The sequence below is a fragment of the Thalia democratica genome, chromosome 2 (genome assembly GCF_965202585.1).
Source record: "Thalia democratica chromosome 2, ktThaDemo2.hap1.1, whole genome shotgun sequence".
NCBI lineage: Eukaryota > Metazoa > Chordata > Thaliacea > Salpida > Salpidae > Thalia > Thalia democratica.
The window spans coordinates 37,452,127-37,523,482 of NC_139166.1; the positions used below are offsets into that span (position 1 = coordinate 37,452,127).

At 26.2% G+C, this 71,356-nt stretch overlaps 2 protein-coding genes across 2 annotated transcripts; both read left to right on the forward strand.

Annotated features, from left to right (window-relative positions):
• Nucleotides 1-8,706: 8,706 nt before the first annotated feature.
• Nucleotides 8,707-13,304, forward strand: LOC145828573 (zinc finger MYM-type protein 1-like). Its single transcript, XM_082936328.1, has 4 exons — nucleotides 8,707-9,523; nucleotides 9,752-10,164; nucleotides 10,295-10,474; nucleotides 12,936-13,304. Exons 1-4 carry the CDS (start codon nucleotides 8,707-8,709, stop codon nucleotides 13,302-13,304), a joined length of 1,779 nt encoding a protein of 592 aa, XP_082792454.1.
• Nucleotides 13,305-15,935: 2,631 nt separating this feature from the next.
• LOC145829392 (ankyrin repeat and MYND domain-containing protein 2-like) lies at nucleotides 15,936-51,830 on the forward strand. Its single transcript, XM_082937169.1, has 10 exons — nucleotides 15,936-15,986; nucleotides 22,649-22,713; nucleotides 27,053-27,191; nucleotides 30,485-30,583; nucleotides 32,095-32,255; nucleotides 34,382-34,485; nucleotides 36,034-36,150; nucleotides 42,180-42,312; nucleotides 46,798-46,929; nucleotides 50,466-51,830. Exons 3-10 carry the CDS (start codon nucleotides 27,059-27,061, stop codon nucleotides 50,535-50,537), a joined length of 951 nt encoding a protein of 316 aa, XP_082793295.1. The 5' UTR covers nucleotides 15,936-15,986; nucleotides 22,649-22,713; nucleotides 27,053-27,058; the 3' UTR covers nucleotides 50,538-51,830.
• The last annotated feature ends 19,526 nt before the right edge of the window (nucleotides 51,831-71,356 follow it).

Genomic DNA, 71,356 nt, shown 5'->3' on the forward strand with positions numbered 1-71,356 from the left:
GCTAGAATTTCAATAGGACTCGTACTAAACTATGTTTACTTTAAGAACAGGTCAAAGTTGCACGAAGGGAATAAATTGCACAAGGGGACAAAATTGCACGAAGACAATTTTGCATCAAGGGTCAATTTTGCACAAAAGTATAAAAAACAGAAAAAATATATAAATAAAAAACAAAAAAAATTTAAAAGATAAATTAAAAAAAAACGAGTTACTGACCGAGGGTTAAGGGTAACAGTGATAAAAATACAAAATAAGGAAATAAAAATTGTATAAAGTAAAAAATTAATATTATTATATTGTTTATTAAACGACAAAAAACGCTCAAAAAGTTTGGTCCAAGGACCTGGTGCACAAAAAAGCCTTTCGGTTATCGAGTCATAAACCAGAACAGTTTAACGTCATAAGAATTATGGGTAACAGTGATTATAAAATAAATAAACAAGTAAATTAGTTAAAACAATTACAAAATTAAATACGAGTTTTTAGTTTTAATGATAAATCTATATTTCAAACATTTTCTGTTAGCTAATATATTATAAGATAGTTTATATCTTACACAGTAACTTTATTAAAAACTTTTGAATTCAAAAAAAAAAGATGCTTGCTCATTGTAACAATTAAATACTAATTTTTTTTTACTCTTATATAGCGTTTAGATTAAAGTTTTAAAAACATCTTTTAGATTGCTAAAACAAAAACTTTCTTTAACAATGTACTTTTATAGTCGTTGATAATCTTAATTTTGTTTTTCTAATAACTGTAAACTTATACAACATTAATTAATCAAAATTTTATTTGTAAAACTGAGTTTCACCTTTAAGGGATCTTCAGTTTCAATTCAAATCTGAAAAATAAAAGTAAAACAAAATATGGAAGATACTAAAAAGTAAAACAAAACAAGTAAATTAGAATTTGTAACTTATTATATTTAGAAAATTTCGAGTTTTAAACATAAAAATTGTATGTTCTAGAATTACTTAATAAATTGAAAACTTTAACTTAGGTATTGAACATAAAACTACTAAATTAAAAAATACAATAAGCTTAAAGTGAATAAATAAACTAAATGACTTACATATTACCATGAACAGAGGGATTTGAATTAAATTTATAATTTGATAAACTACTAGCTAGCTGGAGTTAAATTGAAGTACAGTAACCTCTCGCATCTTTACGCACTCGTGACGTTACGCACTTTCGTTTAGTTACGCATTTTAGAATTCTAAAAATTCAATTAATAAAAATTTAAATTTTTTTAATATTGCTCAAATTAGGTTTATTGTATATTTTTAACTTAAAATATGTCTCTAAATGCTAACTCACCTCTCTTTATCTTTAGACTTTGTTAACTTATGTTCTTTGACTAATTGATGAACATTTAGTTATAACTCAGTATATCAGAAATTTTGTTAACAATAAGAGATTAAATTAAGGTTTATCCTTATGTGGGCAAATGTCAAACTAAAAAAATTGTAGTAACATAAACAGTTTTTATTAAACATTTTTCTTATATCTTATATATTCTTGTTCAAAATAAGAAATCCATTAAAGCACCAAATGCATGTTTTAAAGACTATAGAAACAGATTTTAATATAGAAATCACACTATTTCTTAGTTGTAAACAAATGCATAATTATAAATTTAATTTGCTAAGTACAATATAACATAAATGTTAAGTATCAAATAAGTCACATATAAATAAAGATTAAGGTAAAATCTACTTGTTATTAAAATTTATCAAAATTTTTCTACAAGTATTATTATTTCATATAAATTTAAATGCTTTTTTTTTAATAGATGTATAGTTTTATCTTTTGTTTTCATATATATAAATAAAGTAAACAAATTGTAAAAAGCGGTAAAGTCCCCAGTCTGCTTTTAACCAGAAGCAATATCAAAAAACAGCCATTATAGTATGTATATTTGGTACCTCTCGTATCTTTACGATATTTCATATCTTTACGCATTTTTTCTGTGGACACAATGTGCGTAAATAAGCGAGAGGTTACTGTAAATTAAATTTGCATTGAAAATTTTTGAATAACATAAATATTAATAACATAAATATTAATAACATGAATATTATTATGACGTAACTAAAGTATACTTTGAACTAAGATAATGTTATAATTTAGTTTTTACAGTTTAAAGCTTGAGTTTTTTTTAATATATTTAAGTAGGACTAAAAACGTTTTGTACTAATAATTTAATAAACAATGAACTTTACCGCAAGATCAACAACAACAGCATCCGAGACAATCCTACGACCGGTTTCGTCCTTATTAGGACTCATCAGGCAGGAATAGTCGCGAGAAACCGCTATTGTGATCTTAAACAAGCGGGCTTAAGTACGAAGTACTGAAGCGATCGTTTGTGGGTAAAGTTGAAAAAATGACACAGCTAAATCATTCACGGCCCAACGTCTCAGACATTGTCAGCTTGTTGTGAGATTGTAGTCTGCGCTCGTTTGATCAGTTTTAGCCAGTATTTATTTCGGCCATCATCAACGAAGTTGAGATGTTTTATGCAATCGATAATAAACAATGAACTTTACCGCAAGATCAACAACAACAGCATCCGAGACAATCCTACGACCGGTTTCGTCCTTATTAGGACTCATCAGGCAGGAATAGTCGCGAGAAACCGCTATTGTGATCTTAAACAATGTGTGATTTAGCTGTGTCATTTTTTCAACTTTACCCACAAACGATCGCTTCAGTACTTCGTACTTAAGCCCGCTTGTTTAAGATCACAATAGCGGTTTCTCGCGACTATTCCTGCCTGATGAGTCCTAATAAGGACGAAACCGGTCGTAGGATTGTCTCGGATGCTGTTGTTGTTGATCGTACTAATAATTTAAAATGAATTTAACTAAATAAACTAAAATGACATGCAAAACTAATTATCAAGCGCTTCAGTCTTAGAGTTTTTTTTTTTTTAAATGTGGACAATTAGCAAATAGTTCGTGTCTTTTGTTTAGGTTTATTATTTTATTGGCTCTGGCTATTTCTAGTTTTTCTAGGCTGCAAGTGCTGCATATGTTGTGGATTTTTATTACCTCCCCGATGTGGTGGATGATGCTCCATTTGATGTTATACTTAATATTGTTGTTTTTTTAAAAACCTGATGTATTTAGCTAGTTCGCTGTCGTTTTCTTTGTAGGTGTTAAAACTGTGGTTATGGTTGTACCATCTGCGTTTAAAAGTATTAACAGTGCTCCCAATATATTCTTTTGTTTACTTGTTTGATATTACGGGGGCTTTGTAAATAACATTTTTTATAAGGCGTTTGTTGTTCAAAGGACAGGAGTTTTTTGATCGGCAATTACAAGTAGGGCTGTTATTGATTTTGTTTTTTTCTTTGTTGAAGATGTTATTTAGGGTTTTTTTATTATGTTTTCGTATTATAACTTTGACATTATTCATACAGTTGTATGAAATTTTGCAGTTGTTTTTGTTTATAATCTTGTTGAGTACTTTATTTTTTTTTAAATTTTTATCGATGAGTTGGAAGAATACTTTCCCTAAATTTGTTTCAACGGATTGGCAGAAGGGTGGGTTGAAGTAGATGATTTTTCTTGGTCGGTTTCTTTTCTTTTAGTTTGGGGATTTTTAGTTTCTGAGTATTTTAATATGTGTTTAAAGATTGAATCATTTAGAGCATTTTGGTATGTGTGTACAGAGTTTTTAACTATTTTTTTTTTTTGGATAGCTTGTCAATCCTTTTTGCAATCATTTCTGGGAGGTTTTTTTTAATAATTGTTGGTTGGTTTGATTTTTTGTTGATATACTTAACATCTGAGTTTTCCTTACGGTATGGTTTATATTCGTCGTCAGTAAGGTTTAGAGTTGTATCTAGAAAGTTGCATGCGGTTGCGCCAATATCAATAGTTATTTTGAATTTATTTTGAATGTGCATTACAACAAATTTAATTAAATTACTTTAGTTTAATTAAGTTTGTTGTAATTCACATTCTTATTAATTTGTTTTTTCCTTTTATCAATTTTTTATCTAGGAAATGGCCAAGGCAAATGATAGTGTAACATACATCATTTTGATTTTGGGCCAAATCGTAAAAGATATTAACATTATTCATAAAATAAACATTTAAGAGTTTAAATAACATGCAAAATAAGGGAAAAAAAAAATAATAATAAAAAAATTTATTATTGGTTCTAAACAATAATAATGAAAAAAACCAAAAAAAAAACTTTATTTTTGGAGGGACCCCATGAAATAATTCCATCCCAAAACCAAAAATTTTTTTTTTTAATAAAAGACAAAGGTGCGTTCTCTAAAATAAAAAAAAAATTTTTTAGATAGCTTTTAAGATAAGGAAAATAGTTGACATTAAATTTTTATGTTTTTTGAAAAATTAATAAGTTTGCCTATAAAATTAACTTTATGCTCGTTAAAAAAATTAGGTTATTCTTGGTCTTCAGCTTTTTTTACTAGCATGAAGTTTTCGTGATATTCGATATTAAAACAATTAGATATTCTATAAAACCTAACACAAAACATTCAATTCTAAATAAAAAAACAAGTCGATACTTATACTTTTCTGACAACATTGAAACTTTTATTTAAGTTCTTAAAGGTATTATTTAAAATGCATATTTTTTAATTTTTGCTATTAGGCCGTTTTTTATCAGAAGTGACATTTCTAATACAGTGATTTTTCATTGTACGTTAAAATGTTTATACACAGCTTCATACATTAAATTTAAAAAAAGTCGATACTTATACTTTTCTGACAACATTGAAACTTTGTATTTAAGTTCTTAAAGGTATTATTTAAAATGCATATTTTTTAATTTTTGCTATTTGGCCGTTTTTTATCAGCAGTGACATTTCTAATACAGTGATTTTTCATTGTACGTTAAAATGTTTATACACAGCTTCATACATTAAATTTAAATAAAGTCGATACTTATACTTTTCTGACAACATTGAAACTTTGTATTTAAGTTCTTAAAGGTATTATTTAAAATGCATATTTTTTAATTTTTGCTATTTGGCCGTTTTTTATCAGCAGTGACATTTCTAATACAGTGATTTTTCATTGTACGTTAAAATGTTTATACATAACTTCATACATTAAATTTAAATAAAGTCGATACTTATACTTTTCTGACAACATTGAAACTTTGTATTTAAGTTCTTAAAGGTATTATTTAAAATGCATATTTTTTAATTTTTGCTATTTGGCCGTTTTTTATCAGCAGTGACATTTTTAATACAGTGATTTTTCATTGTACGTTAAAATGTTTATACACAGCTTTATACATTAAAATTTAAAAAAAGTTGATACTTATACTTTTCTGACAACATTTAAACTTTGTATATAAGTTCTTAAAGGTATTATTTAAAATGCATATTTTTTAATTTTTGCTATTTGGCCGTTTTTTATCAGCAGTGACATTTTTAATACAGTGATTTTTCATTGTACGTTAAAATGTTTATACACAGCTTCATACATTAAATTTAAAAAAAGTCGATACTTATACTTTTCTGACAACATTGAAACTTTGTACTTAAGTTCTTAAAAGTATTATTTAAAATGCATATTTTTTTTATTTTTTCTATTTGGCCGTTTTTTATCAGCAGTGACATTTTTAATACAGTGATTTTTCATTGTACGTTAAAATGTTTATACACAGCTTTATACATTAAAATTTAAAAAAAATTGATACTTATACTTTTCTGACAACATTTAAACTTTATATTCAAGTTCTTAAAGGTATTATTTTACTTTTCCATTTCTTAATTTTTGTTATTTGACTGATATTTATGAGCAGTGATATTTCTAATACAATACATTTTAACTAAAACTTTCTTCGTTGGATTAAAACTTTTTATTTTAGTATACTAAGTTCGACACGTTTTTAGCTAATTTTTAGCCGTTTAGATGAAATAGTTTAATGAAACTACTTAAATTACATCTACTATAATATTCATTCTTAAGAAAATTAGAAGGCCTAATTAAGCGATTTAGCTTTTTAAAGCAGTTTATGTTGCTTTGCACTTCATACTGCACCCCGTGACTTCACTGATAACATATATCAAAATTTAGACTAAATATAAGTAAACTAGGTTTAAAAAACATTGTTGTTAAACTTTAACAAAGTTTTTTATTTTACCATACAAAAGATACAAGTATTGCTAAATTAAAGAAAAAAAAAGAAAAAATTGATAATGAAATTTGAAAATATTTGGTTAATAAAAATAAATTTTTGTAATTGACGATATGTTTGGCAAAACTAGTGTTTATTGGAAAAATAAAAAGTTTTACCTAATTCAAAAATTTTATCGTTAAACAAACGAAAAGCATATAAAGTATTTAAAATTATGTTTATAGCAACTTTGGTTGTACACATCTTTGTTGTACACATCTTTGTTGTAAGCTAACTTTTGTATTTATGTTTGAAACTTAGGTTGCCTCACACTCAGTCTACTGAATAAGTCTTTCTAGTTTAAAAAATTTTAAAAACTGATTCAATTCTGGATATTTTTTCATAATTGTCAGGCAAAGTTTCATGGTTTTATTATTGCTTTTTTAATTTAGTTCACATTAAGTATTTTAACATAATTTAGATATTTTTAGCAGGATTGCCACAAGGTCAGGAAAAGTCAGGAAATACTAAAAAAGACAAAAGTCAGGAAAATTTGGTGCTTTGAAAAAAAGTCAAAGTCAGGAATTTTCAAGGGGATTCGATGAAATTTACAAAATTGTTTATTAAAAGTCTTCAAATGGTAAAAAATAATTGAAAATTGTCTAACGTCAAACTAAAATTGCAAAACTACCCAAAAATTTACAAAAAATTTTTCTTTCTGATGCCTTCATCTGCTAAAAATTAGTATAATATCCTTTATAAAATTGCTAAGTGTTTTCTACTGATATATTTACAGATACCATACTTGAATAATCAGTTTTTGAATTCTTCTTAGTAGTCACTAGGACACTGCCATAGTGAAATTGTGATATATATACAAATGCTTATATTGCAGAGTAATAGAATCAATATGTTTTTTATCTTATTTATATTATTAAGCACAAAGTATAGTTTTTTATGTAACAAGTTTATGTGTATACTTTAACTCTTTATAACTTTTTTTAAAATGTTTGAATTTAAAAAATTAGTTATAAGAGAGGTTTATGCCATGACTTAGTTTAATTTTTTGTATTTGTTTGTAGAACAACTTAATTTTTTTAAATAAATAGAACATATTCATTTATTACAAATTCATACTGAATGATAAAAGAAAATATATGATTGAAATCTTTATATAGTATGAAGCAGGGGCGTCGCGTGGGGTGGCACACTGGAGCTGCAGTCCCTCCTATTCAAAAAAAAAAGTAGAAAAAAGAAAGTTTCCCTTTACTTCAGTTTTTCTGCTTTTTTTATTGAACTTGACGATAAATTTGTTACTTTTTCAAATTTTACATTCAATCTTCAAATACTCGGTTCAATGGCTGGCGCTGCAAGCTAAAACTGTGTCCGCTGCATTTTAAACATATAGAAATTTTCTACACAAAATATTGTTGAAAAGCTTATTTTTAGAGCTGCATTCAATGCAGCCCTATGTGAATTAAACTGAATATAATGAATATAGTGAATATGAATACACCGCTAATTAGTTTTTGAACTAATTAGCAGTACATTTGACAAAGCTACTAAATGTAAACACACTGAGTATAGTGAAAGTAAAGGTTAGTTTTTGAGATGAATGTTGCAAGATCAAAACCCAGTGGTCAACACCACATCTACAAAAAAAACTTTTAAGCCAAAAGTTTTAACAAAATTTTAAAGGACATTATTAACAATATTACAAAACTTAATAATTTTTTGTGTGTTTTATTGATAATTCTTTGAAAAAATGGTCATTAAATTTTTTTTTTTCAAATATCATAATTTTTTTTCCAGATTACCTTAAAGTAAAATAAAATAAAGGCTACCTATCTTATTTACATATAATAATTGAATTTCTTTTAAATATAAGTAATTTTGTTTTTTGATAATTTTTAATATTGAAATAAGCAATATGTAGCTAACAAGTTGCATGCAAGTTTTAAATGTAGCTGCCTTATATTGATAATAAAACTTGTGTAAAAAATAAAATTTCAAGTTGAGATCTACAACCCAAAGTTTTCTTGACTTAATGTAAAAATATTTAGAAAAAAGATTATGATAAAAGATATAAAAATTTATATTTTAAACTATAAAAATATTCAAAAGTTAAAAACTCTGTTCTTACAAAATTGTAAAAATCTTTAATAATTTGCTAAAAACTTTTTTAACAATTGCTGAAAATAAAGGAAAAGGTAAGATAAAGTAAAATAGTTTTTTTTTCTGTAAAATTCTTACTTACACAACAAAAGACAATTCTCATAGTTAAACTTATATCAACCTGTATTTAAACTAAAAATTTTCATGCATTTATTTTAAATGAAAAAGTCATTTATTATTAAGTTCATATATAGAAAGTTTGTTAAGGACATAGGGGGTCTATCATTTTTTTATAACAAAAATTAGCATTAGAAATTATATGAAAGCATTACTTATATAATACAAGATACTTTTCAAAGTGAAAAATAAATTATTAGCATTGAAATATCAGTACTGTGTAAAAGTTTTCACAAATAAAGAAAGTTCAGCAATGAATATTACAACAAGCACCAATGGCTTTGCGCATGTAAACAGTCCATGGCCCTATACTGTTTTCCGTGTATTCTGTTTGGAGGTGAAGATGCTTGGACAAAAACTGGTTTTAGAAACTTGTCCAAAATTGCTGCAAGATCTCTAACTCATGCCAAATCTTCCAAGAATTTGGACAACATTGTGTCTTTCAACTTCCTAGGTAAAAGTTGCATCCAAATTTATCTAAGTAAAAGTTACCAGGATAGTATTGAAAAACATAATGAAGAAGTGAGAAAAAACAGAAAAGTACTGAATATTTTAATTGACAGTGTACTTTTTTGTGGCCTACAAGAAATTGCGTTAAGAGGCCACAATGAAACTGAAAATTCCTTAAATCCTGGTGGCTTTAGGTCTTTGCTTAGATATTTCAGCACCCTAGATAAATACCTTGAAAGTCATTTAGAAAAAAGCAAAGCATTTTTAGGAGTGTCTGCCACATTCCAAAATGAGATTCTAGAATGTGGTTTGAAAGTCTATAGAAAAGAAGTTGTCTCACAAGTAGAACAAGCACGTTTTATAGCAGTCATTGCAGACGAGACAACTGATATAAGTGTCCAAAATCAGCTTTCAATCGTTGTTAGATACACACACCAAGGAAACGTTGTGGAAAGATTTTGGGGTTTTTTTAGACCTAAAAGAGCTAATGCTGATGGTATTTCTGAAGTAATTTTGACTGAGCTAGCCAAAATTTTACAAGGAAATAAAAAGAAAATAATTGCCCAGACGTATGATGGTGCATCAGTGATGAAGGGACGAATTGGAGGAGTTCATGTCAAGGTGAAAGAAGCCCAACGCACATTATGTACATTGTGCTGCTCACCAAGTAAATTTGGTTTTATCAAGAGCTGGCAGTTGCAACAATGAAGCAAGGCTGAACTTGATCAAATTCCAAACTTTTTTTCCTAATCGCCAGAGAGAAAACAAGCCATTGAAGTCTCTGTTCCTTCAGGCTCCTGAACACGATGGAATTATAGCTCAAGAACAGTATGCAAAGTTGCCATGAACTTAGATGAATTACTCAATGGATTTAAATCAATTGTTAGTTTTTCAGATTGCTACGGTTTGCCAACAATTTCTGCTGCTTCAAACTGCATCAAAACTTTAGAAGACAATAAATTTCTTTTTTGGCTTAATGTATTTGCTGCATTAATGCCTGAAGTAGAAATTTTACACAAGGTAATGCAGAGCACCAGTTTGACAGTTAAAAAGGCAGAGGACTATATTCGCAATTTTAAAAATTCAGTTGCTAGAATTTGGAACTCAACTATAACAGATCATGAGTCTGTAAACCTCTCTGCTGCTGCAAAAGAGGTTTGTGACAGTGTAAATCTAAATGTGGCAGAAAGGTTCAAGTTTGCTGGCCACTTGCGAATTGCTCAGTTATTTGACGAAAAAAATTTCAACGCCTACATATCTACATTTCCATCAATTTTGGTTGAAGAAGTGAAAACATACTATCCAGAAGTAGAGTCTAAAATATTAGTTAATGAGTTAAATACTTTTTATAAAAGAAATGCACAAGTGCGGTCTTGTTAAAATTTTAGCTGACTTGAAAGAAAACAACTTGGATAAATCTTTTACTGAAATCACAAAGCTGTTGAACATAATGATAGCAATACCAATGTGTTCAACAGAGGCAGAAAGATCATTTTCAGTTCTAAAAAGAATTAAGACTTACCTAAGAAACACTATGGGCCAGACAAGACTTAATTCTTTAAGTGTATTATCAATTGGTCGAGATTTAGTTAGTGAATGTGATGGTTTTAATTCGAAGGTAATAGAAATGTTGTTGAGAAAAAAGAAAGAAGGATGCATTTTACTTATAAAGGTAAAAAATAATTTTCTGATTATCTTTAATAGAGAGTACTTAATTAAGCTTATTTTGTTTTGTGTTTTTAACTTTTAATTTTTTTTAGTTTGCAAATAGTAAACTACTAAAAATATTTTACTTTATTTTTAAATCTCTGTACTGAATGCTACTTTCGACTAAACTTTATATTTTATTTCTTTTCAGATACATTATATGTTTTTAGTTAGTATTTCATTAATTAGATGTTAATGTTTATAGGTTATTATACAAACTTTAGTTTTGTTAGTCAACAGATTGTGAACTATTACTCAGGTTTTGCTTTGTTTGTTAGTTTTGTATGATAAAAATAATTTCGACTTAACTTCAACTATGTTTTTAGTAAAAGTTAGTTGTTTTAGGTAATTATTTTTTGACCCTAGATATAATTTTTTAAAGGTTATTTTACAACTTGTAGTTGTTTAGTTTGCAAACATAGACCTTTTAAACAAGTTTTGTTTTATTTGTTTATTATCTATATTGAAAGCTAATAATGACTAAGTTGTGCTTTTTAGTTTTTATAAGTTATATATGTTTCAAAACGTAGGTAGAATTTTGTTTAATTTTTTTAGTGTGTAAAACTATTTTAAGAAAAAAGTCAATTTTTTTTTTTGCTACTGTGATATCTATAACTTTTTAAAGACCTCTGTGTTTAAATTGTAAAAGTTTTAAAAGAAAATTCCTTCTAGTGTGGTTTTTTTTTCAATTTTAATGTTATTTTTTACTGGTGAAAATAAAGTAACTAACTCAAAAGAGACAAAGTTACTGTTTAAAGCAATCTGTTTTTAATTGCTTTAAAAGTTACTTTACTTTTTGAGTTAATTTTATAATCTACAAAATGTTTATTAATGATATTTTTTGATTCTTAATTTTATTTTGCTAAACATAATTCTTTTTTTTTGTTTATAAGAGCATTGATGCTTAAATAGTTAAATACGTAGTTTTCAAATGTTATTTAAAGTTGTATTGTAAGAAGCTGTTTAAACATGTAAAATAATTAATTTATAAATCCCAAAAAAAAACTTCTTTTGCTCTTATAATTAAATTATGTTAATATATACAAACTTTTTATCAATGTATGATATATTGTAAATTTATGTACTGTATTATAATAAAAATTTTTAGTAACATGGTAATCTATTTCCTTCATTACATACTTATAAACAAATTTCTCGTATATTGAAATTAAATATAATATATCTGTTTTTAAGTATATCAAGTTTTTTTTTATTCATATTAAGAAGCATTTAAGCTAATATCTTAAAGACTTTTAGCTTAAATTTCCCTATTTCTTTCTAATTCCTTGAGTTTTATTTAAATTTTTCAATTTAGGGGATTTTTTAACTTGACAACTCAATCTGCAGCACCCCCTAACAAAAATACCACGCGACGCCACTGGTTTGAAGTGTTTGATTATGTATTTTAGAATAAGTTTAAATTAAGAATATAATTTAGAAAACTCAACATAATTTTAATAACAAGTCAGGGATAGCCAGATTATTTTTCTGAGATTTAATTGGATTTCAAGAAGTTTAAGAAATAAACCTGAAATTTAAACGTGTAAAGTAAAGAAATTTCATTATAGTTATATGATTTTTTGTTATATGTTTTTTTGTATAAAAAACAATTCTTAAGTAGGTTTACAATATTTTTCAAATGTTTGTGTATTTATTTAGATAGTCTTGCGTTATAGTCTAACAATAAATCTATTTTAATTGTTACATTTCCTTATTACTAAATATATTTTGAATTATTCATTGATTTTGAGTTTTGTTAATGCGTTGTTGATACTTCGTTTGAATTTAAACTTTAAGATAGTTCTTATTTAAATTTATACAAGTTTTTAGAATTTTTTTTAGATAAATTTTTAATCAATATAAGTTTTGACTGTTACGTTAACTTGTTACAAAAGAAATTTTGAAATTTTCGGTTATTTTGAGTTATGTTAATGTTTTGTTGATACTTGGTTTAATATGGTTTTCAAATCCATCAAGATAAACTTTTAGGTATAGATATATTTGTTTTATTTTGTGAAAGCTCTTAACTAAATTCGTTTTTTCTAACTTATGACATTAATTTAATTCAGTTTTTTATTCGAGGTATTTACGAACAGGTTTTTATTTGCAGATTCTTAGTTTTTACCAAAGCGTAGTTTTAGTAAAATGCCAAAAAAATCTTTAATTAAAACTTTTCTTTGAGATGAAAAAAAGATTCTTAAAGCAGCGCAAGATTGCAATTTTTTTTCTTTACAAGAAAATGATAAAAATGAAGCTTATACAGTTTTGTTCCGAGAACTGGATATTTAAAAAAAAATGCCTACTACTAAAAAATTTACAGAGGCTAAACAAAAGTTTAGGTTTTTTTTCTGGACCTAAAGTTTAAAAAAAAGGATTTGAATGAATCTTCTCTTTTATCAGCAGCTATTGATGAAAGAGAACCAGTAGCTGATGATGAAAGAGAACCAGCAGCTGATGATGAAAGAAAACCAGCAGCTGATGATGAAAGAGAACCAGTAGCTGATGATGAAAGAGAACCAGTAGCTGATAATGAAAGAGAACCAGTAGCTGATGATGAAAGAGAACCAGTAGCTGATGATGAAAGAGAACCAGTAGCTGATGATGAAAGAGAACCAGTAGCTGATGATGAAAGAGAACCAGTTGAAGCAAATCAAAGCAAACAAGATAAAGAGCTTGTGTTTTACGTATTTGAGAACAACCAAGAAAACAGTTCATGTGAAGAGTTCTTAGTAAGTTCATAGTAATCAAATCACTTTTGATTTGAAAGTAAACCTAAACGTAAATGAATACATGATGGTAAAATATTTTTTGTAATAGTATAATTGTAAGGTATTACATAAAAAAAAATTTAGAAACAAAATTTTTATACTTTTCAAGTTTTTTGTCATTGCAAAAGAGCTAAACTTAAGATTAAGCAAAATAAATACACATATTAAATAAATATTTTGTTTAATTTTAGATTCAAAAGGTTTCATACTTTAAAATGTTTGTTAAAAAATGATACTTCTTGTGTAACATATGTGCCTGTTTTCATATAAGAGATAATTTAACTGGTGTTGAAGAAAATTATTACAAAAGATTAAAAGTAGCAACGAGATTAATTAGCGAAGGAGGTAAATTATTTGTTACTAAACTTTATTCTGTTTTTTAGTATCATATGATTTCAAAATTAACTAGAATTTTATTTACAGTAATCAATACGAATTCTTGTAATATTTGCAAAAATACCACCCACCTGGAACAACAGTTGGCAGGCTAAAAAAGAAAGAAAAAATGAATTGGGTAAGCAAAATTTTGCTATTATATACATTTATTTATGATACAAACTACTTACCAGTTTAGACTATTATCTTCTTAATTATATAAAAATCGAGTTTTTATAATTTTAGTTAGAATGTGGAAAATGTGGACAGTGGTACCATGTGTGCTGCTTGGGGTATTCTTTCAAAACGTACAATATTGTAAAACAACAAAAGTTCATCTGCGATTCGTGTAGTTATTCAGTTTTGTTAGAAAGTTGTGAAGAGTTTTAAGCTTTGTTTGAAAAAATCATCATATTTTTTCATTATTTATTGTTTTAATTTCTATGAAAAGTTTTTATGAACAACTTTAATTTTTTTGTTTGATTTTTTTATTTATTTTAAAGATGTGTACAACCGAAGTTGCTATAAACATAATTTTAAATACTTTATATGCTTTTCGTTTGTTTAACGATAAAATTTTTGAATTAGGTAAAACTTTTTATTTTTCCAATAAACACTAGTTTTGCCGAACATATCGTGAATTACAAAAAATTATTTTTATTAACTAAATATTTTCAAATTTCATTATTAATTTTTTCTTTTTTTTCTTTAATTTAGCAATAAAATAGTAAAATACTTGTATCTTTTGTATGGTAAAATAAAAAACTTTGTTAAAGTTTAACAACAATGTTTTTTAAACCTAGTTTACTTATATTTAGTCTAAATTTTGATATATGTTATCAGTGAAGTCACGGGGTGCAGTATGCAGTGCAAAGCAACATAAACTGCTTTAAAAAGCTAAATCGCTTAATTAGGCCTTCTAATTTTCTTAAGAATGAATATTATAGTAGATGTAACTTAAGTAGTTTCATTAAACTATTTCATCTAAACGGCTAAAAATTAGCTAAAAACGTGTCGAACTTAGTATACTAAAATAAAAAGTTTTAATCCAACGAAGAAAGTTTTAGTTAAAATGTATTGTATTAGAAATATCACTGCTCATAAATATCAGTCAAATAACAGAAATTAAGAAATGGAAAAGTAAAATAATACCTTTAAGAACTTGAATATAAAGTTTAAATGTTGTCAAAAAAGTATAAGTATCAACTTTTTTTAAATTTTAATGTATAAAGCTGTGTATAAACATTTTAACGTACAATGAAAAATCACTGTATTAAAAATGTCACTGCTGTAAAAAAACGGCCAAATAGAAAAAAAAAAAAAAAATGCATTTTAAATAATATTTTTAAGAACTTAAGTACAAAGTTTCAATGTTGTCAGAAAAGTATAAGTATCGACTTTTTTTAAATTTAATGTATGAAGCTGTGTATAAACATTTTAACGTACAATGAAAAATCACTGTATTAAAAATGTCACTGCTGATAAAAAACGGCCAAATAGCAAAAATTAAAAAATATGCATTTTAAATAATACCTTTAAGAACTTAAATACAAAGTTTCAATGTTGTCAGAAAAGTATAAGTATCGACTTGTTTTTTATTTAGAATTGAATGTTTTGTGTTAGGTTTCATAGAATATCTAATTGTTTTAATATCGAATATCACGAAAACTTCATGCTAGTTCCTTTTTTTTCAAATCAGAACATTATTAGGGCTAATGCACATACATTACCTAATGTAATTTTAGCTTGAAAATTAGGTGTGGCTTCAAATGTAAGTAATAGTGTAATTTTAACAATGTGTTTTTAAACTTTTTTATTTTATTTTAGGTAAATAAGTAGAAATGACACTAGATCAAAATTACACTATTGATAAAAGCTGAATTTATACCTAACAAAACAAGTTAATTTTGAAAATGATTTTCACTAGTACATGCAAAATTTAACTATCAATAACACTCAAAAAAGTTTAACAGATTCATTGTTGAAAAGACACTATCATTAAAAGTTTATAAAAAAAAGAGAGTCATTGAAAATAAAAAAGAAAAATTCCTGCAAGTACATTTAAAGCATGCGCACATTGAACTAATGAAAAATAAAAGTTATTAACTACATCCCAAACTTAAAAATAACCAATATTATATTTTATCTAATAGTTCTTCTTAGTTGTTTTCCACTTAAAAGAGTGGTAATTGTAGTATCTAAAAAAGGCAAAAAATTGTTTTCAGAAAATGGTAGCTATAAATAAAGTTCAAGAAAAAATTTTTGAAGTTATACAATCAGGTATTTTGCTTTTATCTTTTTTATTGTATTTTTTTGAAATTTAAATGTATGTTTTTTATAATAAGAGTTGAGATAAGGTATTTAATTGTTTGCAAATTATATGTATACTTGATAAACATCTTTTTATAAATCAGGGTTGCCTGAAAATCTGAAATAACCTAGGTTTGACAATTTCCGTACAAAAAAAGAAAAAAAAAAAACTAGTATTTGAGATATTTTGAAAAAACAAGTGGAAAAACCTTGAGTTTTGAACAATAAGAAATCTTTTAAAACCTGGAGTTTTAAACAATTTTTAGTTGAAAAACATTGAAATTTAAATTAGATTCAAAAAGTCTGTCATAGAGTAGACAGTAATTTTTCCTTTGTTATTTATAAAACACATTTAAAGTAGCATTACAGTTTCTTTTTGAATATTTATATCTATATAACTCAGTCTTTTACATGAAAGTTAATCTTATGTTAAAATTGAACAAAAAACCTTGAAGAAAATCAGAGAAGCTCCAAAAAAATTAAAAAAAAATTAAGGCAACCATGATAAATAAATTATTATAGTTAAAAATTATGTATTGTTTGCTGTTAAGAAAAACTTTTTATTGTATTATGTTATTTAGTATAAACATATGCATTAAATTTTGATTACTTATTTTAGTTATTTCAGTTTAGTTAAGTAAAACCAATAGCTAACTACTATAGTAGTGTCTTGTGTTTATTATAAAAAATATTATAAAAATTAAGTTTATATTTTTGTAAGACACCTAACAGGGTACTTTAAGCGTTCCTATAAGATCCAATGTTATTTTTACAAAAAAAAAATGTCAGCATTCCCCCTATGCCATTAACAAGATACTCAGTTATAATAAACATCTTAAAATCAAAACAAACTATATCAAAGCACATGACATAAAACTAATGAAAATAGGTAAGAAAACTATTAAAAAATAAAGTCAGAATGCTAATTTAACTTAGTAGTTAAGTTTTTTTTTCATATCTTATTTAATAAGTTTATTGAGTATTTATTTTTGCCATCATGAACAAAGTTGAGATGTTTTGAGCCATCAATAATAAATAATGAACTTCACCACATGACCAACATCAACAGCATCATAGACAACCTACAACTGGTTTCGTCCTTATTAGCATTAGTATATAGGATTATTTTTTATTGATAGTGAAAAACATCTCAACTTGATTGATGTTGGCCTAAATAAATACTGATCAAAAGAGCATAGAGAGTCGATAAGCTGACAATGTCTTAAGGCCATAGAGAGGGGAATCTAACACTTTTTTTACCAAAATTAACAGTTGCCTTTAAATGAAAGCTTTTTGTACAAACTACAAACCAGTTTTTGTAGAATTTAAAAATGTCATTTACCTTATGAGATATTGTATTTTTTGTAAAATGTGTCCTATACAGACATATGGACCACAAATTTTTTGGGGTGAATTTTCTTGGAAGTTTTAAAAAAGACTAAAAATCTATCTCCTCCTTCATCTTTCAAGCAATCTTCTTCAAATCTTAGGAAATCTTCCCTAGATTAAAAGGAAAAAGCGTTACTTATGAATTTTAAAGATTTAGAAAAATTAAAATAAATTGACAAGAATTTTAAAAAATGCCTTTTTTTTTCAAAAAATCCTTTTTTACTTAAAATTTTTTAAAGTCAAAAGTATTTTTTTGTTATTGTATAAAGATTAGACAAGCGTTACTTTGGCTTGAATAGCGTTTTTTGTATATAAAATTTTTCAACCAGACTTTAAAACCTTATATTTTCAATTTCTTTAATGCTAACTTAATTTTTTTTTTTATGATAAAGAACATTATTTTGCTCAACTTTTCACAATAATTTTCATCAAATTAAGGATTTACTTTTGTAGTTGGGCCCCTTTAAAAATTTAATGTTTTTTTGCATATTTTCACTTTGCAACGTTTTTCTCCAAAAATATTTCATTTTTCTATTTTTTTAATATTAACATACTTATTAAATTGAGTTTTAAGACTTTGCAGGCGTGTTGGCTGGCGTGTTTTAAGACTTTATTAATTTTTTTTTTAAAATTTTAATTAATAATATATGCTTAAATAAATTTTTAAGAAAAGTTCCAAATTAGCACAATTTTGGATTTTCTTTACATGGTTTTATAGCAAAAGTAAATTAATTTTTTAATGAGTTTTATGTTTAACAGACTTATATAATTAAGTTTTATAACATTATTATGTTTTTTCCTAACTTATTAGTATTTTTTAATATATTACCCATACAAGTGTTACCTTAATTTTTGTCTACGTAATTTTAGGGATTTGTTGATCAAGTGCTAAGAATTTAGGTAAAACTTTAATGAGTCATATATTTAAAAAGTAATAATAAGTTGGGAACAAATATAATAACGTTATAAAACTTAATTATATAAGTCTGTTAAAAATAAAACTTATTAAAAAAATAATTTACTTATGCTATAAATAAACCAGACCGTGCAAATTTGGAACTTTTCTGAAAAAATTACATAGGCATATGTTATAAAAAAAATATTGAAAAAATAATAATAGGGTTTTAAAACTCAACTTAATAAGTATGTTAATTATAAAAAAAAATTAAAGAAAAACGCTGCAAAGTGAAAAAATAGAAACAAACATTAAATTTTTAAAGGGGCCCCACTACAAAAGTAAAACCCCATTTCAACAAAAATTGTTGTGAAAAGCTAAGCAAATTAACATTCTTTAGAATAAAATAAAAGTTCCAAGTTAGCATTAAAGAAATTTAAAATAATTGGTTTTAGAGTTTGGTTAAAAAAAAAAAACAAAAAAAGCCATTCAAGCCAACTTCACTCTCATAAGATTAGACTGTAAAAGTTTGAAGAAGATAGATTTTAAATAATATAGTTGCTGTTTTATTTTTTTGCTGTTTTAGTTTTCCCTTCCCATAGGGAACCTATTATGCGGCCCGGCTTTGACTGTTCATATCTCTAAAAACAGTTTAAATTTTTTAAAACAATAAAAAGCAAAGTGAAGCTTAAAAAAACTCTATAAAATAAGATCAACTTGTAAAAAACATGGCTTTAAATGTTGAGCTGTGAATAATTTGCCTGTGTTAATTTTTAAACTTTTTCCACAAACCGTTGCTTCAGTAATTTGAATTTGAACTTAAGCCCTCTTGGTAAGATTTCAACACAGTTTCTCGCAACTATGCCTGCCTGTTAAGTCCTACTAATTACAAAAATGGTAATAGGTTGTCTTGGATGCAGTTGTTGTTGGTAGTGCGGTAAAGTTCAGTATTTAACTATAGAGTTTAGAACAAATAAATAGGACACAGTAATCTATCCACTAATAGGGGATTGATAATTAATAATTTAATATTTTTGAGAAAAAACAATTACTCAGTTTCACCTCAGAGCGGATTTTCAAAAGAAATTAATAAATGAATTAAAAATTATATTTATGCTAAACAATCTTTAACTTAAAAACTATCAAGGGCATAGGGGGGTAAACACCCTTTATTGGTTTTTGATCTTATTTTATATAGTTTTTACTAAACTACAAAATGCTTTTTACAGATTTAAAAAATTCAAAATAATTTTTGAGATATAGCTGGTCAAAGTCGGAGGGAACAATAGGCTCCTTATGGGAGGGCAAACTAAAACGGCAAAAAAAGGATATTTAACTAAAAGTCTATCTTCTCCTATGTTATTGAGATAACTACCTCAAATTTTCAGGAAATGTTCTTTGATATATTTAGAAAATTCTGTCAGGAAGAATTTTTAATAATTGAAAAAATAAAAATTTATAAAAAAATAAACAAATAAACATTGAAAAATTTTTTTTTTAAATTCTGTTGCTACTGAATTTTATAAATATTGCAAGGAACATTTCCTGAAAATTTGATGTAGTTATCTCAAAAATGTAGGAGGAGATAGATTTTTAGTGATTTCTAGATATTTGCCTTTTTAGTTTGCGCCTCTGATAAGGATCCTATTGTTGCCTCAGATGTTCCCCCCTATGCCCTTAAATTATAGTCCATAAACAAATACAATTAAACTATGGTTTAAATTTAGTCCACTGTATTCCATGGTTTAATTGTACTTGTTTATGGACTATAATTTAATAGCTTTTAAAATAAAGATTGTTCAGCATCAATATAATTTTTAATTTATTTATTATTATTTTTTGTTTAAAAACTTAGCTCAAACCAATTTTTGATTATTTGTCATTTTTACCATTACTATTTTACTACAGACTTACAATTTGAAAATCCGCTCTGCAGTGAAACTGAGTAATAGTTTTTTCTCAAAAATAATAAGTTATTAAAAGTTCAGTATTTGTTTTTAAGGTGTATATTATTTTTGGTTTTTTCTAGTACAACTTTGGTAACCTCCTAAAAAGGTTCCAAATAGTGTTTAAAGCTCTCATAAAAAATTTGGTTGAGTTGTCTCAATTCAAAAGCTAGCCACCATAAATTTTGGATTGGAAAATTGTCTAAAATTTTAGGTCTAAATTTGCTGAGTCAGCATTTGCAAGTTTACTTGCAGGTTTTTCAAGCCACCCCTAATACCAATTGTAGTAATTGTATTTTGTCTCCGTTCTTCAAAGATTTATTAGTTATTTTATGTGTTTAAATATAGTTTCTAAACTAAGCCTAAGCCTTAATGTCTCCATAAATATTTCTCATAACTTAAGATCTCATTTTTCTATTTATTATTTGAAACAGACATGATTTTATAAACAAGTCAGTAAATCATTTTAATTTGTGAAAATATAGTTTAATTTTAGAAAGTGTTTTATTATAATTTTTATTAAGATAGTAATTAGATACAAATTTATAATCCAAGTTAAATTTTTATTTGTTAATCTAAACTCTACTAATTAGTACTTTTTAAGGATAAAGCAGTTTAGTTAATGTTCATTTAAAACTATTTTAAAAACTAAGATTTCATTTCAGAATTTAATTTCTGATATGATGTTATATTTCTTACACCTTTTTATTACTAATTTTTACAAATAAATATGGAATTCTTAAGATTCATTATTACTAAGGACATCATATTATAAATCAAAAAATTTATTTTATGTAGAGTGTAATGTTTGTTAATTACTGTCAGATTTTTTTAACTATTATTAAATATTAAAAAAGCAAGTCTTGTGTTCCGTAATGTATAATAATTAAATTCTTTTTTTTCAGTGAAGAATGCTATTTATTAGAATAATTAAGTACTATTATAGGAAGGTTTTTGAACGTATTTATATACCATTTGCAACTAATTTAAGGGCATAGGGGGGGGTAAACACCCTTTTTTGGTTTTGATCTTATTTTATATGGTTTTTACTAAGCTCCAAGATGCTTTTTACAGATTTCAAAATTTCAAAAGAGAATTTTAAATATAGCAGGTCAAAGTCGGAGCCAACAATAGGTACCTTATGGGAGGCGCAAACTAAAACTGCAAAAATAGACTATTTCACTAAAAATCTATCTTCTCCTACGTTTTTTGAGATAACTACCTCAAACTTTCAGGAAATGTTCCTTGATATATTTAGAAAATTCTGTCGGAAGGAATTTAAAAAAAAAAAAAAAAAAATATATATATAAAAAATAAACAAAAAAAATTGAAGTAAAACAAATATCAAACCAACTACACACAAATGTGTTTAGAACACCAACAGACACAGGTCTGATAATGCAATATACTAGTATTTGTCCTAAATCTTGGAAACTTGGTTTAATAAACTTTTATATAAACAGAGCGCTTAATATATGCTCAAATTATATCGCTTTTAAAGATGAACTTACAAAAATAAAAAACTTATTACTCATGAATCAGTATCCAAAAATCCTTTTAAGAGTCCAAAATCAACAAATTTCTTGAAGCTAACAAAATTGACAATTTAACATTTAAACAAAATGAAAATATTAACACAAAAAATGAAAAGAAAACAGAAACCAAAAACTAATTTTATTTCACACAGTTTACGTAGGTAGTTGTTCAATAAGATTTCAAAAACGAATAGCATCTATATTTCAAAAACACAACATTATTATTAAACCGGCCAATACCAGCAAAAAAGTTTCTGACTACTTCAGCAACAAAAGTAAATGCTCGGAGTATTTGACGCAAATGTTATTTATAAATATACCTGCTCTGCAGATCAGAGCATCTCTTACATAGGAGAAACATTACGGCAAATACTCCGACGAATTACAGACCACTGCGGAACAGATAAAAACAGTGCAATATTTGAACATCTTTTTAATTGCACATCCTGTCAAAACTCTGATATATTTCAAAACTTCAAAGTTTTAAAACAATGTAAGAAAAGTGAACTCTACAGCCAGGAATCAATATTGATTGAGGAAGAGTGACCTTATTTAAATACGCAAGTAGCATTAAATGGAAAAACAAAATTATTAACAATCTATTAATAAACATACCTTTAGTTTTAATTGCTGAATCTCTAATTTTGTTTTTATTTGAATTTATTCATACGTCATAATTTAAAGTTATTTTTTAAGCTATTCACTTAACAAATTTTTTTTTCAAATTTCATTTAAAATTTACAACTTGACAAAGAAACTCGTATGGTTTTGAAAAGCTTTGTGTGATAAAATAAAAAACAAAATGAATAATCTATTGATATTAAGAATAATTAACAATTTTAAAACTTTAAATAAAAAAATTTATAGGTGATTTTGAAGAGCTTGAAAGGTGTTATGATGGTTCTAATTCTAAAGTGGATATCTATGATGAGGTTTAGTTATTAAAACAATTGTTTTAAAAATGATTTTTTTTCATTAACCTGAATTTAGTATTAAATTCTAAGTAGGTTGCTATACACTCATGCTAGTAGAAATTTTGAAAATATCAGGCTAACTCAGACTAGTTAGATTTTTCTTTTGAGATACTCAGGCTAGATTTGTTAGATTTTAAGTAAATTTGAATTTATTTAGTTTTATCTTTTTAATAATTTGTAGTTAGATTATGTTCTAATATTTAAATTTTGTTTAATTACAGGTTATATATAAAGTATTGGGTCAAATGTCCACTTTGTGGATAGCTCTAACTTAGATAAAAAAAAAAAGAACTTTTACAATCATAAACTTGAAAACATATGTTTGCATTCTGCTGTTGGTGATTAAAAAAATAAGTATATAGCATATGTGAGTTTACCTGGGTAAATCACTGTAATCACACTGATGAAAGTTTTTTGTACAGTAATTATTTTAAATTCAACTTCAATTATAAAAAACAAATATAATTTTTTAGAGGTTTATTTGTCTTTTAGTTGCATAAATTTTAAATCTAATTTGTATCTATAGAAATAATATGTTGAAAATTAGAACAAGACTGATCGTGCATATACAGTAACCTGCCGCTTAGGTACTCATTTTTTAGCTACACACTGCCTGTTGGGTATGCCAGGGTTGCCATGGGTTTACTAAATTTTTACTTAAGTTTAATATTATAAGTTTTGTTTTGTTAAACCACAAGTTTTTAAACCATAAGTTCAATACTTTGGTCTTAATTTTGTTTTACTTAATACTTATACATAATTTCCATTTATTTTGTTTAATTTTTTTTTCAGATTTGTTTATAACAACTGATGATCTCCTATATCCCAATATATGAGTGAAACATTGTTTTGTTGATAATTAACTGTAAAAATTAAAAAGAGTAAACTTGTTAACATAAAATACCTAAGTACCTAATTATATAGATCTAAATAATTTACTGAGACTATTTAATTTTGCAAAATAGACTATTGTGTATATATCAAAGTCTCATTATGCAAGTGTCTTTGCCACAGATCATCAATACTAAAAAGATTACAACAACTACATGTTAAAATAAGGTAAAAGTTCAACATGTTTAAAAAAAAAAATTGCAATTTTAGTCTGACTTTATAAAGGATTTTTTTTTTAGTTCTTTCATTTGAAGGCTTTGTAATTTAATGATTTTTAAGTTAGTATTTTTTGGAATAATCAGGCTGTCTGTATGTTTAGGGTCAAAATGATAAAAAATCATTTTTTTTAAGGTTAAAATAGTAAAAAGTCGGTTATTTAGGTCAAAATGGCAAAATGTCAAATTTTTGTCAGTTTTAATTATAAAATTTCTTAATTTTCAAAGCCTTAAAATGATAAAAAAATAACAAAAAATTCTCAAAAGTCAGACTATAATTGCAAAATTTTCTTAGAAATTTACTTAAAAATATCAAATTACAAAGCCTTCAAATAATAAAATTAAAGAGATCCCTTATAAAGTCAGACTAAAATTGCAAAAAAAAATACATGTTGAACTTTTAACTTACCTTATCATCTGGTTTTTTAACATTTTAACATCTAGTTGTTGTATGTAATCTTTTTAGTATTGATGATCTGTGGCAAGGACACTTGCACAGTGAAACTTTGATATATACACAATAGTCTATTTTGCAAAGTTTTAGAATCAGACCGTTTTTGTCTAAGTAAATTATTTAGATCTATATAATTAGGTACTTAGTTTAGTATTTTATGTTAACAAGTTTATCTCTTTTTTATTTTTACAGTTTATTATCAACAAAACAATGTTTCACTTATATATTGGGATATAGGAGATCATCAGTTGTTATAAACAAATCTGAAAAAGTTTTTGAACAAAATAAATGGAAATTATGTAAAAGTATTAAGTAAAACAAAATCATAACCAAAGTACTGAATTTATGGTTTAAAAACTTGTGGTTTAACAAAAACAAAAATTAATAATACTAAACTTAAGTAAAAAATTATTACTTATGTTACAAACATTTAGAATTTTATAGGCACTATAGACTAAAAAATAAGTGAATTAAAATAATAAACAGGACTCACATTAAAGTTAGGTGCAAAAAATAGAAATATGATAATAAACATAAGACTTGCAATTGATAAATGTTTTACTTAGACTGTTGAAGATTAAAGTTCAATTTTTTAAAAATTTAGCTGTATGACGTAATTATCTTGCTGTTTAAACTGGTGTACAAGTTGAAATAATATGTTTTTGCTATAAATTTATAAAATTTTGATAAATTGTCTTATTGAATAAGGTTTATGTAATCAAAACTTTTAATTTGGGATCCTGTTTTTTGGTAAAATAAGTTTCTAAGAGACGAAAATATCTCCTTACAATTACAAACATTTTAACTTACTAATTAACGAGTGTTAGTTTCAGTTTTAAAGCAGAGTTTCTGAGAATGTGGGTAGATTGCAAACAGCTTGTACCTCTTATTCAAATTGATCTTTTTATTAGCATTTGCCATCTCTATTTTTTCTAATATACAAGTCTTGCAGATGCTCTGTATGTTTTTATTTTCCCCAATATGGTGGAGGATGCTCCATTTTATGTCGTAAATAGTTTTTTTTTTGTTTTCCAAATGCCAAATAAATTTTGCTAGTGAGGTCCCGTTGTCTTTTGAAGCTTTTATTGTGACTGTACTGTCTACTTTTAAAAGAGTTTCCGGTTAAACCTATATATATTTTTTATTTCCTTTGCAGATAATATCGTAGCTTTGTAAGTTACATTTTTTATTAAACATTTGTTATCCAGGGGGCATAGGTTCTTTGATTGGCAGTTACAGGATGGAGTATTAGTAGTGTTGTTTTGTTTTTCGGTTTTGTTGGTTTTATTTAAAGTTTTTTTTTGTTATGTTTTTGTAATATCACCTTAAAATTGCTCATACAACTATAAAACAATTCTTATAGTCTTATAAACTGTTTTATAAAGTTATCTTAAAAACTATCTTATAGTTGTATGAGCATTATTAAGGTTATAGTAAAAAAAACATAACAAAAAAACTTTAAACAAAACTAACAAAGCCAAAGAACAAAACAACACCACTAATACTTCATCCTGTAACTGCAGATCAAAAAAACTATGCCCCTGGATAACAGATGTTTAATAAAAAATTTAATTTAAAAAGCTACGATATCATCTGCAAAGAAAATAAAAAATTATTTAGGTTCAAATGGAAACATTTTACAAGTAGATGTAGTAATAAACTTATTTATGACTTAATTATAAGTGCATGCTTGCTGAAAATTTACATTTACTTAATTTATAACATATGTAACTGATAAGGGTTATCCGTAATTTCCTTTAAATTGAATATAATAATTTGTTTTCGATAGCTAACTTTTGTTAGTTCCAACTAACTAATTTTAAAGAGTTTAAAAAAAATTAAGACAACTAAACAATAATAACATTTTTTATAATTAAGTTTATATAATTTATTTTTAAATTCCAATAACTTATTACTACAGTTATCTTTTGCTGAAGTACACATTCTGAACACTGCAGCTACTCAATAGAAAGTTAGTACTATTCTAAATACAAAAGAAACTGACAAAAAGTTTTTATTTTGGTTCAAAATGTGTACTGAATAAGAAGTGCGTACTTGTCAAAATATGTGCTTATCAAAATATACGTACTTAATATACTTATTAATCTGCAAGTGCGTAGTTAAAACGCATACTTAAGAGGAAGGTAAAAGTCAGGTTAAATTTTAAAAATTTTGAGTAACAACCCTGGTATGCCCTTATTAGCCAAAAAGTGCGGTGTTAAAATGGATATTTTTTTTACTTAAAAATTAAAAAACATACCTAAAAGTACTAACACAAATATAGTATATTTAAAATTAATTATAGTGTATTATATATAAATAAAATTAAAACTTAAGTGATCAGATATAAAGTTGTGAACTTAAAAATTTGTTTGAAGTCTAATGTTTAAAACAAACATATGAAAGTTAAATTATTTAACTAATATAAAAAACAGTGCAATTTAAATTTGCATACCTCATGATTAAGTTTAAATTTTAACTCCTTTATTTAATTACATTTCTTACTTCAAAGATTTTCTTGTCCACACTAAAATATAAATATATGTGCAGTTCACTTGTAAGTGCACAATGCAATGACTTAAATATTATTGTGGTAAAGGCAAGCATTAAATTTATTTTTTTTATTAAGGATGACAACTGACTCAGGCAACTTTTTGATAGTTAGAGATTTTTTTGTCTCAAGGATTGGCAGTCCTGCAAGAATAAAATTTTATGTTAATTAATCATACTTTTTCAGAATGGAATGACACCATTAATGCAAGCTTCATATAGTGGAAATTTCAAAATGTGCCGTTATTTGTTAAGTAATGGCGCTAATGTAAATCATGCCTGTCAGGATCATAAATACACACCACTTATGATGGCTTCTCTATCTGGTAAACTTCAAGATATTTTACAAATTTTGTATAAGCAAAAAAAAACCTTTGATTAGTTCTAAATAACAAACAAAAGTAAATTTAGCAAGTTTTTGATGTAACCACTTTAAAATGTATAATTTTGTTCATTATTTAATTGAATATTGATTTGTATATATTATACTCTTCATTAGCATGGATAATTATCAATTATTTAACAATGTAATGATTTGATTAAAACATTTTACAACATTTGATAATTTATAACTTATTTAACATTAGTCTGCTATTGTACTTTATAAAAACAACCCAGGTCTTTTACTAAACATAGATATATTTCAACAGTTTCCTTGAGTGTGTTACAATTCTTACAGAATAAAGAAAATATTCAACTTATACAGCCTTATAATTGCATCATAAATTAGTTGTTCAAGCAAAACACAAAACAAAAAAGTTATCAAAATTCTAAATAAAAAAATTAAACATAACATTGGAGCTCTAATTAACTAAACAAGAATAACGAATAATGAAATTCTCTCTGCTTACATAATTTTGGTTTATTTTAATGAAATATGGCTTCAATTTTGATCAGGCCATAAATATTATTACAACTTCTTAATATTCTAAATTTCATTTCATTGTAAATTTTTTCACAATTAGGATTTCTTATCAAATGTTATGATATTGAGGATCTTTTCATTGCATTTAAATTTGATATACTAATTGTCTTTGATTGATTGCTAATATGACCACTTACAACACACTTTTGAATGTGCTCTTTAATTCTGGTTTCAAGGTGCCTAGAGGTTTGACCGATATTGCTGTTTGAAGAAAAGCATTTGAACGTGTAAACCACGCAACTTTTATGTTTGTTAGATATTATGTCTTTTCCTTTGGGACTCAAAACTGAACTTGACGTAAAAATAACTCTAGGTTTGGCAGCACGATATACTTTTTCCGTTAACTTCCTTTATGTTTCTTTCAATCTGAGTCGATTTTTAACCTGCATAGGGCAAAATTAAAAGAACTGGACACTTCTCAGGACCGTAAGACTTTGTGTAATTTAATTTATTAGTTAAAATTTTCAAACCTCTATCAATTAAAGGATTAGGATATCCTTTCTTTATTAGCGTTTCTTTTATAACATTAAGTTCGATCTCAAAAACTTCTGGAGAACAAATTTTCTTAGCCCTGTGGAATAAGATTTTGATTAAATCAGTTTTTTTCCTTTTACTACAACAAAATTGGAAAACAAGATATTGACCCGTGAACGAAGGTTTTATGAATACTTACGTGATAAATACTTTTATCTTTTCTTTTGATCAAAACATCCAAAAACGATATTTGATTATTTACTTTAGTTTCTTTTGTGAACTGGATAGCACTATGTAGGGAATTTAATTTCTGGAATAATAAAAAGCTAACTTCTTCATTGTCACTAATAATGAAACAATCGCCTACGTATCTTACATACTTTTAAAGAAGTTTAATAATGGAATAGTTGCAATTGAGAATATTTTGAAAGCAAAATTGAAAGAATTACATTTTAGTCAGTTAAATAATTATTCTGAAAATATTGTGACAAAACAGAAAGAAAAATATTTGAATAAAAATAAAAGTAATTTGAACAGACTTGTTGAAGTAGAGTTTAGTAGTTTAACGCAAATGAATGTCAACAATTTATTTGCTTATAATTTTTACGAAAAGGATTTGTTGCCCTAAGTTATGGAATGAACTTATCACTTCCAAATAAAAATATTTATTACGTCAGTATTTAGAAAACCTTCGTTCACGGGTCAATATCTTAATTTGCAATCTTATTGTAGTAAAAGGAGAAAAATTGGTTTATTTTAAACCTTATTCCACAGAGCTAAGAAAATTTGTTCTCCAGAAGTTTTTGAGATCGAACTTAATTTTATAAAAGAAATGCTAATAAAGAACGGATATCCTAATCCTTTAATTGATAGAGTTTTAAAAACTGAAACTAATAAATTAAATTACAGAAAGTCTTACGGTCCTGAGAAGTGTGCAGTTCTTTTAATTTTGCCCTATGCAGGTTAAAAATCGACTCAGATTGAAAGAAACATAAAGGAAGTTAACGGAAAAAGTATATCGTGCTGCCAAACCTAGAGTTATTTTTATGTCAAGTTCGGTTTTTAGTCCCAAAGGAAAAGACATCATATCTAACAAACATAAAAGTTGCGTGGTTTACACGTTTGAATGCTTTTCTTCAAACAGCAATATCGGTCAAACCTCTAGGCACCTTGAAACCAGAATTAAAGAGCACATTTAAAAGTGTGTAAGTGGTCATATTAGCAATCAATCAAAGACAATTAGTATATCACTTTCAATTGCAATGAAAAGATTCTCAATATCATAATATTTGTATAAAAAATCCTACTTGTGAAAAAATTAACAATGAAATGAAATTTAGAATATTAAGAAGTTGTCACTATTAACCCTAACGCTTACCCTCCGTCGGTATATATTTTTTAATAATTTACCTTTTATTAGTTTTTTTATTTTGTTGCTTTTTTTTTAAACTAATAGTTTTTATTATTTGTTATTTGTTTTTACTATCATTTTTACCCCTAACCCTTACCCTAGGTCGGCAAATTTTTTATTTATTTATCTTTTATTTTCTTGTTTTTTTACTTTTTTTTCAATAGTTTTATTTATCTTTTTACTTTCGTGCAAAAATTACCCTTCTTGTAAAAGTGACCCTATGTGCAAAAGTGTTTCTTTGTGCATATATGACCCTCCGTGCAAAAGTGTTTTCGTGCATATTTGACCCGTTCCCTAATACAGGATAATTCAGTAACCGCTTTGTGGTTCAGGCCAAATTAAAAAAAAATTTGCAGGCCGGAGTTTTAATCTTAGTTTTTAGTCTTCAAAACAAACTCAAAAAATCTATTAAAGTTTTCGAATTTCACTTAAAGTTTACCTAAAAGTAAAGCTATTCATTCTTTTTTTTTTGTCTTCATTCCCGAACTCAAAATATCTAGTGGAAGTTTCGAATTTCCCATAAATTGTACCTTAGACCTTTTTTTTCTTTTCATTTCAAACCCTAGAATAAATATCTTGTCCAAGTTTCAAAATTTCTTTTGTTGGCCGCAGTTTTATCTTTTACAGGCCTCATCCAATTTAAAATAAAAGCACGCTTGCGGGCTACAGTTGCTGACTACTGCCTTGATACATATTTATAAAAACTCTAACTTCTAATACTTTATTTCAAGGTTTGTTAATATTCTAACACTTTTAACTAAATTTACTAGCTGTATTTTGTAAATTAATTTCTAATTGTTATTTTTTAGGATCTTCTGATGTAGTATCATTACTTCTTGACTGTGGAGCTACCATAGATTGTAAAAATTCTCTTGGAAAAACAGCTGCTAACCTAGCTGCATTTACCGGTATGTTTTGCTTTTACCTAAATTAAAATTATATAAACTTCGTTCTGGATTGTCTATTACTTGTGCTAATTCAAGTTAATAAAAATTTTCAAGTTTTCCTAAAAATGTAGGTTAATAAGATTTGTTTTAGTTGCAAAACTCAAAATAATTAAATATATTTCAACTATTATGTATATTTTATTCTTTCAAAACTTTATTATGCAGACTCAGTTTCGGTCAAAGACCTCGTCAGTGCTTATATAAAAAAATAAGAAAGATATGTAATAGTCATAGAAAATGCATTCTAACGTGGTTAATTTGAATTATTTTGTAGCTATCGATAATTTAAACAAATATATACTTGTAATGACTATGAAAATTTGAAATTTTGCTTGAATTTTATAAAAAAAACTTTTAGTTTGCAGGGTAGCCACATACTCAGGGAAACTCAGGGAATTTTCAAATTAAAGAAAATATCAGGGAAAATCATGATATTTGATGTTTTTAAACTCAGGAAAACTCAGGGCAGTTTTGATTTTTTCTAAAAATTTCAGGTAATTTTTTTCTAGACCTAGAATTAGATTAAATTAATCCAGTTTCAATATTTTGTTCAAAAAAAAAATTATTTATATAAAGTGATTATTTAGAAGTTTTTTAGCCTTACGGCTAGTTCTTTAATGTTCTTAGAATTAACGTTGTAGTTTTAATTAATTGTAGATATTCTTACAAAAGTTTTTTTGGATTTGAAAAAACTCAGGGAAGATTTTTTGACTCTAAGAGTGGCAACCCTGAGTTTGCTGAAAATAGTAGCTACATAATTTTTTTAAGAGCGTAATTTTTTAATTTAAAACCAACATTACCGACAAGTTAAGACCAATATTATTGTGTTATGTATTTTAAATTTCAATACAATTAAAGTCAATTAGTGATAAGAACTTTTCTTTTTCTTTTATGTTATTTTACATAAAAATATATTGAAGCATATTTAAAAAAAACCTTGCGGTCATTACTGAAGAAGATAGGTTTTTATAGTTTTATAGCTCAATCAACGATCTCAGGTTTTTTGTTTTAAGGGGACTTGTTGTTACAGGGAGTTTTTTGTTTTAAATTAATGTTGGTTATCTAAAAATTATTCACAGTTTTTTTTTATATAATTAATTAGAATCATTTTATATCATATTAATTGTATCAGGCAAGAACCAGATCTTTTTTTAAAAACAAGATCTTGACTTGATCCGCATCTCAGTAAAAAAAGCCGAATTCGGTAAATCATGACTTTAAATACAACTCGTGTAAAGCGTAAAAAGACTTAGTGTGTCTTTACTAGAGCTAGACATTACATAAAAATTAGAAAAGTATTTAATAAATAGATTATTGTAAGCTATAAACACATTGAAACAGTTAAAGTGACTGCTTAAGTGTAGCTATAAATACAAACTTCATTATTTGATTCTTTGAAAATCTCTTTTTAGTTAATAAATAAGTTAAGATATTTTAAAAAGTAAAGATATATGTTTAATTAAATCAAAAAGGACAGCAAGAATGCTTGAACAAAATTCGGAACTACTTGTCCATAAGTAAGTTTGATGAGTATTTAGTTCCACTAAAAGGGGAAACCGTAGCTAGGTTACCAAAAAAGCTTGTTGGTGTTGTGAGAGGTTTGGTCACTAATGAAAATCCCCATCCTGTTAATGTAAGTAAAATAAAAAAGTTCAGTTTCTCATAGTGTTATGTTGATATATAATGTTTAAATAACTAGTTAAAATCGCTTATTAGTAATTTTAATTTATAAAAAAAATATTTGCTGTTTGTACTATAAAAGCAGCTAATTTGTCTTAAAGTAGGGGCTAACAAATAAAAAGAGATGCTATATTTGAATACCTATGAATTTAATAAATCTTGCTTTACATATTTTTCCTGCAAACTTTTACTCTAATTTTTCAGAATTTAATAAAATAAAAAACAATAAAAAAGAACATATTCAGTAAATAAAAAGCAACTGTTATTTATACTTAGATACTTTTTACAACTAATGACGTTTTGCTGTCTTTAATATATGAACAGCTCTAAAAAGTGTGTAAAAATAATTATATAAGTAAAGAAGAAACAAAGTTGAATAGTTTTTTTTATTGAATAGTGTACGAATTAACAGAATTAGTTTCAAATAAAGTCCTTTTGGCAAATCCCAGTATTGCATTAAATCTTGAATATTATCTTCTAAATGTATTTATAAATCACATGTGAAGTACGTCGTCAGATTTTTTAAAAGAAATAATTGTTCGGTTATATTAAATTCATTTAAAGTGTATATGGTAATATTTATAAAAAAGGTGTCTACTAAAACTATTTTGGAACTAAATTTTTTAATAAATATGGTTGATGGGTAGGTTTCAAATATGCACAAAAGCTCTTTTTTGCACGAAGACGATTTAGCGCAAACGGTAACTTTTGCACGAGCGGTCACTTTCACATAAAGACATATGGGTTGAAAAATTATTTTTTTAATTTTATTAATCTATTTTGTTTTTATCTTTTTAACTATAATTGTTACCCTTTACCATTGGTCGGTAACTTTTTTTGTTTTTTTGATTTTATCAATTATAACTATAATTATAACATTAAAAAAAAAAAAAAATTTACAATAGTTTATGTAGCTATTCAAATGTGAAATATTTTTATTTTCAACTTAAATTATCAAAGGAAAAAAAAGACCTTTTTAGCACAAAATACTTAATTAAAATGATATATTTATTCTATACTTTTTATCTAGTTTAAGCAATTTTTTTATGGATACAGCTTTATTTTACTTTGTTTGAATATTGCAGTTTTACGTTATTTTTATTTTTTTTCTTCAATGTTATAGTTATATTTTACTGTTACTTACTTTTTGATAGGTTAAAATAAGACGGTAGTAGAGTCGAAATTCTTAAACACACATAAAAAAAGGAAATAACTTAACATATATATATATTTTTTTTCTTTTTAAATTATATAACAGGGTAATTTATTTGCAAAGTTCTGGATTAATTTTAAAATAGAAATTTCAGATAAAAACTTAACCTTTTAACGTAAAGTTAGATATATATCTATGTGTATATAGTGTTAGATATATGAGTGTGTAAAAATTCTTTAATTTTTTGGAAAATTCTTTTTTTTTCTATGTATTTTTCTTAAGAAAAATATTTAATGTTGTAAAGTTTAATAGAGTCTCTTTTTATAGAGCTTTTCGTTTTAGAGTTTAAATTTTTCATTTTTTTCATTTTTAGCTCATTATAATATTGATTAAGTTTGGGTATGCAACTCGATGACCGAGAGGTCTTTTTGCTATCCAGGTCATTGAACCAAAACATTTTTGAGCAAAAATTTTTGTTTTTTTTTCGCTTTTTGTTCAATAAACTATATTATAACTTTTATTTTTACCCCTTACCCTTGGTTGGTAACTTTATTTTCTTATTAATATTTTTTATTCAATTTTTTTAAATTTTTTTTAAGTGTTTTATTTTGTTTATGCTATTTTATTTTTTTCTTGTTATTATTATTACTTTTTTAAGATCACCGTTACCGCTAAACCTTACTTTTGGTCGGTATTTTTTTTATCTTTTAATTTTTTTAACTCTCGTGCAAAATGACCCTTTGTTCAAAAGTGTCTTCGTTCAAAAGTTAAACCCCATTTTGAGTATTTCATTAGAGAAAAAGTATGAAATAAATTTGAATATTAAAAATAACCTGGTCAAATATTTTTACTTATACAATAATATTATAACAACGGTAGTTTTTATATATACATAAATATTATATAATTTGTTTTTGATTTGGCAGATAATGCTATATATCAAGGACCATGCTAATTTATTGAACTCTGATGTATTAGGAAGATGCCAAAACGTTTTGAGAGATCTTTGCCAAAAATGCCAACGGACAGCGTAAGGAAAACACGTTTTTTTATATACTTGATATTTTCAAGTTTGTTATATTTAATTTTTAAGTTTTGTTTTTGACTTTTTTTCTTGTTCGCTTATTGAATATTTTTTATTGACAACAGAAAGTACTAAGTTAAACAGAGCAGTGGTTCGCGAAGTACAAAGATAACCATTGAGATATTTAGTATATTTTTGCGTCTAGTATCAATGTTATTATTGCTTAGTTGTATTAATTTTTAAAAACTCATTAAAACCAGTTAGTTAGAACTAACATAAGTTAGCTATCGAAAACAAATTATTATATTCAGGTACAATGTAAAACATGTTATGGCTAACCCTTATCAATTACTATGTTAGAAATTAAGTAAATGTAAATTTTTAGCAAGCATGCACTTATAATTATGTCTTAAATTAATTTATTACTAAACAAGGTTGATGTAGCTTTCCTAGTAGTTATTTAATTAGTATATAAAACGTAATTATAACTCTATGCTTGCTCAAAAAGTATTATATGTATTTACTACTCACAAAAATTTATGTTTACACTTTGAGAAACACAGTTTAAGTTTAAAACACCCACTCAAAAATGTATAATAGTTTTAGTTAGTAAAGAATTAAATATAGTGTATACTTATACTGCAGTATGTAAGTAAGTTTAATTTCTTTGAAATATTGTTTCTTAAATGGGAAATTGTATTTTTAGAATAATATTTGCCATGAAATAAAATTATGTAGAGTAAAATAATAATTATAGTAGAGTTAAAAGTATAAAAATAAATTTTTAAAATCGCATTTAGTTACAATAATAAGATAGATTTAAAATACCAAATTATTAGAAAATTTAGAAAATTACAACATAATCTGTTTTTTAAGTTACTTTTTTTTATACTTATTGAAATAAGAAAAACAATACGAAAAAATAAATAAGAAATAAAGAATACGAAAAGTTTTTCCTATTATTTGATTGAAATAATATTTTTGTTCAACCTTTTATTTTAGATATGTAAAATTAGGTCGCTAGGCTCATCTTCACGTAATCACTTGCTATACCTTGAAGCAAAAAAATTATAATTACTAATTTGTTTTTAACTCTTTATTTGGAAAATGTTAACATTATCAAGAATATAGTTAGTATTTTTAAACTAATTTTAATGTTATAAAAGATTTTGTGTTAAATAATTTTCCTTTGTTAGTAGAAAGTAAAGGGTTCGTTGGGTTAAGTAAAAGGGTCTCGAATTAAAAACTAAAAAAAGAGTATATTTTAAATTTATACAAAAGATATTAACATACAAACCCACCTAATCTTAACAACTTAATACTTTGGTAAAAATAATATTTATCAATTAAAAAAAAAACTTTTTATATTAAAGAGAGCGTAAGTGATTAAAACTAAATTAGACAAGCCTTTTTCAAATTTTGTTGTCGACAATTTATTATTCTAACACTCTCCTTTCGTAGCTATAGCTTAATCAAAATTTTATGCATGGATCTTAAGTAAAGCTTGATTTTTTATTAATATTTTATACTTTTTATCTTTTAATTTATTTACAGACAAGATTATGATGAAGTATTAGCTATAAAGTTGCATTACATCAGTTGTATTGTAAATGAGGTAAGAATATACTTTAACAACACGAAGGAGCCTAAAATAGATAGATTAATTAAAAAGTAAGTGAATTATACTGAATAAATTGATTCAATATTAATATTTTATAACACTTATGTGACAGTATGAAGTTAAGTAGTTAATTATGTCAAAAATTTTATTTAAAAGAACTAACAGTTTTTAACCCTAGAACAATTAGTATAATTTAGTATTTTTTTATACAAAAAGTTGAAATGTTTTCCTTTATTTTTATTATTTTGTCTCACTAGTCAATGAATTTAAACCAGCTCAATAGTCACTGTATAAACAAAATATAAAATAAATATACATATTTTGAAATATAAAATGGTATACTTCATTACATTAGTCAGTTTAAAACAGAAAAGTTGAACGTATAAAATTAACATATAATTAAAAGAAAACGTATAAAATTGTTATAAAAAAATCCTTTTTTATAATTTTATATACTGATTGAAGTTTTTTGGTTTTCTTAAGCCCATTTTTATATTTTGAATAACGTTTCGAAGAATGCTAGTAATTACTGTAAGTTAATTTAATTTAAAACTGGTTTGCCAAACCCTAGTTTATACCATCCTATACATCGACTTTAAAACTGACTTAACAACGATTACAAACTTTTAATCTAAAATGTGTGCAATGTTGAGAATGTTCAATTTTACAGACTAGTGTAATATTTGTATAAAAAGCATTGTATTTTTTTTACTATATATACTGGCACCTACGATTTTTTGTGAAGAGTCTTTATTTCCATAGTCATTTACCACTTTGTAATTACATATGTGTAAAAATAGTTGTAATGTGATATAAAATTATCAAGTAGACATACATACGCACCCTAACTGTCCAATAGGGGTGTATAAGGTATTTAAACCATAGTCGGGGATCTCCGTCCAACATTTATAAATAAAAGTTACCATTGGCTCTTATATAAACTCTTTAATAATAACAGGGTTGCCAAAAAACCTGGAATAACCTGGAATTTGACAATTTAGGCTAAAAAACCTGGAATTTGAGAAGTTTCGAAAAAAAAGCCTGGAAAAACATGGAAGTAGTAAAATTTCGATTTGGCTCAAAAAATCTATCATACAGATAAGAAAATTTTGTCATCATCATAAATTTCTTTTATTAAAAAAAACATTTAGAGTAGCTTTACAGTATCTTTTCAATGTTTTTATACTACTTGGCACATTTTTTTACTTTAAACTTAACTTTTAAACTAAAAATAGACCCAAAAATGTAGACTTTTGAAAATCTGGAGGAAATTTTGAAAACCTGAAAAAGTTTTTGCCAAAAACATTTGGCAACCCTGTAATGAATAAACAAACCAGTTTTGATAGAAATTTAAAAAATAATTTTTAAGACATTAAAATTTTAGTAAAAAAAGTTCTGCTACAAACGTCTAGACCATAAATTTTTCATCGTCTTTCTCCTTGTAAATTTAAAATTTTATTAATCATCTATCTCCTTGTTCATTTTTTAACTAGATCTCAAGTTTTGACCAAACATTCCTTTAACATTTAAAAAGAGTATAAAAATATATATAGTTTTTTTATTAATACAATTTTTATTTTCAAAATTATAAAAACTCTGCCCTAAAAAGCTTGAAAATTAGCATTGGCCTTACTGTAAAAATTTTAAAAAGATTGGTTAAGAAATAAAAGAAAGAGTTAAAAAGATTTTTAGTAAATAGTATTTTTCACGTTTTTGGTTTGCGCCTTCCATAACAAACCTATTGGGGAACGGGTCAAAAGTGCACGAGGGGACAAAATTGCACGAAGACAGTTTTGCACCAAGGATCAATTTTCCACGAGTTATAATTTCGCACGGAGGGTCAGTTCTACACGAGAGTGAAAAAAAACATAAAAAAACCAAAGATGATTTAATTAAAAACAAAGTAAAAATAAAAAATAACTTAAAAATTGATATAAAAAAAACAAGAAATATGAATAAATAAAAATAAATTAATTTAAAAGAAAGGCTACCGACCGAGGGTAAGGGTTAGGGGTAACTGTGATGGTAAAAATTAAAACAACAAACAAAATAAAAAATAAGATAATAAAATAACCAAAAAAGAAAAGAAAGTTACAGACCAAAGGTAAGGGTAAGGTAAATGTGATAAAAAAAAAACCTTATAAAATGTACTAATCAGAAAAAAACAAGAAATAAAAATTAACTTTCAAAAAAAAAATTGACCGAGGGTTAGGGGTAGTAGTGATAATAATAAAGTTAATTAAAAAGATTAAAAAAATTTTCAACCCGTACAAAAGTGTCCCTTCATGCATATTAGACTCCTACCCCTACAAAGTATAATAAATATGTAAATATAAGAAATACTTCTCCTCCCTCAGGCCTTATATACCTTTATTTTAAATATATGATATTTTATTGTACTTAAACAAACTTGTGCTCAAGATCTTTTGGCACTACTAAGTCAGTTTTAATCAGCATTCCTAGAATTCCCCCATACCATTAAAAATTGAGAACAATGGCTAAGGTACTTGAAATGTTTAAAAAAGATATATGTTTACCTTGCCTAAGTATTGCTTTAGACGCATCATTGGATACAGAAATCAATTTTCATTTTTTGAAGCTTTCGGCCATTTCGCTCTGATGACTGCTAGTGTTTGAAATAATTAAAAATTAAGTATTTAAACAAACTTAAACGTTTTTTTGCCTGTGTGTACGCATCACTCTGCTAATGGTAGTGAAACATGAACCTTGTTTAGTATGCAGAAGAAGGAATCAAAAACTTCAACCTTCTATATATCCGTCGTATAAAATTGGTTGGCAACATAAGATCACTAATGAAGAAGTGCCGATACGTACTAGTTTCTCCACTATGTACTTCATCCTTAGCCGAAACAGGTTTCAATGGCTTGATCATGTTTTGAATGTGGAACACAATACGAACAAATAGTCTTTGTTGTACAAACAATGAGTTATTAGCAGAAGTAATCTTGGTTTTTAGAAATACACTAATAAAACAACTATGTTTTAAGAATGTCTGCAAGCGCGACCTAAAGGGCTTAAATGTTAGCTCTAAAAAGTGGGAGAGGCTTGCTAATAACCGCCACAAATGACGATCTTCTTCTACATGAGACTCAAAGAAAGAAAAAAAGACAATAATTTAAGAATCCGAAGCAGAAAACAAAATAAAAATGAGCTGTAATATTCTTTTGTACATTATTTTGTTGCATAACTGTGTTTGTATTTTCTACCTGATTCGCGCATTGCTAAAAGTTTGATTATATTTTTATCTTTTTATTATTATTGCAAGTTTATTATCATACAATAGGCCACATAATCAAAGTCTAGGCCACTTAAACTGAAAGACACAATACGCTGTCGAAGGATAGAAGGATCAGACACAAAAAGTATATTTTTATCACATTATCACAACATATTGCTTAAAATCAAAAAACATAACGTAATATAAAATCAATAGACTAACCTTTTAAAAATTTAACACATAAAATTTATACTTAACAACATATTTACGCTTTGATGTAGAAGGTTTTTTTTAATCTAGTCTTTGCACCTCCTAATTAGCAATTTCACCATAAACACTTTTAATGATCTGTGAGTTCTAACAATTTCAAAAACAAAAAAAAAACTTCCTTGCAAATTAAAGAAAAAAATACTGAGACGCTTAAGTTAGTCATTTTAGTAAACAAATTAGAACATAGTGAATCACGCACTTCTTTATCAAAATAGGGTTCTGAGTCACTTTTATCCAAATCGTTTGCAACACACCAGAATTTCAAATTACAAAACTATAGTAAAATTAAAGACTCATTTTTCTTAAAAAAAAAACATCAATCCGATATACCAATCATGACTTTAAGAATTCGGTTCTGCACTTTTTTGAAACCAATTCATTTTTTCTCCACTTATTTTTGTTACTTAGCCAAGGTATAATCGATACAATAAAAAATGTTCAATATCAGAATTAAGGTACATACAGTTGTGAAATAAAAACATAAATGCGTTGACTAACCAAAAAAATTTAAAAAACAAAGCCGCAAGCACGAAAATAATAGGCAGGCCAAATTAATATTTATTGAACACATTGGAAAAGGACTTATCATTCATAGATGAAATGCGCTGCTAATAAAGTCGAACTGTGAATTAAATCGAATCTTACAAATTAAATCAATGGTTGATAAGTAAACGACAAAATACATAACTTATTAATTTTACTGACAAAAGTTTTATTTCAATCAATTTTTTTTAATCACTTTGTTTAAGTTTTTTTTGCAAGAAACTAATTAATCTTGAAGTTTGTTCCACATTTCAACTGAACGATAACAAGAAGAGTTATGCCAAACATCATAAATTAAATTATGTCTGCATCTAATTTTTTTTTTGTTATTACCTCTCAGTAAGCAATTTTTCTTTAAGGTTCCATAATGGATTGTAAATTAAAAACTGAACTAGTTTAAAAAAGTAATGAGGTCAAATTCAAGTTTTCTGTATTCTAAATATTTAAAATTAAGTTTTGTTAGTCTATCAAACTAAAAGACTAAAGTATTGCAGCGTTTAAGTTAATTCTGTTCTTTGAACTGGTGCTATATGGTTGATATATTTTTTCAAGTATGGACACCAGATTGGTGTGTTGTATTCCAACATAAGATGTATTCCAAATGTATACGAGATACAAACTTTTAAGGATGTCTATATCAGTAGATTAAAACCTCTTTAAAACTTAAAAATATATTTTTAATGCAAGTCGGTAAAGGTAATTAATATGGTGGTTCCATTTTTAATTTTGAGCTATAAAAGTTTCTAGATTTTAAAAAAAACTAGTTGAAAAAATTCTATATTGTTTATTTTAAAGTCAAAAGTAGACATAGTAGTATTTTATTTAATAATTAGAACATAGACTGTACTAGGGTTAAAGATTAATTTTCCTTACCTAAGTTAATAATAATTTTTATCTAAGGATTTTTGTAACATTGTCTTAAAATGGCTTTAACTTTTTGTAGGGAATTATTTTCTACTTATCTATTTTAAATTTCAGTAGCTTTTGAAATATAGAATTAGGTTAAGGCCATAAGAGGATTCCAACATTTTTTTTTTTGCTGAAATTAAGATTGGCTCTCATATTAGAGCTTAGAGTATAAACTACAAGCCAGTTTCTATAGAGCTTTAAAAGTTTATTTAATTTTTGAGATGTTGTAGTTTTTGTAAAAAGTTTCTAATACAAACGTTTCTAAAACTTTTTTTTTTTGGAAATTTAAAAATTCACTAAAAGTATATCTTCTTCATTTTTTAAGCTATAGACCTCAAATTTTCTGAAAGCATTTCTTTTATAGTTTAAAATACTTTGAATGTTAGGATTTAAAAAAAATACATACAAAAAAGAAGTAGTCTTTGTTACTAAATTTTTTCCTTTTTTTTAATTAAAAATATCACTTTATTAATCGATTTAAATATTGAGAATGGACTTACTGTGAAAATTAGAAGAATATTAGTTAATAAAGGAAGGAGGAGATTTTTAGTGAAATAGTCTTTTTTCTCGTTTTTAGTTTGCAATAAGGAACCTATTGAGGTCACCGACTTTAATCGCTCATACGTCGAAAGTTACTTTGAATTTTGTTAAGCGGTTAAAAATGTCTAATAGTCCAAATTAAACTCTAAAATTTAAGATCAAATTGTAATAATCAAGATGGAACCTCCCATAGCCTTCATGTGTAGTGTATTTTTAAAAAACTGCGACTTTTTGTATACGCAATTTTGAGTTGTTTTCAAAGTGTTAAAGCGGTACATCACTTTGTATGATTGTTTATTAAACGTACTAATCTTTGTTTCGTTAGTTTACTTTTTATTATCTTACAAATGTATTAAATAATTAGTGTTACTGATTTTAGAGTAATGAACGTAGATGTTGTTTATAATAAATGTTTTGATGATTTAGTTTGTTTTACAATAAATAACAACCTATAAAGTTATAAAGTTATGCATTTATATTTCTAATTAGATTTGTAATTAACTATATTTTTTTTTTTCAATGTTAATTTTTTACATCTTAAACCTTAAAATAAAAATTAAAAACAACATTAAAATTCAGGATGCTCCATGCAGACGGAAATGGTTTTCCAATAACGGTTGAATATTTCATTCGAAACTCAATGAAATCATTTCCTTTTATTGAAATGCCAGCTTTTAGGGAATTTGTCACCACTGTTTCGAAAACAAAAGTAGTAAGTAAACAGATAGTTTTATTAGTGAAAAAATTACTATTTTTAGCGATCATTGATATTGAACACAAGATTAATTTTAACAGTGTAGCAATATTTTTAAAACATTTTCATATTATGTTTATTTGCAGATTTTTTTATACCAAAAACATAATCAACTTAGCAATAAAAAGACTTATGTTCACTCTATTTTTATCTTTTATACTTTAGAAAAGGCTTCAAGAAGCCATTTTCACTGCAATGAATCTGAGTATTTTTAAAATACATTATATATAACAAATAAATCCAGAATAGCTATCAACACAGGCTAACTCTAAGTAGTTTTTTTTTCATAAATCAGGGTTGCCACAAATTCAGGAAAAACAAAAGAAAAAGTCAAGAAAAAATGAGGGTTTTTAAAGAAAAGTATGGAAATTTAATATAAGCATGCTCATAATAAAAAGTTTATCAAAATTAAAAACTGCATTTTGTTAATGTTATGTTCTAAAAAATTTTGCTTTTGCCTTTTTTTTTCAGAATTTATTGAACTTTTGGACTAAAAAAAATCTTCTATACTCTCACGTGTGTATTAACTATGTGGTAAAGAGTGAGTTTATTTTTTTAAGGTATTTAATTAGGTTTACTTGTACAGAAAACTAATACTTAATGTATAGGGTTCCAAAATCAGATTAATCATCGTTGGTTTTCTCTTCAGATCAGTTTTTAGTGCTTTGGTAAATTTGTTGTTCATATTTGATATTATAATTATGTAAAAGTCAAAACCAACATGTTTCAAAATTCTTAGCTTTCCGAAAAATATTTTTCTGATTGGCTTATTAAAGATAATGATAGAAATAATAATTTTAAATGAAAGTTGTTTTTATGTACTTTGTCACTGTCCAATATGGGAAGAAAAATGCTCACTGTCCATATGACTGGTACTTGACATATAAATAAAAGGCCAGGAGTTAATAAATTCAGTCATGTTTCTAAAGTACTGGGTCAAGTTCCAGTGTAGTGCGTAGTGGGACCAGCGGCAGAGTAGCAAGTTGTGAGAGCAGTGGTAGTAGTATAAGCCTAGAAGTATAAGTAGAATTTATTTTAAAGAGTCAGTAATTTTTTTTCAGCTCGATCTGTGTAAAGCTTGTTAAATTTTTGTTAGTTTATTTATAGTTTTCGGTTAGTTTTTACTTTGAAATGTGTTATATTTTTATAATGTTATAAAAATTTTCACAGAAAATGTCATTAATTTTATTAACTCTCGTACTTTTTAAATGGTTGTATTTATTATCGAACGAACTTGTTTCGTTTATATGTTCTATTGTAAATTCTTTAATTAAATTTTTTAACACTCTTATATTTTACAGTAACTTAATAATTATTTCCGTTCATGTTACAGGGTTGCCACTTTACCTGGAAACCTGGAAAAACCGGGATTCGACAAATTAGGCAAAAATAACCTGGAAAAACCTGGAATTTTTAATAATTTTAACATTTTTAGTACTAAAATTTAAATTTGACTTAAAAAATCTATCATAGAAAAAAAAATTCTTGTCATCATCAAAAAAAATTTTTATTAAAAAACACATTGAAAGTAACTTTACAGCATCTTTTAAATATTTTTGTACTATTTAACACAGTTTCTTTTATAGAAATTAACTTAAAACTAAAAATAGACCCAAAAATGTTTACTTTTAAAAACCTGCAAGAAATTTGGAAAACCTGGAAAAATTTTTGAAAAAAGAGTGGCAATCCTGATGTTATCATATTGACGCATAGTTAGTAGTTAAGCTTTTAATGTTTAGGCTTTTACCACAGTAATTTGATTTTTGTTTTCTGTACTTCACCTTAAAACTCATATTTTTTTTCTTTAAAATATTGGTTAGTTTCTCAATACCAAGATTTATTTGAAAATGACTAAACTTTAATGTTTCGTGTGATATATATATATATATATATATATTTATCTAATTATATAAAAACTATAATTTATAAAGCTGTTTCACACATGAAATTTTACATTTAGTTATTTAGTAACTCAGTAAGCTAAAGTTTATTACAATAGGTAACAGAAATTTAGATTTTGAAAGTTTTTATAATAATTGTGACGTAGTAATGGTACAGTTTATTGTACGATTAGGTGAATTTGAAATAATACGCTGTGATTGTTAATTTGTGCATTTTAGGAAAGTTTTGAAAGATTATTTTGGAAAAATGTTTTAAGCTATTAGAAATTTTTTTTAGACTGTTGGAAAAATGTTATAAAATACTTGTGTTTGCCGCTTCTTATATATTTAGAAGCTTCCTTTATCGCTTTAAGTTTATTGCATACGAGTTCAAATCGATTTCGGACAACAGTAAAAGTTTAAACGTTTAAAGTTCACTGATGAAGGACTGTTGTCCGAAATCGATTTGAACTCGTATGCAATAAACTTGTAGATTTTAAAACTATCGTTTATTTATTTTTTTTTGTAACTATTAATGCAGGGAAAAAGTCACAAGTAAAAATAACTGACTGTGTCCTGGACCGATTTGAGAGTTATTTATTAATCTTGTCTGAAATTAGATATAAAATAAAATGAGTAATCTATTAATAATAAGTTGCAAATGGTTTATAAACTATTGAAAATAGTTTCATATATTTAGGCATACAGTTAGTATTGTGTCTCAATTTAATATATATATATATATATATATATATATAATTTATTCAAATGGCGATTTTAAAAATTCTGGAACATATGTTTCACAAAGCTTTAATTTTTCATAAAGCTTTGATCATCAGCCAGTTAAATTCAAAATACAAAGCACTGTACTAAACATAAACTAAACTTGTGCATAATATGTGAAAACATAATATGCGAATCAGTTATTCATGTATGGCGAATTTGGAGAGATTAATCAAGTCACATAATCAAAGGATTTTAAACAAAAGTAATTCAATCAAAACTCAGTGTAATTGCGCCGGTGGCTGTAAATACAATTTGAAGGGGGGCAATTGCCGGTCAGAGAACATTATTTACAAGGCAACAGTTAACTCTGACCTTGAAAAGAAGTTCTACATCGGCCTATGCTCCACTCAATTCAGATTTCGTTATGCCAACCATAAAAAATCCTTTAAAGGTGGTGTATACGAAAATGAAACTGAGCTTTCGAAGTATGTTTGCGGCCTAAAGCGCAAAAACATTGATTTTAAATTAACTTGGGAGGTGATAAAAAGAGCACAGCCAATAGCAGATGGTAACAACCCTGTTTGTAGGCTGTGCTTAAAAGAATCAACAGCCGTTATGTATGCGTTAAAAAAGGAAGGTTGTTTAAATAAGCGAAGCGAATTTATATCGTCTTGTCGACATATAAAAAAGCTTCTTTTAAAACACAACAAATTTTGAAGCATTTTATAGTCAATTAACTGTTGTTTTCGTTAATTTTAGTTGTTTAATTAGTTAGAAGGTAGATCGATTTTTGTACTGAATATTTGTAATGTACAATATTGCGTCATACTGTTTTTTGTTTTTTTGCATAACTTTTGTATCTTTGTTTAGTACAGTGCTTTGTATTTTGAATTTAACTGGCTGATGATCAAAGCTTTATGAAAAATTAAAGCTTTGTGAAACATATGTTCCAGAATTTTTAAAATCGCCATTTGAATAAATTATTTAAAAGCCCTTCAAGTGGGCTCAGTTGAAAGTGTTTACGTTTAAACATTAACCTTATTTTATATATATATATATATATATATATATATAGATTAAGTTTCGGACAACAGTCCTTTATCAGTGAACTTTAAGCGTTTAAAGTTCACTGATAAAGGACTGTTGTCCGAAATCGATTTGAACTCGTATGCAATAATCTTGTAGATTTTTAAATCATCGTTTATTTATTTTTTTGTAAATATTTAATTTCACAAAGTTTTTCAAAACTATACTTGTTTCAATACCTAGTGGTTAATGTTAAATGAGTTGATTTTTTTTGATTAGTAAATAGTTTAAAAATTAAGTTTAAATTATTACGTATGAATAAATTCAAATAAATACAAACTTAAGATATTTAGCAAGTAAAAATAAAGTAAACTTTAATTAAGTTTATATATAAAGTGTAGTAATAAAGTTTACTGTAGTTTTGCTTGCTAAATCTCTAAAGTTTGTATTTATTTGAATTTATTCATATTTAAGCTTATTTTCTAAACTGTTTACTAACCCAAAAAATATTCAAATTTGTTTAACATTTACCACTTGACAATGAAACTAGTACAGTTTTGAAAAACTTTGTGAAATAAAGTATAAAATAAAATGAGTAATCTATTAATAATAATTTTTAAATGGTATATAATTACCTTCCTATAATAGTACTTATAATAGTGTATAAGTTTTTAAATCTGAATTAAGATTTGATATTCAATTAATAATTTGAAACACATGTAGATCTTAAAACAAACTTTTTTAAGAGTTTATTTATACTTAAAAAAATTAATATGAAATAGCTTTAAATTAAATGAATAAATTTGATAAGGGAAGTGGACCAACATCTCTAGTCTGTCTGATTAATTTACTGAATGGATTGAGGGCTTCAAATACATTAAAAGATGTTTGTTGCACTTGTGGTAAAAGCAAGTCTGAACTTCGTTGTAGTCGCTGCAAAAAAGTTTGTTTATGTATACATTTAACAATAGTCTTAATTCTATTTGAACTATTTTTATTATTAACTGATCCTCTTTTTTTTTGATCGAAACATTGTTTTGAATCAAATTCTTAATCATTTAAGTTATAATAGTCTTAATTATTTAGTTTAAGGGTAGTCTTTTTATTTTCTGGTAAGTAGCGTGTTTTACCTAATTAAGGTTCATCAAAACCTATACATCAAAACATTTAATTGACAATTGTCAAACTTTTCTATTCAAATTGCAGAGATAAAATTAATTATCCAAAAAAATTGCAGAGATAAAATTTTATTATCCAAAAAGACAACTATTTTTTATTAACTTTTTCACTAATTGAAAAATGGTTGTTTTTTATACAGTAAACACATCAGGGTTGCCAAATAACCTGGAATCATGGAAAAAACTGGGATTTGACAATTTAAGCAAAAATACCTTGAATTTGAAATTTTTTGAAAAAGACGTGAAGAAACTTTAAATTTCAAACAAACCAAAAGTATCTACAAAAACCTGAATTTTAAACTATTTTTACATGTAAAGGAATGACATTTCGATTAAATACGAAAATCTATCAAAAAATAAGTTATTTTTGTATTATTTAAAGTTTTATTATCAAAGAAACACATTCAAAGTATTTTACAGTATCTTTTCAATTTTGTTATACTATTTAAGACTGTTTTTTTACCTTTAATTAATTTTTTTACTAAAATCGGACCAAAAAATTTTTGCTTTAGAAAAATTCAGAAAACCTAGATGTTTTTTTAAACCTTCGGCAACTCTGATACATGTTATACTCTAATTTTATACAATAATCTAGGGTTCCTACTTTCCTAGATTTTTGCAATTTTCTTAAGAATCCCTAGAATTTACTTTTATTTTCGCTCGGTGATTGAAATTTTTGTGATAATAGAACCGATTTTTTTTTGTTTTATAAGTTTTGATTATGTTGTAGAGTTCGGATTCGCCCGAATCCAAAATTTTGGGATTTGGTAGATCACTAGTAAGTAATTAATTAATTTTCTTTTGATTGGTTTAAAGTGAAGTTATATTTTAGGAAACTAAAATAACTTTATTATCCACTACCTTTTAATCTTTTAACTTTTTGAATTATAGTTTTTAAAAAATAATTTAGAATTGCAAGAGTAAAGTCGGATAACAGTTTTTGAGATTTCTTAATTAGTAATTTCTTTAGTTTAACATAGGTAGTGCTTATAATTTAGTAAGTCTGCCAATGATTAGTATGTATTTTAAATTTTTAATTAAAATGTAAAGTTTTGCAGGTTTGTTAAAAATTAGAGTTTTTGGCTAAAATACATTATAAAACATATTTTAATGATTTGTGGCTATATGAGGATTATTTTAAAGCTTAGACAAAAAAAAGTTCTTAATGATAGTAAATTCTTTGTCAATGGTGTAAATTTACAGAGTGTTTATCTACCAGTTGCAAACAAGCTTTTATCAAGCATTTAAACTTCAGAAAGCATTAAATGGTTGATCCAAAAGATAGTGGAAATATAAGTATACAAAAAAAATTTCCAAAAAACAACTTCGTCTTGACACCTTATTGACTTATTTTCAACTTCATCCCTTTTTGAAAGTAGTTTGTTTTCTTTTACAGACTTTACAGCAGCGGAAATTCGTTAAGTATCAAAAACAGTTGAAAGTAACTATTCTTTTAATTCATCAAAGGATCTTGCTGAACTATTTAAAACTATGTTTCATGATAGCTCGATAGCTAAAAACTACCAAATTGTCATACATCATTCAAGAGTGTAGTTAATATGTTTTGAAGAAAGCTTTAATACTCAATTACAGAAAACTCAGATGTTCATTATTGTCAGAATTTTTGATTTACTATCAATAGCATATATCTTTCATTATTTGCTATAAACTATAAAATAGACACAAAATAAGGTTGCCACTTTACCTGAAAACCTAGAAAAACCTTAAATTTGACAATTTAGGCAAAAAAACCTAGAATTTTAACAATTTTTACATGTCAGTAGTAAAATTTCGATTCAACTCAAAAATTCTATCGAGTAAATTAAAAATTTTTGTCATCATCAATTTTTTTATATTAAAATACACATTTAAAGTAGCTTTACAGTCTCTTTTCAATGTTTTTATACTACTTAGCACAGTTTTTAACTTAAAACTTAACATTAAACTAAAAATAGACCCAAAAATGTGTACTTTTAAAAGTCTGGAGGAAACTTTGAATTACAGGAGAAAATTTTGAAAAAACGATTGGCAACCCTGCATAAAAACTGTAAAGCAAACTGTTTTTTATAAAATTAAACCTAATAACTCTAATCAGGTTTGCCAAAAAACTTGAAAACCTGGAAAAACCTGGTATTTTAAACAATTTTTTACATGTTAAGTAGAAAAATTTTGATTAGACACAAAACATTTACCATTAAACAATTTTTTTTTGTCATCGTCATATATTTTTTTTTAAACCACATTTGAAGTAGCTTTGCAGTAACTTTTCTATGATTTTATATTGTTTAACACAGTTTTTTACCTTAAACTTAACTTTAAACAAAAAATAGACCTAAAAATGTGTACATTTAAAAACCTGAAGGAAAATTTGAAAACCTGGAGTAAATTTGCCAAAAACATTTGGCAACCCTGTTTAATGAAAAAAATACAGTAATTTCAACATATAAGAATATGTATTGAAATTAATTTAAAGAAGAATATGAAATGTAGGTTAATGTAGTTGTCCACTAACACCATCTACTAGAGAAAAAATGATAATTTTCCTAGAATTTTGAAATTTTTCTATAGATTTCCCTAGAATATTTTTTATCAAATTTTAATGGGAACCCTACCCTGTATTTAGTTAAGATACTATAATACTTTTTAAATAATCTTTTGCTTTTGATATTTTTAATTTGTACTTCAATTTTATTTATTGTCGCTTACAAGTTTTGATAAACGTTTATTAGGTGAAACTTTTTTAACTTCTTGACTTATGATTGTATAAAATTTAACTGTATAAGCTTCTGGTAACAGAAAAAGCACACTAGGTTTGAATATTATAAATAATTATCACCTAAATAATGCTTTTCATACAGTTTTCAATTTTTACTTTTTAATTTTTACCTTATTTTTTCTTTTGATAAATGTGATAAGTTAAGTACGCTAATTAAATTTATACTATTTATAGTATAATTTTTTCTCTAAAACCATTAAATGCTGGTGATCACTGTAATAAAAACAAATTCTAAATTTTCAAGTATTATATAATTGAAATAGGACAAAAATTAATAAAGTGTTCAAATATGTTGATTGAAATCACAATGGGTGTCTTTGGTTATGCATTCTTGTATAGTCTTTAAATCTATATAATTTACTTTTGAGTACAAGTATAAATCCTAATGATTTAAGAATGTCGTAAAGTATTTATACAAAAAGTTTTCTGGGAATTAATTATTTTTTTTAAATTTCTTTTAGACGTAATATATTAGAGTTTAGGCGAGTTAAAATACTTATAATATTTTATTTGGAAATTTTACAGGCAGTCTATTGCACTCAAAGATGTCAGAAACTTCATTGGAGTGTTCACAAGAGTTATTGTGGAAAATTATAATAGTTGTTAGATATTAAAGCTACAATTTGGTCGTATATTAAACAACTATAGATTTAATTACAATTTAGATAAATACTGAGAAATTTTAAGATCGTAAAAAATAAATGATGTAATTTATGTTGCACTGACTATAATTTTACTTAAACACGTAAATTAGAAAAGCTATGTGTTGATAGTATAATTAGTAATAATGTATTTTAATATATAGTACTTTCACACTACAATATTTTAAATTAAAAATCACATATGAATATGAAGAATAGTTTTATACTTTTAAAACTCTATATAAAACTCCAGAATATCTAGTGTAAGTTTCAAATTTTGAACTTTGGGCCCCTGTGGGCTCCTTAACTGCACTTGGCCCTACTTTATCCCCTTTTGTTGCTACTGAGTATCTGTCATGACCCTTAAAGGCCACTTGGCCCACTTTGGGAAACCCTGGTCTAGATGCTATGCTGTAAGTCAAGCGCTAGCGTTGTATAGTTGTTTGAGTAATCTATTACTATTTTATAGTCAGTATACTTTTACTTCAAGCTAAGATGCTTGCAAAAATTTTTCTACAACTTGCATAAACCTTTTTAGATAATGGAACTTAAACAAACAATAAGCAAACTTAAACACTTTTTTTATTTAGTAGAAAATCATAGCTTTTAGATATATCAATTAAACAGACTTGTTTGTTAATATAACGAGCTCGAGAGTTATTAAATATCATCAAGTAAATCTTTCTGAAAAATTTCACTAAAGTTTGTATAACGTTTAAAGCTTTTTAGTTACGACTTAAATTAGTACTCAAGACTTGAGACCTTAAGTTGATGTATTTAATTTTTTACAATTAAATTTACTTTACAAAAAAGAGTTTTTACGAGCATTTCTTCGTAATTATAGTTAATTCAACTAAGGATTTTTTTCAAAATTACAGTAGACTACCGCTTAAGTACGCTTTTTTTTTTGGTACGCACCCCATCTTAAGTACGCACTTTTGCCTAAATTTTCAATCATCAAGTTTTTCCAGATTATTTTATGTTTCGAGTTAGAATGGCCAACCTGCTGAGTTAGCCTGAGACTTTCACAACTTTTAAACTAGAGTGAGTAATCCTGAGTAGTCTAAAAGGCCTGAGATTGTGACAGTCCTGTTATTAAATGTTAATAAACTAAATACTTATGTAGTGGTTGCAGAAAAGTGAAAAAAATAATGATATTTGAACTGTAATGCTATAAAATAAATAAATATAGATGACAAAATTAAAAAAACCTACAAATACAACATAGTTAAATTATAATCTAATTTAAATGTAAGCACATTGATGTTCTGAAAATGTCTGGTAAACACAATGTAGTTTGGTACTTTCACTCTAACAAAACAAAATATGGAAAATATGGCTTAATATTCTTTTTTATATCATTGACTGACATTGACTTTCTATTTTAATTTTTGTATTATGTAATTATGTAGAAACTTTTTTTAGAAATAATAAATCATTTTAAAATCTATTAAATAGTTTTGCAGATTAGAATTATGTATTAATTGTTATTTAAAATAAAAAGACTTGTTTATTTGGCTTAATTAATTGGTTGCTAGTTGTAAGAAAGAAAATAAACAACTAAATCTATATTATACTATATCGTAAAAAAGTACGCACTACCCGTGCTAAGTACGCACTTTTTGGTCAGTTTCAATTTGCGTACTTAAGCGGTAGTCTACTGTACTTTTCTCTTTTGTTGTTATTTTGATCGTTCTTTCGTTGTTTTAACTCTTTTGTAATTAAATAAATAGAAAAAAAACAAATATAAACATAAATTTTAATGTAGTTTTACTTTAGAAAAGGGAATCAAATGATAAAACTTTCATACACTATATAAACTTAATTGAAAATTTTAAGGAAGATTAACTGGATTGGATCATCCTCGGACTTGACGGTGCTAGAGCCCAAAGTGAGACACATTGGCTATTTTAGTCTGCGTAGTATATCTAAAAATAAATATATTTTTTTGATAACTTTATTTTCAACATTCTTCAGTCAATTAACCTTTAAAGTCGGTATCTTTTTTAAATATTATACCTTATATTCTATGAAATATTGGCCATTTTTGCTTGTTTTATTGTTGGTCTTAATTCACGGTTTTCTTACTCAGTCAAAAAAATCTAAATTCACTGACGAATAAAGGAAAATTTTGAAAAAAATATCATAATTAATAAATAATATTTTTTAAATGTTACGCAAACTGAGAGAAATTTATAGACTCTTTTGCGGTCATTAATTCGCGTAGCATATTAGAAAATTAAAATATTTATTTTTATTGGGTTAAAAGTGATCAGGTTAGATATAATTAGGTTCAAAGTGCTCAAGTTAGATATGATCGGATCAAAAATAATCGACTCCCGTGCACATCAATTAAAGTTCTGAGAATTTAAATTTAACAATTTGAAAGCTAATAGTTCTAAGTTGTTAAAAATTATATATTTTAATAAATGATTACTTTAAAAATTTAAACCAAACCAATCTTAGATCTACATGCTTTTAAAAAATTTAGATTATCTTCTGAGGGGAACGGGTCTATTTGCACAAGGTGACTAAACTGAACGAATACAAAATTGCACGAGGGGATAAAATTACACGCAGACAAGTTTGTACCAAGAGTCAATTTTGCACGAGAGTAAAAAAAACTAAAAAATATATTAATAAAAAACGAAAAAAAAAGCTACCGACCAAGGGTTAGGGGTAACAGTGATCGTAAAAAAAAACAAGTTACCGACCGAGGGTAAGGATTAGGGGTAACAAAGATAGTAAAAAAAAAAAAGAAATTTTACCCGTGCAAAATTGTCTGCATGTGCAAAAGTGTCTTCGTGCAAAAGTGACCCTTTGTGCATAAGTGTCTTCGTGCAATTTTATCTTCATGCAATGTTATCCCCTCATGCAAAAGTATCTTCATGCGATTTTGTGCCTTCGTGCAATTTTGTCCCCTCATGCAAATTTGACAGCTACCACTTCTGAGACATGGTCTTTTTAGAAAAAATTATAAGGATTTGAATAGTTATATTTTGAGTTTTCATGTTACTTTTTCTAAGAGATGCGTTTAATGATTTTTTATATACCTTAATGAACTTAGCTTGAATAGCTTTTTATTTTTCTTAGCCAAACTTTAACACAAATTATTTTCAAATTCTTTAATGCTTACTTAGAACTTTTTTTTTATATATTCTAAAGAACGTTCTTTTGCTTTGCTTTTCATAGTAATTTCCATCGAATAATACTTGTATGGGTCATATATTTAAAAACAATAATTAATAGAGGAAAAAAACATAATTACATCATGAATTTTAACTATAAAAGTCTGTTAAAAACTAATATTTTAATTTTTTTTTTTTTGCATAAAAGTCTGTAAACCTAAAAACCGAAAATCGTGCAAAATTGGAATTTTTCTGAAAAGTCTATTTAGGTTTATGGTATAAAAAAAATGAAAAAAAAAGATACAAGTTTAATTTTAGTTTAATAAGTATGTTAAAAAAAATATTTGACAAAAATTTATTATTTTCGGAGAAAACTTGTAAAACTAAAAAAAATAGAAAAAAATACTAAAGGGGCCCACTACAAAAGTCAAACCTGAATTCGATGGAAATTATTGTGAAAAGCAAAGCAAAAGAACGTTCTATAAAATAAAATAAAAAGTTCCAAGTTAGCATTAAAGAATTTTAAAATAATTGGTTTTAAAGATTGGTTAAAAAAAAGCCATTCAAGCCAAGTTTACGCTCGTTCTGATTAGGGTTAAGGTTTAATATATGGTTATCTTACTTTTTCATTAACGCGTTCAAATTGACTTTTGAAAATATTTATTAGTTTGAGGGGAATAGTATAGAATAAGTTTATCAGTCTGGCTGTAGTAATAACTATTATTAATATTGAGTTAAAAAACATGCTGAATACAAAATGATAAACATGTATAAAGTTGTTTCATAAGAATTCAAGTTCCAACAACTAAGAATGTTATGAAATTTCAAAGGTCAAAATGAAAATAGTATGATGTGTAAAAATATTGTATTTTTAGTTTTTTTACATTAAATTACAAAAAACTGAAATACATAATTTTGATAAATATGGCAATGTAACAGTTTTTGTTATTGAAAACTTTTGAAAAAAATGTTAAGATTCACTAGTAAAGTATGAATTTAACTGATATTTTTTTGAAAACGATTAACAATCTAAAATTTCGATGAAACAAATGTAAAAAAAACTAGCTTTAAATCTCCTTCTGTGCATAGTTACTTTTTGATAGCAATTGTACTTTTAAAGTACCCCAAAACGGGTGATAATATTTAAAACATTGAAGAAACTCTGATTTGTTCAATTAAAGGTGTAGTAGATCCGCTTTTTAAATTGGAAAGTATTATTTTTTTAAAAACGAATGTATAATTATTTGCTAGATTTTTAACAAAAAGTTTTCTGTATAGACATAGCCAGTAGTTCCAGTATGGAGTTAAGCCAGTAGTTCCAAAAGTAAGAAAGTGATATCGCTCCTTTAGGGAAGGAATTATTCTTGAAAAACAAATTAGTCATATATCAACGATTGTTGATCCAAAAAAATCACCCATTTCGTCCTACTGCAATTATGATCGGATTCAATGATTTGCTAGCAAAAGTTTTAAAATATTCGGACCAGTTAAGTTTTATAAAAGCGGTCGACATTCGCCCCCTTACTTAAGGGACTACTAGTTTTAACTTTGTCATACCTTACCGAACAATCAGTTATACAAAGTACGACAAAATGATTTTCTCTTTAAGAGCAATAATTATTGACTAATGACCATTTTCTTATATTAATATTAAATGGTTTCCCAAAGAAAGCGATGTAGTTTTGAATTTAAGTTATGTATTAACTTATCTATAACTGTATATATTTACGTTAAAAATAATTTAAAATCAAAACTTTAACAATCTTAAAACTGTTTTACATTACGTTTAACTTTTAACAAAGAATCCTTTATACGTATCAAAAAGCTATAAGTATCTAAATTTATTAAAATTGAAAATATAGTTTTAATTAGTTTTAAAGCGTACTTACTAACAACTTACGACGAAAATTAAGTAAAAAAAACTTTCCTTCTCTGAAAAAAAAACGGTAACGAAAACTCAAATAGTTGTGTATTATACTAAGTTTCCACTGCAATGAAGATTTGAAATTTTACAAAAAAACTCTAGATTTCTTTTGTTCAAAGAGAAAAAACCATAAAAAAACAAACTTTTACTTTTTTTATGGCGCTTTGCAAAATTTTCATTATAAACACATTTTTTTGAAACAACTTTATATGAACGTCTTACAAAGTATACTAATAAATAAGCCAATGAATAAAAAATCATTACATTTACAGAACTAAAATAGAACAAATTTATGGTTATTGTTTTAAATATTTGTTTCTTTATAACTGTAAATAAATTAAAATTTACTAAAAGGGCTCATCAGTTGTAAAAATTCATATTCAGATAAAATTTAAAGTTTTAATCACGAAAAAGCATTTTTTCAAAATTTATTTGTTTTTACAGATTAGCTATTTAACCTGGATTAAGAACTTAAATGAAAAAGCAAATCTTGAAATTTAAAATAATTACGTGCTAAAAAAATAACTTTAGATGAAATGAGAAAGACACAACAAATATTATATAACTGTTGTAGTTTCATTTATTACTAAACACAATTTAAAATAGCATTACAGTATCTTTTTAGTACTTCAAATACATTTTTTAACTTATAACATGTTTTTCTACTAAAATTAAACTAAAAAACTTGTACTTTTAAAGTCTTTTAAAGTAAATCAGTATAGAATAAAATTTAAAAAAAACTTGTTTTTTAGTAATTCTTATTTGTGTTTTATCATTTTGTATCATGTGAACGCAAATTAAAGTATTATAGATGCAAAATTAGACATGTTACTTTTTAAACAACTTCTTAACTTAAAAAAGTATGAGTGTTTTTTAAGTTTGATATGAAAGTTTGTTTTAAGTAAATTGTTATCAATTTTTTGTTTAAAGACTGGAAAATTTAAAGAGCACGTTAATTTTTAAGAAACTTATTACCTCTATAGGAGTCAACTTTGTTTTTAAAGTTTATGATATTTTATTTATTTGTTTTATCTTATCTATCAGCTTATCTTTAGTTTCTTATCAAAATACTAAGTAAGTTTTGAGAAAGGGGGTCAAATAAGTTTTTAATAGTATATCTATACTAATGGGTAAGGTACAAGGGTAGTGGAAATTGGTAAAGTAAACTATTCAGGATGAATATTTGCTCCTAAACATGGTTGTAAGGGCTAAATCTGTATTTGTTTACTGAATGGTTGTGACTTTCTTCTTGATATCGTATTGCTATAAACTTTATATACAAAATACTGTGAAAAAAAGTTTGAAACTAAAACTACAAATAATACAAACTATTTAAAAAGTTATCACAAAATCAGTATAGTTGTTCGTTTTGTATGTGTTTTATTTGCTTTATCTTATAAAAAATTAAACAAACATAAATTAACTTTATTTGTTTGAACCTTGATTTCTAAAATAGATCTCAATTCCTGTTTAACCCGGCTAAAATTAGTTGAAAAAAAATTTTTTGAATTCTGTAACCAAGTGTGTAAAAGTTATTTAATAAAACGTTAGAGATATAATTTTATTAAAATGTATCTTTATAAATAATTTTATTGCTTATATCCGTATCTTCATCAAACTATTAAAATTTGATTTTAAAAATATTATCTTTAGGTATTTAAATTGCTTGTTTTATTTAAAAAAAAATCCATAATTAATAAAAAACAGTCTATTAGATTCATAACAAAAGGATCCCTGAAAAGACACAAGTAAACCATCAAGCACAAGCAAACTCGCAGTATACGTACTTTTACATATTGTAATTGATGTGTTTCGTAGGTTTAATAAAAACAACTTGCACAGTTTTTGTTTTATTCTCGTTAAGCATGTTTTTCTATGTCAAACAATTGACACAGCTCCACAAAGTTTTGAAAAAATAACCGATAAAAGAAAAGAAAAAAGCTGAATATGTATATTTACTAAGTATAAGCCATAATTATAGTAGATATTTAATATAAAAATGTAAGTTAATTAATAGAAATTAGTAAATTTAAACTATAGTGTAGTGAAAGACTATATATTGATTTTTAATACAACTTAAAATAATAACTTATTATACTTAGAGCTACTTAAATTAGGAATAATATGAACAATTGGTGGTATAAAAAATAAAACTAGAATAAACAAATATATTAGTAAAAAATTTGTACTCACATTCCTTGAATATTTCCGAACAGCTAAGTTTTAAAATAAAGCAGTAGTTCAGCAATCGTTGTTCATAACATATATATTGTTTATTGAACGACTATAGACACTCAAAAAATTTGGTCCAAAGACCTGGTTCACAAAAAAAAACCTTTCAGTTATCGAGTCATTCACCAGAAAATTTTGACGTCATGTCCAGGACTAATAGCAGTTTTTTTTTGCATCACTTATTATTTTTGGGGTCCATACCAGTAGTCATCGTACGGACGTTCCAGCTTCCCGGTCTGAGATTAGGCTTTTTTTTTTTTTTGTCAGGTGACTTATTTGCAATTTACTAAAACTAATCCCCATTCACCCAATGACAAAGGTAAAATATAGCGGAACTCATCTTATTGCCTGAAGGTTGCTCAGCTTAAGGTATGCGGTGATTGTTTAGTAGAATTTGTAATTTCTCCTTACCGACGAATACAATCCCTGGTGCCCATCCATTCGCCAAACAGAGTTGGACTTATAACCGATAACTGTCTTATTCTGTGTTGTGTTTTCGCAAAAAATCTACGAAGCTCGAGTGAACCTCTCTAAGCACAAAGCCAGGGGTAAAAATTTAAATTCCAGCTGTTGCTCATGCATCAGAATCTCACTCTTCAAACTGAGAAAGGCTCGGAAGAACAGCAAAACTGATTCAGCCAAGATTTATCATCGTCGAATGAGCTTTGGAAATAACATAAAATACAGATTCAGACGACCTACGCGATTTTAACAACGGCTTTTTATCAGAGTTTTTAATCTCGTAGACCAGTGATTCTTAACCTTTTTTTCATGTTTTACCCTTTTACGGAAATTAATTACTAAATTTTTCTCCACCATACAAGGTAGTGTTAATATGTTAATACTAACAACTTTGTGTGGTAATTTACAAGCTGCTTTAAGACATCAGTACTAATATTCAAGCTCTTCAAGTCATGCTCGCACACTTACTTAAAACGTACGTAGTGTTCGACAACCGCGGTTGCATTTGACAACGACCAACTAGCTACACAAAAGAGACTTTAAGTTTTCTCATCAACCATTTCTAGAAATGACGAAACCAGCTAAGCCTGCGTTGATTTCAAATACTTCTAAATATTACCTCATTGATGATTTTTTGTTGCCATCCAATTCTGATATATGATGGAAGCATTGTACGAACTTTTTCTGCTTACATAAACTGGGCCTTAAAAAATTAGTGCATAATGCTTCCAGAATATGTAGCTGAAAAGAGTTTTCTGCTCTCTCTAAAACTGAAAAGCAGAAAAAGTACGTAATATCAAACTAGACTTTTTAAAACCTTATAACGATTAATTTTAAACTAATTGGTTCCTTAAAAAAAAGTTTATTTTTTTTTACATTTAATTCTAATTGCCGGTTTACTTTAGCTTAATTTTAATCTAACAATTTTTATAGTATGTACAACAAAGTTCTTTATATTAGCATTTAGATAGTTTTTACACTTTATTAGTACGTCATTTTAATTTTTATAAAACTTTAACAACATTTTTTTTATTAATTTTATTTTTTAAAAATTCAGTTTAATTCAGTAACATACAATTTTTGACAAGACTTACTTGAAAGCAGGGGCGTCGCGTGGGGTGAACGCTGGAGCTGTAGATCCACCTAAAAAAATTATAAATTAAACAAATTTTTAGAGTTTATGCCTTTAAACACGCTGCTTTAAATAAGCCCCTGCTTCAGCTGTATAACCACTAACTACGTCAAAGTAATTTTAGATTAAAGCTGAGGAATTGAGCTTTAAAAAAAAAAAGATTATAACTTAAAAAAAAGAAAGTTATGTTATCATAAAGTTGTACAAAAAATACAGCCAAATGTGTACACTGTATATGAACGTCGTTAATTTCCCTGCTAAATCAGTTTTTTTTTACAAATTTTTATATTTGATGTTTAAAATGTTCTTAAAATTAGAGCTGTGATGTTACTGCACATATTTACTAGTGTTGTTTATATATATATTTTTTTTTTGAGAACAATACCTCTATGAGATGGGTGCATGTTTTAAAAGAAAAGTGAGGAAGGATAGTGTAACGGAACGTTATTTATTATATTTTTCCATTTTTAAATTGGAAACACTCTGTTGTTGGGCAAGCTATAAACAACAACAAATGAGATGTGTACAAGTTATACGACAAAAAATTTGAAATTGGTTGCTATAACAACTAGCATCACTGTGAGGAATCACTGTGAGCTGAGGTATTGTCAGAGACAGGAGTCTGAGTTCCGAGGAAAGAATTGGAGTGGATTGTCATCCAGTAGATTCACCTTTTCCTTTGTGCTAGTTAAAATTTTACAACACTATTTATAAAATTTTATGGACTTTTTTAAAACCAAGTTACTTAGTGTGACATTAGTCAAATTTAAGTGTTATACTTATTTTTTATAATATTGATTTAAAATTTTATAACAGTTTATAAAATTTTATTGATTTTTTAAAACCTGAGTTTTTTATTGTAATTTCTGTCTAATTTAAGCTATACTTTATTAAATTTAAGTTTTTTATATTTTGTTGCCAATTGGTTTACTTGTGAGTTTTTAGTATATAAGTTTATCCCAACTCATTTGTATTTCATATGATTAAATAGTTTTAAAAAATAAATTTAAGTAATGTCCCGAGTCAGTCCAAATCAAGAGTGTCTTCCGGACACTATGGTTCAAACTCGGGGTAAGAGTGCTCGCACTCAGAGCCAAAGGCCTCTTTGCAATGAGTCAACCTTTAAACCCCCTTAACTTCTTAACAAATCCTTGGAAGTTGGCGTGTTAACAACCTCTGGGTTCAGAGCTGCAAGCTCAATCTGTCTTCATCTTAAATGTTTATAAGTTTTCAATATAACATTTGTTGAAAAGTTGAATTCTGGAGCTGCATGAACTTTCAGCACCATGTTAATTTAATCGTTGCTGAAAATTTCCTACAACTCGCGAACAATAAGACAAATTGAACTCGAGCAGAAGAAACTCGAGGAAGGAATACTTAAGCAGGAGCAACTCGAGCAGGAGCAATTCGAGAAGGAATAAACTCGAGCAGGAGTAACTTGAGCAGGAGCAACTCGAGCAGGGAAAACTCGAGCAGGATCAATTCAAGCAGGGAAAACTCGAGCAGGAGCTACCTCGTTTTTTAAGTTACTTGCAAGTTTTTTTTTTTGTTTTTTATTACTATTTAGACAAGTCATAAGATCAAGTTAGTAAATTTATAGTTGTGCAAATACAGAAACTTACATGGACAAAAATAAAATAAAAGTAGCTATAGTTTTTAAATAGGGTGATGATGTACAAAAGTATGAGGTATGTGTCTTTATTTTTTAATTTTTTATTATTTAGTTAAACAAATATATTCATTTTTTTTTCTAAAAATTTGCTATTTCTTCATATTACCTTCATGAGTGTTCTAAATGAGAAATCTAAATGTTTCAAACTAGGGGATTTTTTAACTTGACAATGTCAATCTGCAGCACCCCATAACAAAAAGACCACGCGACGCCACTGCTTGAAAGAACTCAAAATATTTAAAAAGATGAAATGAGTTTTGTTATAGTTTTTGAACAAGTTATGCACCGGAAAAAGTTGTTTGTATAAAGTTTTAAGAAGCTTGATCTCTAAGTAGTTTTATATATGTTAAATTATTATTTAGGTTTTCTAAACAGTATTCTTTATTTAAAGCCCGAAAGAACAAGTCACAAGAGCGTCTGCAAAAAATTGCATAGTGCAAGAGCTTGTTAGCCATCTGGTCCTAGATGATCAGCTATAACAAACAAAACCCTTGGCTGCTGGGCGTCAGCAAGTATGCATTTCACACTGATCTCTAAGTGGGTGGGTGTCAGAATGACACAGCGACAAAATGACACGGTGCGTCACTTTGGCACGGAGGGTCACTTTGGCACTTCTACAAAATGTCACGGTGCGTCACTTTGGCACAGCGACAAAATGACACGATGGGTCACTCTGGCACGGTGCGTCACTTTGGCACAGAGGGTCACTTTGGCACGGTGCGTCACTTTGGCACAGCGACAAAACGACACGATACGTCACTATAGCATGGTTGTCATTTTTGCACCGTTTTTTTTTCATCTATATTCGCTCTGAACGTCTTTCAACTTTTTATTTTTGAAAAAGGGTTATTACTGCTCAAACTAAACTTTTAAAAACCTTAATTTGAAAGTTTTTCTTTAGTACGTGTAAAAATTGTAAGCAAAATTGGGAATTGTGAGTATAACAACACAGAAGTTGGAGTTAAACCAATTATTCTTTTAGTTATAAGCTTTACTCCAAAAGTAACACATTTTGAATTCGAATTGTAAATATTTCGAAAAATGTAGTATTCAAAGCACGTAATTAAAAACTAAACTAAAACTTAAAAATAAACGCGCATTAAATATGTAAGTAAGTAAACCTTAAAATACAACTTTATTTTGAATTTTTTTACAAATATTTTAAAAACAACTGTACTAAATAGTTTTTACAGCGTTAGATAGTTTATTAACCAAACAAAACTAAAAAGCTTAACCATACAGAAGAATTTTTTTGTTCGGTAATGTAACAAACTGTTGTTATTTAAAGCTTTTATTCAATTTTATAAAACAAAATTATAAAAAACTTATAAGCAAAACTAAACTTCTTCAGTAATACAACTTTTAATTGTAAAATTTTGATAGTAATTAGTTAAACAAAAGATTTTTTTTTTTTTCAAAATTATAGTAGCTTGATACATTTGAAACTATATATAATACAATGCTTTAAAAAACTCTGTATTGAAAATGTATAATAAACTTGTCTAAAAGCAATTCATTAAAATTTAAATCATTTCAAAGTTTAGTTTGTTTAAAATAGCATTAAGTAGAATCCAGTGATTATTTAAAATAAGTTTATAAATTAGGTAATTTTGAACAAAAAAAGGTTTTGATAATAGATTATGTTGTGAATATAACACCATAGTTTTATAATAAATTTCAAAAAACAAAATTAAAAATTAGTTGTAATAGCAATTTAAGTTTCGTATATTTAAAAAAATCCTATTCTAAAATTTAAAAAAATTTTACAAAATAGTAATACACTGTTTAATCCATTAAAAAACGCAGCGAGAAAATAATTTAGATAGTTATTAATCAATTTTTTAACGAGTTTAAAATCTTGACAATATCAATTGCGATAATGTTTTATTTTGCGAAGTTTTACTATTATAATAGTAAGAAAAATTGTATTTTGTTAAAGCAAGTCTACAATTGTATTAAAAGTGTGTAGTAGTGGTTTATTGAGTTTTATTTAAAGAGATGCTTGATGTAGGGAATGTTTTGCTAAAAAAATATTTTTTTGCGGTTATTTGTACTTATACTTTTATCTATGCATTTTTAGTGCTTAGGTGAACAATTTTATTTGCAAAAGAGCATTACATTTCTACTTCTAAGTGCACGATACATGTTACAACTAACATAAGTCGCATAGAGGCGCAAATTTTCGATCTTTTAAGTCAAGTGCACAATGATTTTTTGAAGATGTTGCTACTAACGTAAGTCGTCAGGGAACGCAGTATTTTAGTTCAAAATTGCAACCTATTAAGTCGCCAAAAGAGCGCAAGTATTACTTGTTTTTTGCATAAAAATGTAAAATAAGAACCTCATTAGAATTTAGAATTACAACAGCAGAAAAGTTGTTTTCGATAACGTCTGAGTTTTAGTTTATAAAACAAATTTTCCTCTATGTTTAAATCTACTAATTTATTGTTTTGATGTGCTGAATGATTGTTCTAAAATTTAGAATCTAAAGTATAGATTGTATTTTTAAATCAGAATGTTGGTGAAGTTTAAAAAATATGTTTGTATGAGTTTTTATCTTTCTAGTCGTAAAATGGCAAGTCATTTTCTAATTTTTATTACTCGTTTCAAGTTCTAGTACAAAACTGTGTTTAAGTTTTTCCATTCAAAAGGAATCAAAAATAAATTCCATTTAGTTTTGGCAGTCGTAGTTTGGTAAAAAAGTTGCTGCTTTTGCATCTTTGTGAACGTTTCTTGATACAAATAATTATTTGTCGTTTATTGAGCACAGCTTTTAAGCACACCTAACACCTCGCTACTGCTTAAAAATGAGTATATTGTTTATAAGTACGACGATGGACAATAGAAGGTATAAACATTACGTGCTTCACTTTATTTTATGAAGTAACAATCAAAAATTCCTGCGGTCTTTGTTTTTAAAGTTAATCAATGTGATAGTTGCTGATTCTACAAAACCGGTTAGAAGACAGGAAACCGAAAAGTTTCCTAGAAAATTAAGATCGTTGTCCATACCAATGAAGATTGAAGTTTCACAACAAATTGTTCCCTCCCTTATTAACCACCGTGTCATTTTGTTGCTGTGCTAAAGTGACCCTCCGTGCCAAAGTGACGCAGCGTTTCATTTTGTCGCTGTGCCAAAGGGACGCAGCGTGTCATTTTGTCGCTGTGCTAAAGTGACGCAACGTGTCGTTTTGTCGCTGTGCCAAAGTGACCTTCCGTACCAAAGTGACACACCGTGCAAAAGTGACGCAGCGTGTCATTTTGTCGCTGTGCCAAAGTGACCCTCCGTGCCAAAGTGACGCACCGTGTCATTTTGTCGCTGTACCAAAGTGACGCACCGTGTCTATTTGACGACGGTGTCATTTTGTCGCTGTGTCATTCTGACCCGCTCCATCTTTAAGTATACTAGCCTTAATAAAAAAATTGTTTAGCAATCAACTTTTAAAATTATGACTACGTAATAATGCTATGTTTGAGATTTACACTTATGAGTATAAGTAAATAGGTAAGTGTCAGATTAGCACTGTGACACTTGAGCACGAGTGACATTTTAGCACGGAGTATAACTTTTGCATGTAGTTTCATTTAAGCACGATCAAAACTTTTTAGTTAATACATTTATATGCCTGATGAGTCCTAATCAGGATGAAACCGGTCGTAGGTTGTCTCGGATACTGTTGTTGATGGTTGTGTGGTGAAGTTCATTATTTATCATTGATGGCGCTCAGCATCTCAATTTTGTTGATGATGGCCTCAATAGATATTGTTTAATACATTTAGTAATAACTAAGATAATATTTAAAAAAAAGGTTTAAAGTTCAACTTAATACTGTAACCATCCTGTTGTTTAGACCTTCATGAGTTTTTTTTAAACATTTATTAACTTTTGAGATGTTACCTCTTAAAAACTTTTTTAACAGTTTTAATTGTCGGAATTTGAAATATCAGAATTTGAATTATCATTATATAAAAACTTAATTACATTATTCAAATAACTGAAAATTTGGATTTTAACTTTATTAACAGTTCAATGTTTCCCTCAAACGAGATCTTCATTTGTTAATAAAATTTGGAAAAATAAGGTAAACATTTAAAAAGAATAACGGCTTAACTTAACGTAAAACTGACATTAAAATTAAAAAGAAAAAAACTAACAGTTTAGCAAAAATTTTAAAATTGTTTGGCGATATATTAATTAAAATCGTGTTTTGGTTATTCAAGTAACTAATCAATATCAAAAACATTATAAGAAATGTCATTGCACAAACATAAGCTACAGAATTTACAAAATTTTAAACATAAGTTACAAAACTGCATGAAGTAGAGTGCTTAATATATAAGAGCTTAATTATAAAACTATTTTTTATTCAAGGATTGTCACTTAAACTAACGCCGTTTCTCCTAAAAGGATCTTCAGAGCTTTTTAAGAAACAATAAAATGACAAGAAGCCTACAAGTATATACAGTTAGGTCAGGTATGAAAAAGTAATTAGTTAGCGATTAATTAGTAATTGTAATTTCGTGTTTTAGTAGATATAACGGAAGTTAATTAATTAATTGTAAAATGAAACTAAGCAAAAACACTCGTCAAATAAAACAAAATAATAGTCATAAATAAATTGACAGTAATAAATTTATAATAAAACTTAGGAGTTTTATAAGATTTTTACAGGAACACAATCAAAATCTCGTTTAGCTGTTTGCCTAATATGAGAAACATCATCAACTCACACAACAAAAGTATTTTAGAGGCTGAAAACAAAACGAACAAAACTTGCAAAAGATGAACTGCCCATTTAATGGTGAAGGCCTCTTAAAAGGTGTATATAAAGCAAAGGTTAAAGGTAAAGAATACATTGGTTCTACGGGAACTTCTTAAAAAACAAGGTGGCAACAAAACAAGCGCAGCATTCTCAAGAAAATACAAACAACAGCCCTAGCTAAATTTACCACATCAAATAACATTGAATTCTCTGAAATCGAATGGCAAATGCTATTTAAAATCAAGTGCTCAGTACCCCAATAAACTGATAACTGCTCTATTTGCAATCTAGAAAGAATTGCCATTAGCGAAGCGGACAGAGATAAGGCATTTAATGTAAGAAAAGCATTAACTTCGACATGCCCCCATTTTACATCTAGTTATTTTTAATTTTAATTTTTATTTTATTTATTTTTTTAACTTTTGTTTATTATACCATCCTAAGTTTTGTTTATTTATTAATTTAATCCTGTCAATTCGTTTATAAGTATTATTTTAATTATTTTACGAGTGTTTTTACTTAGTTTAATTTTACAATTAATTAATTAACCTCCCTTATATTTACTTAAGCACGTAATTACAATAACTAATTAATCATTAATTAAGTACTTTTTCATACCTGACCTAACTATATATACTTGTAGGCTTCTTGTCATTTTATTGTTACTTAAAAGCTCTGAAGATCTTTTTAGGAGAAACGGCGTTAGCTTAAGTGAAAATCGTTGAACGAAAAATAATTTAACAAATTTTATACTAACAATTACTTAAAACTTAATTTAGTTTAAGTACAACAAAGTAACAAAATTTTATTTTTTAAATATCAACTATAAATTTAAACTTTTTAGACAAAAAGTTAAACTAAAATGTCCTAACATAAAACTAATTTTACAATTTATAAAAATGACAAAATGTTAAAAACAAAAGTTAACACCAGTATTAAATTAACCGATTCTTTGCAAATCACTTAAAAAACAGCACATGAAATATTTACTAACTAAAAATGGACTGATCGGTTAAAAGTAACTGATTCTCAGCAAAGCAATTAAAAAATAGCACATAAGCTAGACAGTAAATACTACTTGCAATAAATACCCTCTATAAAAACAACTAACTCTCTTATGTAAAACTTTTGAAGTTTAAAGCAATTTTTAATAGATAAAAAAAGACATTTTATTTTTGATATAAACAACTTTTTTTAAACATTTTCGATCAAACATACGGACTGCAAAATTTTAATTGTAAAATTTCTCAGAAATTTAAAATTAATCAAAAATCCATCTCATCTTGTATTTTTTGAGCTAGAGACTTCAAAATTTTAGGAGAAATTTCTTATATAGTTTTAAAGAATCTGAAAGTTGAAACTTTAAACTATGTAAAATTTTTGATAAAATTCGGTTGTTTTTTTAATATAGTTGTTTTTCCAAATTAAAAAAACCGTACATCGAAAAAGTTTAAATTTTATAAATTTAAAACTTACTATAAAATTTAGAAGTAGATTGATTAAAAATTGAAGATAGATTTCAAAGAAAATAGTTTTTTTTTCACGTTTTAGTTTGTGCCTTCTATTAAGAACATATTAAGCTTACTGACTTTTATATCAAAAGTTAATAATTAAAATAACCGATTCTTCGCAAATCACTTAAAAAAACAGCACAGGAAGTATTCACTAACAAAAATGAACTCATCCGATAAAAGTAACTGATTCTCAGCAAATCAATCAAAAAATAGCACAGAAACTAGACAGTAAATACAACCTGCAATAAACACCGTCTATAAAACAACTAACTCTCTTGTAGCAACACTCTCCTCACGTAAAAAGCTGACTACTGTTTTATACTGACAAAACAATCACAACTTTTTGAAAGCACAACAATTGCTTTAATTTATTTTTGTCAGTTTTGCAAAAAAAAAAGGTATCAGCGTCTAAGTAGTGATATAATAACACAAAACAGTCTTTTGAATGATAGAACTAGACTTAAACAATTTCATTTTGTACTTAAACATATTTGTATTATTTATTTGTTTTTAAGAAAATATCACTATATTAACTTAAAAAACTGTATGAAGACTTATAAGATCATAATTTTACCACTTTTAAACTTTTTGGGTGTGTTAGGTAAATACTAAATTACTTACATTTTCTCTAAAGATTAAGACCCGAAACAAGTTAGAAACTAAAATGAAATAATACAACATTGTTATTAGAATTTAAGTTTTGTACTAATAACTGTTATAATTGTTTGAATAAGTATAAATAATAATTACATACTTCAATAAATTAAAGACTTCATTAAACTAGACCAACAAAAATTACAATAAAGCTGACAGCACTGATGTCACCGGTACTGCTCAGACAGAAATATTTTTTCGTCGTGTAATCACAAACTTTTATATCTAAGTTTTTATTTGGTTTAGTTCAAATATAAAGCACAGCAAAAGATAGAGACATTCTAAAAACACTGATAAAACTCACCTAACCAATCGGTGTTGATCTAAAAAACATTTTTTTATTTGACAAGCATTTGGCGATGATTGTAAAAAATTAAATATTTAAAACTTAGTAAAAAAAATAAAGTACTAATTTTGGCCATAAAGGTAACTTAATTAAACTTAAGATCAGAAACAACTAAGTATAAGCTTAGAATCCAAAAAGCTTAGAATAATAAAAACAGTTATCGAAGTCGTAATATAGTTTAGTTTTACAAATTGTATTACAGGCACTTTCGAAAAGTACTAGTACAAGCGGAAAGTCAATACGGTGATCATCTTTTTTTTGTAGTTTACTAGACTTTAATTCTATGTTAACAAGTGTATACGAGCTTAGAAATCAAATTGCAGTGTTCATGAATATTGTTTTTAAAGTTTAGCTCCCTAATAAATACTACATCAAACATAACAAACTGAACATAAAACAAGGAAAAATCAAATTATTTATTATATGCTGTTAAGTCATGTTTAGTTTTTCAATAGAAATTTAGTACCATATAAATTTAATACAAGACAATTAAAAACTATAAACATTTTAAATCATTTAAATCAAGCAAAAAATTAATTCGTTTTTATCAGTCGAATATTCTACATGAACTTCTGACCTTTGATCATTAGAAATAAATTGAAAACAAGCATATTGTTACTCCACGTGATGTTAACAAGTTAAGTCTGTCAAAAAAAAATTCAAATGATCTAATTCAACTAAAATAAAACGCACATTTGAATCAAAGTTTGTCATGTCATAACAAACATAACATAATGACAGTTAATTACTGTCAATTAACATTCTTTGTCACATGATAACTGTACTAACTCTACTCAAACTTACTAAACAATAAAAGTTGTCAAGATAGATACGCTGAAGTTAAATTTAAGCTTTTTGTAAATAACAAAAAGTAAAGTTTTACCTCGATTTTAGAATTGTAAAAAAACATTTCGTTGGATTTTATCTTTAATCTATATAAAATATATGAGAATTACAAAAAAAAAAACAACGAACTGTGTAAGATGCTTGTTGTTTAAATTTAAGTAACGTTGTTATCGAGATTAATTTTAGAAAAGAGTTAACTACTTTTATAAAGAAAAAACAAGTAGAAGTTGTACTTGACTGTGAGATTTAAAAAATATATTTTTGGGTTTTGATAGCAATTTAAATGTAAATTATAAAACTATAAAAAAACACTTTTGTTTTTTAAATTAAAGATTAGTTGTAAGCTTGGTTGATTTAAGGAAAACAAACTTAATTTTATAAAAATAAAACTAGTAAATTTTTTTTCAACTTTAGAGTGGTAAAATATTTTTTTTTTGGTTTCTATATTTTGTCTAAATTAAACTTCTGGTACTTATAAATCAAAAAAAGTTGTTTAAGATATTTTTCATTTATATTTAAAAAAACTGTAAGCGTCCTTGTTTAAAGATAAATACTACTTATTTTTTAAAGGACAAACAAGTAAAAGTTTAGCTTCACTTTAGAGTTGTTAAAAAAATTTTTTTTTAGGCTTTTGTTTTCTAAATAAGAATTCTAGAAAATACAAAGCTTAAAAAACTGTTTAAGGTGTATATAGTTTCAATTGATTAGAATTGTAACCGTGATTAACTAGTTTATAAATTTATTGGAAAGATAAAAAATGTTTAAAAATTACGAAAATATTTTTTTGGATAAACTTTAGTTTCACTAGTAATAGTACAAAACGAGCCACGCTCAATTTAACATACCGCCGAGAAAATTTACAGTTTTATATGTTATTTTTCAACAAACAGTAAGAAGTATAACAAGAAATCAACAATATGGAATGATTTTATCATTTGTGTGGTAAATGTCAGAAAGTTCTAGTAAAGCTTTCTCTTTATCCACTTCAAAATCGTTTCAACAACAAAATGAAAGCTGCTTCAATCCATTGTGAACATAAAGTGATAATTGAATGCTGTAATATTTTTTCTTTTCCAGTTTCTTTTTTTTTTTGTTAGGCATTTTGATCATGATTGATATGATAATCTAGTAGATAACAAAACATGTTTATTATTACAAGCTCTATTAGGAACAAAAGTTTTATCAATTTATACGTTTTACGAGAAAACTACTAAAAATTTAAAAATTGATTTTTCTTCAATTTCACGTTGGTTTTTATCAATTCTCACATTATGTAGAAATTTTAAGTACTATTAAGTTTCGTTTTATTTGAAATTCGCAGGTAGTATTCTAGACTAAATCAAAATGATATACTAGTTTATAATTGCAACTGGATATAATTTAAAACTGATTACAAAAAAACTTTAAATGCAATAATCACTCGTTAATGCATATATGACGCTTAAAAAGGTATTTTATTATGTGTTTTGTAAATATATTTCTGGTTTTTGTTCAGGTTTTGTTTCTGTAATAGTATTTACTTATTTGTTTTAAAATAGTAAAAGTAAATTAACATGCAAACTAAAAAATGAATTTAAGGGTTTTTATTACTTGACTTTTGTAAAAATAGACTATAAGTTTAAACCACAGCTATTTTAAATGCTATCGTTATATCTTTTTTTTACAACTAAATTAGTAGTTTTTACTTCATAAGATCTAAGTTTTTTAATTTAGTGCATTATTATACTTTAAATTAACGCTGATAAATGCATATAAGACAAAATAGTAAAAACTTATTCATTTATTTTTCTAAGTTATTAGACTATTTGTCATTAATTATAATTTATATTTTTTGCTTACTATAGATTTTTCACCACTTAAAAAATAACTCAAAATAACAAAATATGAAAGCTTATGCTTACCTATGTTTTATTTTTATCAACATTTTTTTTTATGAAAACAAGTTTTTTTTTTTTTTAATTGTAAAAATTGTTTTATAATAAATAAAATCTAAGAATTTTTTTTTCCTAAGTAGAGGATCTTTATAAATTCATAATTAGCTTAGGTTTGTTAACAATAAACTAATTTTTTAGTAATTCTTATTATCCGTAGTTAAAATATAG

Bases quoted from the DNA above. Each gene is read 5' to 3' on its own strand.
- LOC145828573 (XM_082936328.1), top strand. From the start codon at position 8,707: ATGGCCCTATACTGTTTTCCGTGTATTCTGTTTGGAGGTGAAGATGCT. The intron at 9,524-9,751 runs GTAAATTTGGTT...TTAGTTTTTCAG, and splicing joins TACATTGTGCTGCTCACCAA to ATTGCTACGGTTTGCCAACA. The intron at 10,165-10,294 runs GTAGAGTCTAAA...GAAATCACAAAG, and splicing joins TGAAAACATACTATCCAGAA to CTGTTGAACATAATGATAGC.
- LOC145829392 (XM_082937169.1), top strand. From the start codon at position 27,059: ATGACACCATTAATGCAAGCTTCATATAGTGGAAATTTCAAAATGTGC. The intron at 36,151-42,179 runs GTAAGTGAATTA...ATTAAAATTCAG, and splicing joins ATAGATAGATTAATTAAAAA to GATGCTCCATGCAGACGGAA. The intron at 46,930-50,465 runs GTTTGTTTATGT...GAAATTTTACAG, and splicing joins GTTGTAGTCGCTGCAAAAAA to GCAGTCTATTGCACTCAAAG.